Genomic DNA, 72089 nt, shown 5'->3' with positions numbered 1-72089 from the left:
CCCAGTATTAGTATAGTGTTTTTAACAAAAGGGCTTTTCACACTAAAATAGTTAACCCGAGGTCATTCTAAACCTGAGTAAAATAAATTGTGGGTTACCTTGTTTCATGTTACACACTGCTCATACTACACCCGGGGTTAAAAAAATTATCCAAAATTATGGGAATTTATAATCTGACATTTCACAATAACCCTTAATTTTTAAACCAAAGGTTTAAGGTTCTTATTTGCATATTTGTGGTGTCATCAACTATATTGGGATAATTACATTTCCTTGAATGCTCAGTTACTACAATCAGCCATCCAGGTCCATGGCTGTACACAGAAACATGCTATAGTGTTTGCAGCATTTCGGTTAGTCTTGTGTCATCAGGCAAGATTCTGAACAGATGTAAAGACATGAACTCCGAAATAATAGAGTAACATGAAGGAAATAAAGTCAAATATGTTTAGTTTTCAGTCATGAACTGTCATGGAAGCCTATTGAAGGTTGCTAATATTTAACTTATTTAAACGTTTTGGTATATTTTATGTAGCAACATATGGAGTCATACATTATATTAATAATAAATGGGTACAGTGATTCTGAAAACATGGGCTAAACCCACTAGCACCATAATAATACTAAATATATTACTACTATTTTACACTTTTACATGTTGATGTTGATTCTACATTGATGCGATATATATATATATATATATATATATATATATATATATATATATATATATATATATATATATATATATATATATATATATACATATATATATATATATACATATATATATACATATATATATATATATATATATATATATATATATATATATATATATATATATATATATATATATATATATATATATATATATATATTTTAGGTTCAATATATATGTGCAACAAGTCCCTATTTAAAATTATAAGGATTTTTAAGTAAAAAAAAAGAATGTATATGAAATGCCTGGATTGTTTGTGTGTCTAATACGAGTCAATTTCTTTGTCTATATAACCAAATTAATATTCATTATAATAGCAGCTGTTACAACATATTTGTTTGAGTATTATACAAAATGAAATGTCTTGCTGTACTTTAGTCAGCGTGACTTCATGAGCAGTCAACAGTGTATGAATGGTGAGGGCATCCAGCTACAGCACACCACATGCACACCATTTAGCTGCATTCACACACTTTTAAAGGCACATTGTATTAAGAACATTTCTAGAAACAAAACATTTTTCTTTCTGTTTACAAATGATTAAAAATACACCTGTACTAAAATATAAAATAGTGAAGAATAACCAACATAACATTGATAATTCATGAATGATTTTAAAGATGCTCAATCATGATGTAAGTGAAATGAATTAGTGTTATAATCATTACTTTAATATCCAATAGTTGATATTATATATGTTTAAGTAATCCCTGTCACCTCACTGTCTTAGAGTAAATAAATATAACTGGCAGACATGTAAAGTAAGAGGGTCCTACCTTATGGTTTAAGCTCTTGCTTAGCCTTTTTCCTGCTACACGTGTGTTTTTGGGGTTATAACACAGTAGTCCCATGCACACGTACACACACACGCACGCACACATGCATGCACACAGACTGAGCTGAGCTCCACTGTCAGCATTGTGGGCCCTGTCCTCACATTGTATATGGCTGAAAAGGGGTCGATGCCACTGTTTTGTTTCAATTGTGTTTAAATCCCTGCCATGACACCCAAGGTTTTTTTTTTTTTTTTTTTTCAGCCTCAATTTTTAGTTTCAGGTGTTTTTTATAATGTGCAGTTCTTTAAGAATACTGTTTAATACCCTACAATGTCAGTCCATGTTGTGCTAGTCTATTGTCTTAGATCAGTAACATTTGTTTAATAATAAGGAAAATAGAAAATTGCTTTAATTTTAAGAGAAGATCATGTAAAGACCACACAGTGTATTAGTAACAAACTGTCAGTATCAGAAATCTGTTATTCAGATTTCGGAAATGGAATGTTAATAATTTCTTTGGATGTTGGATTATATATAGGATGGACTTGATTCAGATGTAAATGTTCACTTTGATTTGATGTGGGCTGGTCTGAAACTGAAAACTTTTTTGTTGGCTTTTCGCATGTGTCATGGTGAGGATATCACTGAATGTAAACATTTTTGTAACAAAACCTTAAGCACAGTGGTTATGCCAAAGCTAAATTAGATTTTCATTTTCTATTTCATTATAGTTTTGTATTTTATTTATTCGACCTAATCAGTTTACATTTGCTCACCCCGGTGACCCACATGATTCCAAAAGGGTGTTATTTTGGTTTGCATTTGGTTTGGGAGAGGGTGAGTACTGCATTCAGGTTTAGAGGAAACTCTTTGATGGTCTTCTCAGAAGAACACATGGAAGTGTTGATGGACCTGTTTTTACTGAGGTGGAAATTGGGTTAATACACAGCTGGTTTTAATGCTGATCATATCTTCATATAACCCTTTTCTCTGTCTCTGTCTCCTTCTTCCACCTTTTTTTTTAACACACACACACACACACACACACACACACACACACACACACACACACACACACACACACACACACACGCACAAACACACACACGCACATACACACACACACACACACACACACACACACACACACACACACACACACACACACACACACACACACACACACACACACGCACGCATTTCTCATCTTTGATCACCTCTTCTCAGTTCACATTGCCTTTCAAATTGTAGCCTTCTTTTAAAATTCCTGTTGGAATCCCCCCCACCTCCAAGCTGCTGTTGCTGTTGCTGCTTTTACCCTTAGGCTACAGCACCATCGGGCCACCACATATGTATTGGATTGTGATATGTGATATAGATTTCTACCGACCTGGTCAAAATATCTCTGCCTTTACCTCAACCCCAAACCCCCCACGTATACACAATAACACTACTAAAACTAGATTTAGTTCCCTCTGCAAGGTTGAATGATTTTCACTTTAGTCTCTTTGTTCCACATCACTCTGAGCCAAATAACATTGGCTGCTGCTCAATAATGTATGAATCAGGAACACATCTTCTCACTTAAATGTGATTCCTTACCCTTCACTGCTGTGTGGTGGGCATGTGTCTGTGAATAGCCTAAATCAAATGTCTTTTTTGAGCTCTTAGAATTACTTGACATTCTTTTTCTTCTTCTTCTTTTTCTTCTTCTTCTTCTTCTTCTTCTTCTTCTTTATTTTGGTAGATAACTTTATTTGAAGAACACAGTCATGACCTCAACATCCAACATTTTATAAAAAATAAAGTTCAGAAGATAAACACGTTGTTTTGGTGCAAAAGTGATAACTAATGTGCTCCCAGAAACAAATAGTTGGTGGAATTGTTCAATTTGTGTTTGCTGTTGAGCTGTAGCATATAAGGGGAATTTTATTAAGTTGAAATGTTTATTAAATTTCATGTAATATAGACAGTATGTGAGATGAGTCTACTTCAAGACGTAAATAATAATAATAAAAAAAAATTGTTGTTAACTCAGTCTAGGTGCTCACACTCATCACTAGTGAAAATTTCTTTCAATCAACTTATACCAGCTGTGTCTCATGTCGCACAATAATTTATTTAATTAGTTTACCAAGGTTTTAATTGTTAAAGATACTGGCTTATTTTTCGGTAGTTTAATTTGTATGAAATAAAATTTTAAACACATCTCCCTTACCCTCATGTAAATTTGTTTAGATGTTTAGCTGAATTCAGCTTCCATCACGTTCATTTGTATAAAGAAAACAATAATCTGTAATACTGTGGTGAATTTGTATTTGCATAGAATTTAACCTAATTTCTAACCTAAGTAATTAAAAAAAATAAAAATTTAATGTCATTGGTGATAGTTCAGCACTCTGGACAGCTCTTCTTAAAAGTTTTTTTTAGCTTTATTAGACTATGTAATATTTCTAGTTAATAAAGAAACGTTTGCATTTTCGTTAGTTAAAAAAAAGCAACATAGTGGATATAATTACATGAGTGTATCGTTATGTAGGTAATTATGTTGAAATAATAGTTAGTGGAAAGTACATACGTAATTCTACTTTGGGGTTTTATACATGTTTACGGTATGTATTACAATTAATACTAATAATTTCATAGAAAAAAACATAATTATGTTTCTTACATTTTTACTCAGACTCACAAAATAGTTCGTATGAGTAATAAATAACTAATAAACTATTAAGTAATACAAAATAAAAATGACTTGTAATAATTTGATTCACATGAAAAGATGGTATTAAATTTTACTTGATTTTATAATAATTAATATTCATAAATCATTTGAGTCTCAATTGAGTTGCATAGAAATCTCTGACAATTAATCATCTAATTTTTATTTAATATTAATTGAGTACATTTAAGTATGGATATGTTTAAAAAAAATTACTCATGTATAGCGTGTGTATGTGATTGCTATAAGGATAAGGATATATAAGGAAATATATTGCTATATTGAAAAAGGAAACATAGTAACATAACATGTATTGTTAAAAAAAAAAGCCAACATTTATTTTAGGCACATAAGATATAGTGTTAAAACACCAATGTCAAGATATTAAAACTGGCATTTCATTTACACTGATGAATGCAATCTTTCCAGCGTGTGTGTGAAAGAGAGGGTAATAGCTGATTCTGTTGTCTGCTTTGTATATTTTTAAACAAGGTTTCCCTGTAGAATAAATGAGAGATTATGTCTTGTAAATTATGCCTACAAATATTTTCAGCGATAAATGTTTTAAAGAGGAAGTTTAGATTCTCTTCAAATCAAATGTCTATATGACGTCAGCACTGAAATTTCAGCTTGAATGGGATTCTTTTTTTTTTTTGTAATTACAGTGGCCAGGGTCCAAATCAAAGTCATTCATCCAAGAAGCCAGGTGTTTTATTTTCTGCATGATTAAAATTGATGTCAAAGCAATAAACTAATACATTGTGTTCTTATCAGAAGACAATGAACAAACATCTCTCTTTGATAAAAAAAAATAAATAAATAGTACTGCATCTATATTGGGAAAGAATGCATTAGATCATTCACGTTTCAGTGAAATTGCTAAATTGAACAAAAGAATGAGCTCAGTATTAGTTGTGAGTATATGTGTGTGTGTGTGTGTGTGTGTGTGTGTGTGTGTGTGTGTGTGTGTGTGTGTGTGTGTGTGTGTGTGCCTGTCCTGATTTTAAACTGAGTAATTTGGGAGACTGCAGAGGAAATCAATCAATGCAAAAAAAAATGTCCACATGCACTGAACAATAAGCTGTATATTGCACTTATATAACCTGACAGAGAACCTGTCCAGGAAAAGCCATAAAAAAGTGTGCACTTGTGTGTATTTAGGATCATGAAAGGAAACCATGAAAGAGAAGCCTTGTTCAAAAGTTGACCACAGACCCAACTGTGTGTTAAAGAGTGAAATAAAGAGAGAGAGAGAGAGAGAGAGTGAGAGAGAGAGAGAGAGAGAGAGAGAGAGAGAGAGAGAGAGAGAGAGAGAGAGAGAGATATTAATCTGACTCTGACATGTTTTTGAGTTGCTTTAGTGTTATACAGCCTGCTTTCTTGCTGATGCAAATTCCTTTCAGCTTTTCAGCTCTCTTGCTCACACTCAATCAATTAGAGAATTAATTAGTCATGTATCAGTGCATACATATTTATCCCTTGTGTAAATGTTTGATTCTTTTGCTTTCTCTTCCGCAGGGATTTCGAAATGGCTGGTGTTTTCATTGCATCCTTCTCCTGATGTGTGAATGATATGTGATCATAATGCAGCACAGAGCTTAGACAGCACCCCTGATCAAAATCAGACACTTGATTTATTACAGCTGCACATAAAGAGACAAGATTGACATTTTTTAGGACCTCGATCATTCATTTTTTTCTTTATATGTTGTGTGTAAAGAACAGAGTGAAGCAAAGACATTGTTTTTATTTGGCTTTTGCTTTTTAATTTAATTGAATAGCAGATGTGACCATTATGCGTGTGTAAGTATGAGAATGTGTATTGTAAAGAAAAAGACCCATTGAATCCCCCTTAATGGGCTGTATCTTTCCACTAAGGAGAGTCAAGTTTTTGGAATTTGCTGGTTTTATGATAAAACAATGAGAGAGAGAGAGAGAGAGAGAGAGAGAGAGAGAGAGAGAGAGAGAGAGAGAGAGAGAGAGAGAGAGATATTAACATCATTAACGACTACTTGATTAGTATTAAATATTAATGTTACCTACTTATTGAATAGAGTGGAGACTTGAACTTGATTTCTTGAACATAATCATATTACATTTTTGAAACAGAAATGAGAAGATGCAAGTCTTCTTCTTATATTTTTAGAGCTACACAAACACATTATACCTCAACACTTAGCTGATTTTTTTTGTAAGCTTTACTGAGCTGTATTAAGGAACCTGGAACCACACATATTATTCAATTCAATTCAATTCAATTCAATTTATTTTTAGTTGTATAGCGCTTTTAACAATGAACATTGTCTCAAAGCAGCTTTACACAGATAATGTGGTGATTAAAAGTGAATATGTTCTTTATAAATAAGTTTGTCCCTGATGAGCGAGCTGAAAGGAGGAGAAAAGTACATGACCATCGAATTAATTGTGAAACTGTCACTCAGCCTCAATCTCACCTTTATTCTCTTGTACATTCTCACCATTGGGTATCAGTGCAGTGAGAGTGTAGACACAGGTGACATATGACTTCCTTTGGTGTGTACAAAATCAGACTTTTCTCCTAGCATGTGTGTCAGAATGTGTTTCCTTAAACCCCAGGGGTGCTTTACACCTGTTTTCCGTTAACAGCAGGAGCTTTCTCCTACAAAGATGTGAGCAAAGTTGTAATGAACAGACTATCAGCTTTCCTGGCCTTTATTATGTACGATTATAGTGTTTTGCTTTAAGGCTTAGCTCCTTCATCAGCTGCTCAGGATTGCATCACTTTGTAATCCCCTTCCTCTCTCTCTCAGTACATGCCTGCACAGACAAGAGATTTAAATGAAGTTTTTTAAAGCCTCCTGGGAAACAGAGCAAACCCAGCCATTGCTTCCAACTGTCAACTTATGCAATTTTCATTGTAAATGGAGAACTAAATAGTTATAATATGCAGTTTTAAATCTTTAACTTCAATATATAAATAAAAATTAATTGGTAAATATGTTATCATATACACCTCTGGGGAAATAGAATTAGCCTTGCTAAAAATATTAAACTTTAATGGTCTTACCAACAAATTATTAGCCAGAATTACACTAATGGTTTCCTGAGACCTCATGTGCAATCATTTGCTCATTTACTATTGCTGCAGTGAACCGGTCAGAAAAATCTATGTACTGTACATGGAAAATCACTTAAATACCGGTAATCTTTTTTTTACCCAAAAGTACAATCATGTACTTTTGCATAAGATTTAAGCTAACACATGAGTGAATGAACAAGATATTTAAACTCATCAACTGTTCGAAGCCATTTTTATTAATCTTTTAAAGAAATCAAGGGTTATCTCATACTATCTATTTATTTAATTCTTGCTAATTTGATTGATTCCATGATTTATTGTTAAGACCATTTAATATTGGCTGATTTCTATTAAAATATTAGCTTTATTACCAAGTGTGCTTACACACAAAGAATTTGACATGACATCAGGAGCTTCCAAGGCAGGAGAAAGTACAGACATAATGTAAACCAGACAAATAAATAATGCAATATATACAGAGTAAAAATATTGTTTAATATGAGAAATATCGAACTAAGGAATACAAAAAATTATATAAAGGTTTTAAATCAACACATTGTGCAAATCGTTTATATTCAGTACATTATATGTGCTGTTTCAATGTTCTGTGTCCTCTTGAGAGCTCATATGTGACCACAGCATAACATTCATTCATGGATGGAAAAGGCCTTTAAAAACTAGCTCTTCTCTAGCCTTCTTGATCACTTGTACTCATGTTCCAGCCTTATTGTTTCTGTTTGCCTGTACTTTCACGCTCTTGGAGCCAAGTTCTCAGTATAGACAATGGCCGAGTGTTACTGAAGAAACAAAGCTGAGGGGACATAACAAAGTCTCTGATTTATATTGCCCAAGACTATTATTTACCGTGACCTTCAATCAAGATTAGCATTTAAAGGTTTTAAGCCTTGCTTGCCCTTTCATATGTTTTGTGTCATCCATCACTGACTAAAATCTAGTCCTACCCCTTTTTTTTATTAAAACTTGATCACAAACTGCTCACATTACTTTGTGTGCAGCATCAGATATTTGCTTTTACGCTTTAAATATAGACTTAAATGCAAAGATGTCTTGCAAATAAAAAAAAAAAACTATTATTATTAGTAGTAGTATTATTAACAGTTATTTTTCTGCAGTAAAGGGACAAGATGAAAATCTTTGGAGATGAAAAAGTCTGCATAATGTATTTCTTACTAGCCTTAGGATTAATCCTTGTGTCGCAAACCATTTCTATTCCACAAGCCTAAATTGTGCTAAAGATTTCCAGCATCTCTTGGACCAGACCTACTTGCACTAAACATGTTGTGTGAATATCTGTTTCACCAAAGAAATAACAAAATCCAAAATAATCCCTATGTTTTTATTTACTGTTATTCCTGAACATGAGTTTTCTATATGACATTGACAGTATGACAGGACGCTTGATGTTTATCATCAACTGTTCCTACCTAAATATACAGTAGGTGAGATAAAAGTAGAAAAAGAAACCATTGAGAACTAGCTCACATAAAACTATTAATAACGTTTCTTTGATATACATGTCACTGTCCACTTATTAAAAATCATATTCAGTCTTCTATGTTGGATATCTAATGCTGAATAAAAATAAAAAAATGGGGATAGCACAGTAGACAATTATTAGATCACAGAGGTGGTAGCTCAGTGTTTAAGGCATTGGACTTTGGATCCCAGCACCAACAAGCTGCCACTGGTGGGTTTTTTGAGCAAGGCCCTTAACCCTCCCATGCTCAGTTGTAAGTCGCTCTGGAATAAGAGCGTCTGCCAAATACCTCCATAAATGCAAATGTAAATGTATTACATTACACATGTGCTTATCTTGTTGATTATGTTGTATGCCTGTGTGGATGTTGTGAGAAAAATGAAATGTCTAATCTCCTTTAACATGATGGCTTACACTAAGGCATGTGCAAATTATATATTTTAATAATATATAGTTGAAATAATTTTATTAGCGTGACAGCAGAGAAAATAAAGAGAGAACTCTGATATTTTATGTAGACAAAAATGCATCAAAATCATAGCTTGTATAGGAGTATTAATGTATGTCTGTATATATAGGAGTAAATGTAGTACTCAGACTGACTTCAAATGCATTTAGAAATAGAGCATTTTATTTGCTCTATTGTATATAGAAAGATTTGTATAAAGGTCTTCCTGAGGTGATAACTTTGTCCTCTTCTTATTCTCTCCAAGCACTTTATGGCAAACCTCGCAAACCTGTCAGCTCAGCCAGTTAAAGCATGCTGTCGCTTTTATCTGTTTTTAATGCGCTCAGATAAAAATGTGAACACCACTCATAGCCGGATTCTAAATCGGCTTCACATCTGCACTGCACATTGCACAAAGTGCATAGGTACTTTTAAAATTGATGTGCAAAAGTCTGAAAGACATTACTGAACATATTTGGGAGAATTTGCTCTTTCTACACTGTAGCCTACAAATGGACAGGACTTATGAGTTAGGTTATGCTAGCAGCATGTGAACATCTGTCAGGTGTTTGTTTTTATATGCATATTTTATACAGTTGCTGGATACTGTGTGCTCTGTATGCATTTATGTACATTGATTTTAAAGTTTAGGAATATTACTGACAAATTGTATTTAGGACCTGCTCTTGCCTTTATGAAAGGAAATCAAATTAACAAGTCAGCACATAACTCAAGGCAGGACTGTAATTTTGCCTCTTTTGGACAAGCATGTGGAAAAACATCAACCTGAGATCCCTCTCTCTTTCTTCCTCCACTGTCCCCCAGCAAAGCAGGACTCCAAAAGAAGAGAAGAGAAATTGGGGATATTGGACTTGGCACCTCACACTCGGGGAGCTCCAGTGGAGGGGGCCAAGCCCCAGGCGCTCTCAACACAGCCACTATGAGGAATCGCAGAGGAAAGCTGACCTGGCAGCCCCACTTCCTCTTGGCTTTGTAAAGGATCCCTAATTAGTGCAGGCTATCCCTTTCACTTTGTGTCTCCCTTTCTCCTCTTACATTCTCTTGATCTCTGTCTGATCTTCTTCTTCTGTCTAATTTTCCCTCTCTTTGCTTTGCTTCTTTCCTCTTAGCACTAGTATGGAATAGTTCCAGTGGTTGAAGGCTGACAACTTAAAGAAATCAGTGCCAGATGAATGGCAAGACAGCAGAGAGAGAAAGGAAGAAAAACATTTTATAAGATTACAATCACAAATTCACATCATACCTTTACGTTTTCATTAGACCAACTAATTTCAGTCAGCAATCTGCCTAAGCAGTCTCAGCTGTTAGGATGGCACTGCATGCACTCTCGGAGGAAGTATGATTAGTCCAAAACTGCCTTTGGATGTTCAGAAGCTGACCACTGATTGAATATGACTGCTGAGACCATGTGGATTCAGCAACTCTCCATCGATCACTCTCTTATCACTCATCTATGGTTACATGTCAGTATGTCAATGTTGCTTCTGACTTCTCTCTGATCCTAGAGCCCATCACCTGGTCTTTATTGGTTCAGATGTGTGCAAAGTCCATGACAGACAGCACCATTCCAAGAACCCTGGCTTTGTATACCAGAAAATGACCTTCAGTGCCGGCATAGAATCCATATACATTGGTTTTTTTTTTTGACTGGCAAAAGCAGTATTTTCTCTAGTGGGCAACAGATCAGTGAAAACAGTATTAGATGGTTTCAAAGGCTTATTTTATAAATATGTTTGGCATGTGTCATTGCCTGTGTGTGACAAAAAAATATTTTAAAACACACATGGACAGAAGTGAGTCTGGAGTAAAAATGGGTTTTCAATCGAGTCAATGAAAAACATTTTGCCCACTTTTAATTCAGTCACATAACTCTGAACATTGTAGGTTTGCTGCCTCACAGCTCTAGGTATCTGGTTCAACCTTGACCAGGTTAAAACAGATCCTGAAGATGTAATGTACATAGGGCTTGTCAAATATATATAGAGGTTAACTGTCTGGATTACAGGAGCCGAAAACTAGTGCTAAAAAGAGAAGATAAACAGGAAGCCTGATGAACAGACGGTTGTAAGGGGTCTCAAATGGGAAAAACAGGAAGTGGGACTGAGGAAAGGAAAGAGTTTTCAGGCCACTCAGGTTTTTCCAGCTGTTATTCCCAGCAGAGATATCCCCTACTTAATCAAGACATGAGCTTGACATGTCAGTGATACACATTGGTTCTTGGTACTTTGTTAAAATCTTATAGATTGTGACAGGGGAAAGATGCAAACATTGTTTAGCAATTAGGAGAGTCTGATAGTCTGCATTCAGTGAGACTGAAACAATAGGATAATGGGAGCCATCAGGTGTCCATATGAGAGCCAACAGTTGACAGCAGTAACAAATGCTCTCAAAAAGTCTCTGCAATCAAACATCCCTGCTTGCATTGCTGTCTAGGTTCAGTATGATGGGAATCTTGGCTGTTCTCTGCTTCTCTTTGCCCCCCTCCCTCGATTCTATCCTTTTAAAAATGATGGTGGAAACCATGGCCAGATCCGACTCCCGCAGAGCTGTGCACTCACCCCCTCAGACTAGTTTCAGTATCTGGAAAATTAGAAAACTGTAAAAGGGATTAAGACTTGTAAATCCATTATCGTTTGAGCATATATTCCTAATCTACATTTAGTCGTGCTGTTTATTTAGAATACACTCTCAGCTCCACACTACATAATCTCATTTAGATTCCAAGGAAATACAAATGAATACTATAATGAAAGCCCCTCGTGTATCAGGCACCCAGACCCAATCTTTTCCAGATGGCACTGAAAGACCACATTATTTACATTTAGGTTCTATAGTACTCTACTTACAATGTTACGAACCTCCACTGTTTTGCAGTGTTTTTTTTTTTTTTGTTTAACAGACTCTGATTATGCAGGAATGATGATTGTTTCCATTGGTGTGTCGTTGTCCTTAACGTGCACCTCCTGATATTCTTCAGTACATGTGGCCTATGATATTTGATATCCTCATTCACTGAACATTAAAGGCTAATCACTTATATCATTTCCATTAAGCTGGACCATTCACCCGTGGCTCTGTGGTTTTGGTCTGATTCATTATGTACCAGTCCTCCTAGTGTGGGTGCGGATGGTTTGCTGATTTCATTATGCCTAATTGTTTCTGTCTGTGAGGTTCAAGCTAAACCAGGAGGAAACTGATCGTCTACCACTGTCCACTAGAGGGTGGTCTGTACTCAGGAATAGTCAGATATGCTAACCCATTTCGTGGTCTTGGACGAGAGTTATGTAAAAGACACTATATAAAATGATTAATATATTTAACGTTAAAGATACCCAAAACATTTATGTAAAATAATAAATTGCAAACCAAAATGATTGATCACAGAAGGCAATGACTTTATCCTAGTCAAGAAGTCCAGATTTTATTAATATGTATACATTAAAAACGTACTTATATAAGTAGTGTGACTAGTCTGTAGAGTAAAACAATTCTGAATATATATATATATGAATTGTAAATCATAAGTGTTATTGTTATTATAAAAAACTCCCCAATAAAAATATGTCCCAGTAATATTAGTGATGTTTTCATATATATATATATATATATATATATATATATATATATATATATATATATATATATATATATATATATATATATATATATATAAAATCCTGGTTAAGCTTGAACCTCACAGACAGAAACAATATATATATATATATACACACACACATGAAAACATCACTAATAATATTGGGGCATATTCAGTCTCATCATATGTTTGTGAGGTGTAATTACACTGTACCAATTAACCATGCTAATTGGGAGTTTTTTATAATAACAGTAAAACTCATGATTTACAATTCAACACAATTAACATTTAACAATTAATTACAGATTGCGAGCAGAATACCCAACTTGTCAGGGACTCTGAACATCCCAGTCACAAACTGTTTCAAGACCAAATACCATCACCCAAGTGAACTTTAATACACCATTACTGATTTTGCTTCAAGTAATCATCATACACCTCTGCTACACTCTATACATCCTGAATCATCTCTGGATAATTATAACTATATATAATTCTAAATTCATAGCAAATGCTACAATATATTTTATCTTCATATTTCTTTACTTATATACACATTTTTCTTTTCTCCTATATATCAAATGAATATATGTATATTCTTAGTGTAGTTGCACAACAGCTTCTGCATATTATAATTTGTTTGTTGTTTATATATTTATACGGTTATCTGCACAATGCTAGTATTTGCACTTCTTTGCTGCTGTGTACCTGTATTATGACAATTTAGTTGCATCTATCAATCTATTTAACATGAGTTTCTTAAACACAAGGAACTGCAAAAATCTTTCATAGTCCTAAAGATAATCTGGTCTAAATCTTTATATTTTGGCTTAGTATATTTATTCGGATATGTTGATACAATGATACAAACAGAAGACAACAAGTTCACAATTTTCTTCTTTTTTCACTCAAAAAAAAAAATCCACTGTTTATATATAAAAACAGGGCAATCTGTATAAACAACAACCATTATGTAGTAATTCACCTAAAATGTTAACAGTTTGTTCGGAAAAAAAAAAAAAAAAATAGACTCATTTCTGAGCAGCATTGTAAGGATACAAAAGGAGATTCCAGCTGTGCTGTGTATGCCTGGACTTTTCTCTTCTTTGTTATTGAGAAACAGAGCTGCTAACAACAGGCCATAAAATCAGATCCTGCCAGCCTCTAAGCAATCTATTGTGCACTTTAATTGTCCTCTTAACTGCATGCAAATGCTAAAATGTTTGTTCTTGGCTGTGTTTATGCCACTGAACCTTGAGATTTTGCTGCTAACCCACAAATCAGCGATGTATTAACTTCACATATGCCTCTGACCAGAATCATGTCTGTAAAAGCTCAACAGCCAAAAAACAATTGCATATTGACTATTTTGATGATACATAATCATTAAATGTGTAGGTCTACTGCACATTCATAGAATGTTTATCAATTGCATGTGTCTGTTTATGGAGCTTCAGTGTCATGGTATATAGCGTATAAGACTGCATTACAATTGTCATGTTCAGTGCAGATGTTTTCTGATCCGATGCTGTGGTGCACTTAATCGAATTGTTGGCCACTGAAGTCATGCTTTGGCTGCAGTGTACATCATAAACCCCCAACAAACTCTGGTCAGTTCAGAAACTCTACCCTCTTCTTTGTCTGAACCTCGTTCTGCCTGCATCTGCTTAGTGAAACCCGTTTTGTTTATGAACATAAAAAGATAACACTGAAATTACATTTAATGGTTTTCACTGATTTCTGGGTGTAATACAATTTGCATTAGAAACACATTGTATACAGTACAATGTGTAGTGTATTGTGTATGATGGCACACGAGCAAAGGAAGTGTATAGAAGAAAGTAAAATGATGCACAGTAGTGAATGAGGGTACAAGCAGCTTTAATCAGTTAATACTGTCCTGCTCTGTGGATTTCTGTTACCTATTGCTCACTCTATAATATATCAACATCTCAAACACTCATCTCATATACTCATCTCTTTTGTGACTTTAGTTTAACTTTCTCTCTCTTCATCAGTTCTCTCTCCTCACAGTCATCATGACTGTGCAAAGTCTGCGTGACACAGCGGTAATTAATGTTGCCCAATGTGCAGATGTTGGGTAATGATATCCTAAACCAATAAATGACTGAATGATAAATAATAATCCTACAACTACAAACTTGTAAAAAGTAACCTCAATTTGCTTGGTTTTACTGGGACCTTGGTGCCTCTAACTTTCACAAGAGGTTCTTAAAGAGTTTGAAGCTTGTAGTAGTACAAAATTTACATGACCTATCCTTCTTTGTCTTGTGTGTGTGTGTGTGTGTGTGTGTGTGTGTGTGTGTGTGTGTGTGTGTGTGTGTGTGTGTGTGTGTGTGTGCATGTGTGTCTGTGTGTGTGAATCAAACTGTGTTCTATAAGCATGGACTGAAACGTTCCTAAGTGATAAGTGCAACACTGCTGCCTTGCTACAGCCACAACTATCAACTTTAACCCATTCAATTATGAATATATGATGGAGAAAAAGTGAAGACAGTGGAGGAGAGTGAGAAAACAGAATACTCTCCTCCCTCCTGCACTCATTCCCTCCCGTTCTGTCAGCGCTATAACAAAAAAGGAGACAAGGTGCTGAAACACGGCTCTCCTGAGGGACCCCCCCCACCATCGTCATACTTAATATACACACCTACACACACACACAGAGCAGTCTAATTCCAATACATAGTTGTGTATGAGGGTCTGCTGTCTCAGAACATTTTGGCTATGTGCTGTGTGGCATTAAAGAACAAAGACCTAGATAACTCTATTACAGCCCATGCATAGTCCAATCTTTTGTGTTTGTTTCTTGCTTTCAGCTGAAGCCTTGCCAGACATGGCACAGCCATAATGAAAAACAGACTCTCCGCTGAGAAGCAAACATTGCTTTACACAAAATACTTGTCTCAAATTGTTTATTTTCCTTAACAGAGTTTCACACTAAAGCAGGAGGGAAAATGAGTTTATGAGTTTAAGCCGTGGAAATTTCCTTAGGCACTCCTTGCATTTTTTTTAAACACATGGAACCATCCATCCGTCAAACTAGCTGATCCATCCATCTTCCCATCCATTTCTTCATCCATCCACTTGGGTGGCAGGAGCCCTGTGGGCTTGGCAGGCTGCAGTGTCAGAGGGGAAGGCCTGTCTGTCAGTGTCAGGATGGAGAGGCATATCAGGGAGTCGTTGATGCAGGCTGAGGCCCAGTGCTCCCCAGACCCCCTGCCTGCTTCTATTATCACAGGTGGACTGTCGGTCACCACCAAGCAGCCTATCCAATCTTCAGCTCAGGAGGTGCAGTCAATAGGCCCTGATCATAATACTCTCTAGTGAGTCATGGGAAGGAGACCTTGCAGGAACTTTTAGAAGAGCCAAAAGGGTGGTCATGCAATATATCTGTGGTGAGGAGATGAACAATTAGTGAGCACACAGAGTGACGAAAGACATGCATGTTGAAGATAAACAGTTTTTTGCCTGCACGGGTAGTGAGATATTGTTTTTACTAGACAGTTTGAGCAGACGGACATGTAATATGGTCTCAATAACTGGTTTGAACTTATGTCAAGTCAAGTTTATTTCTTTAGTGCTTTTCACAATGGACATTGTCCCAAAGCAGCTTTACAGAATTTAACAGTTAAGGTGAATGATGTATATTTTTTTCCTGATAAGCAACCATGGCGACTGTGGCAAGAAAAAACTCCCTTAGATGTTATGAGGAAGAAACCTTGAGAGGAACCAGATTTAAAAGGGGAACTAATCCTCATTTGGGTGACATCAAGAGTGTGATTATAAATCTTGAAAGCAACTCCAAACACAGAGAGTGAGAACTAACATGAGCACTGGAATGCAAGATAATAAGTAATGTCCTTTCTACAGTCTTATACAGTCATTTGAGGTTATGGAACCAGGAGCTACTGAGCAACTCATAAAATAGCTCAACATTTGAGATTATCATAGATCCAACACCAGCTTCTCCATGCCAGATCCAATATTACTATAAAAACTAATGACTAACTAATGGCTAAACAAATATAAAAATAGTCAATCCAGAAATAAAAGTTATTTTTAGATTATATTATTGTTTACTGTTAAACAAAAACTCAGTACCACCTTTTTTCTAATTAATCTTCATATTTCACTATTTTTGTACAATAATGAAGACATAAGTATCATTAAACAACACGTACTCAAAGTATTAAACAAATTAAAAATAATCAATTCTTAACAGTATTCCTGATAGAATAGAACCACCGGATTACTGTACAAAAAGTCTCTTCCAGGAATAAGTGGAGGAGAACGTGAGAAGAAGCTGGAATTAAATTAAACCACCTTTCCTGCACAGGAAAAGCAAATGACAAGGGAAAGAAAGAAAAACAACCTGCACTTTTTGATGGAAAGAGCTTCATAATGGAGGTGCAAAGTAAAAAAAAAAAAAAAATCTATTTGGTGGCCAGGAAACAGAGCCTAGGGGCTATGAGTCTGAATAAGAGAAACTCTACATAGCACTGACAGTTCCTCTGCGATATCTATATACAGATATCAGAGTTTCAGGAGACAGAATTCTGAATGCCGGAGGAGATGATCCTGAATATGAAAGTATAAAAATGCAACCAGATGTAAAGGTGGGAGAAATTAACAGCAGATGTTATTGAAGGAATAATAAAGGATCTAAAGGATCTAAAGGCCCTTAACCATCTATGCTCCAAGGCCATTGTATCATGGCTGACCCCAGCTTCATAACATCGATAAGATATGCAACAAAAGAACTTCACTGTGCTGTAATGTAGATGTGACAAGTAATCAACCACATCAACATACAGATTTAGAAAAAAAAAAAAAATATTATATATATATATATATATATATATATATATATATATATATATATATATATATATATATATATATATATATATTGCATTGAATAGTATTGTTCGTTCTTTCATCCATCTTTGTTTTCCTTAAGTTAATTCTGTCACATCTTACGTTCTTATGGCAGAGAACAGATCAATGCACTATTAAGTGGTGGTGGTGGTGTAACGAGTTTGGAGAATGGACTTTATGGGACACCGTACAAGCTGTGTTGTGTAAATTCAAGATGGCGGTCTCCATGCGAAGGAACATGAGACCTCTTTTAGGTTTCATTCATAAGGAAACTTTTAATACAAGGTCGTTTTGCAACGAAAAAGTATCCGGAGTGAAGGTATGAATTTATTTTAGGGCAATAATGTATGTATCGGAACACATGAAATACACTGACACAGTGAATTTGTGCCTAGTATAACTACGGTATCCTCCAGAAAACAGTCAAGACTTCTTTTCCTGAGTGTTAGATGCACACTGTGAAAATTGTTTTGTGGTCCTTTATGAACATGGTGTTAAATAGTTGAATTAATCAGTTTTCTCAGCCCAAAAACAGCAACGCTCACGTTATACTGTACAAGGTTTACACTGTAATATTAGGCATGTCCATTTAGTCTGATGTAAAAACATGTTTAAAAAAAAATCTTTGTAAAAATCTAAACCAAGAAGTGATTCTTCAAAGGATGCAGAATGTCTGTGCAGATCTACAGGTGGTATCATAGCACATGAGATGGTGTGAACAGTACTTTGATAAAAGACATTAGATAAGAAAACATTCTTCTGTAAAATTCACACTGCTTATAGAAATAGTTATTAATCATGTTAATCGGCGTTCTCTCTCCTTCCCTGCCTCTCTTTGTATATATACATTATAACATTATGAGTAGTGAGTAAATAACACTGATTATCTCTTAATCATGGCACCTGTTAGTGGGTGGGATACATTAGATAGAAAATGAACATATTGTCCTCAAAGAGGAGAGTTAAAAGCAGGAAAATGAGCAAGTCTAAGGATTTGAGCAAATTTGACGGAGCCAAATTGTGATGGCTAGATGACTGGGTCTGAGCATCTCCAAAACTGCAGCTCTTTGGGCTGTTCCTGGCCTGCTGATCGATCGATCGATCTATCGATCTATCGATCTATCTATCTATCTATCTATCTATCTATCTATCTATCTATCTATCTATCTATCTATCAAAAGTGGTTCAAGGAATGAACAGTGGTAAAGCGGAGACCCTATGGGTGGTCAAGGCTCATAGATGCACGTGGGGAGCAAAGGTTGGACCGTGTAGGTCTGATCCAACAGATGAGCTACTGTAGCTCAAATTGCTGAAGAAGTTGGCAGAAAACGGGGGAACACCACAATATTAGGCAGGTGGTCATAATGCCTGATCAGTGGCCATAAATGCCTGGTTGGTGTGTATATATACTGTGTGTGTGTGTCGTGTATACATTATGTGTGTGTATATGTATATATATATACACACAAACGCATACGCAATATATTATTACATTTTATTTTTGTTCCAACAAAGTCTTCTGTTAATTGGTTAGACTGATCTAAAAAAAAAACTAGAGATAATTCACAGGCTGTTGTCCCCTTGTGTAGTAGTTCAGATTAATATTATATTAAAATAAAATGTATATACTATTCAATTCTAATTCAATGCCATTTAGGCTGCATCAAAAATTATTTCAATTATACTCAAGCACTTTCATTAAGCACTTGCTAATGTATATCAGCAGGCAGTATTTCTACAATATTATGCAGCAAATGATTCTTGTTGCTGTACAAATACTTTAGTTAACTTTATTTTCCCCTCAGTATATCTATAGTATATGACTGCAATATTTGTGATGGCAGAATAACTACGTACACACAATACATATTTATACCCATATTTTGCATGTAATTAGAAATTCTGTGTCTGCATTACGTTAGTGGCCACCACAAACAGTTTATTACATACACCTACGATATACTGCACTATATCATTCAGTATCTGACTGTAGCCAATCTCATTTTTTTTAAAACACAGTCCAAGCAAAGGGGCCACTTTTGTTCAGGCATCATTTTATTAGAGGGTCAGTATTTTATTTTCTAATTGTGTACATTTTTACCTCGCTAGAAACTACCACTTTAATAAATATATAATATAATTAACAAATTAGTATATAATAAATAAACAAATAAAACTTGCACTTTTTTGTCTGCCAGTTTGTTCATACATATGTTTCATAGTTTATTTCTTTTCATTTTGATGATTTATTGCTTACAGCTAATGAAAACCCAAAATTCAGTATCTCAGAAAATTAGAATATTGTGAAAAAGTTCAATATTGGAAACTTGTGGTGTCACACTGTAATCAGCAAATTAAATCCAAACACCTGCAAAGCCCACCTGAGCCTTTAAATGGTGTCTCCGTCTGGCTCCGGCTACACAATCATGGGGGAAGACTGCTGAGTTGACAGTTGTCCAGAAGATGATTATTGACACCCTGCACATGGAGGGTAAAACACAAAAGGTTATTGCTAAAGAAGCTCGCTGTTCACAGAGTGCTGTATCCAAGCACATTAATGGAAAGTTAAATGTAGGGGAAAAAATGTGGTAAAAAAAGGTTAAACGAAGCCCATTCAAGAATTTGGGGGAGATACACAAAGAGTGGACTGCAGCTGGAGTCAGTGCTTCAAGAGCCACCACACACAGACGTATCCATGGGCTACAACTGACGCATTCCTTGTGTCAAGCCACTTCTGAACCAGAGACAACGTCAGAGGTGTCTTACCTGGGAAAAGGACAAAAAGGACTGGACTGTTGCTCAGTGGGCCAAAGCCGTCTTTTCAGATGAAAGAAGATTTTGCATTTTGTTTGGAAATCAAGGTCTCAGAGTCTGGAGGAAGAGAGAAGAGGCACAGAATCCAAGTTGCTTGAGGTCCAGTGTAAAGTTTGCACAGTCAGTGGTGGTTTGGGGAGTCATGTCATCTGCTGGTGTTGGTCCACTGTGTTTTATCAGGTCCAAGGTCAGCACAGCCGTCTACCAGGAAGTGTTAAAGGCACTTCATGCTTCCCTCTGCTGACCAGCTTTATGGAGATGCTGATTTAAATTTCCAACAGGACTTGGCACCTGCCCACACTGCCAAAAAAACTAATACCTGGTTTAGGGACCATGGTATTTATGTGCTTAATTGGCCACCAAACTCCCTTGACCTAAACCCCATGGAGAATCTGTGGGATATTGTAAAGAGGAAGGTATGAGACACCAGACCCAACAACGTAGAAGAGCTAAAGGCTGCTATCAGAGCACTCTGGGCTTCCATAACGTCAGCAGCATCACAGCCCGATCACCTCCATGCCACACCGCATTGCTGCAGTAATTCATGCAAAGAGAGACCTGACTGAGTATTGAGTTCTGTACATGTTCATACTTTTTCATGTTTATTAGCTGTACGGCATAATCATCCAAATGAAAAGAAATAAACACTTAAAATATATCAGTCTGTGTGTGATGAATCTATATAATATACGAGTTTCACTTTTTGTATTGAATTACTAAAATAAATCAACTTTTTAATGATATTCTAATATATTGAGATGCACCTGTAGTAGCTAACACCCTGATTGTATACTACTGTGCATATGTCATAGGCATCCTAAGAGTTTATGAGGTCAGTAACTTGTTAGGTAAAGAGGCCTGACACTCGGGGTTCAACTTTTTTCACACAGGTGTTGACTGGGGTTTAGGTCAGGACTGTGCATGACTTTCAAGTTCTTTAACTGCAGCCTTACCAAACCATGAACCATGCTTTGTTCACAGGGCACTGCTAGAACAGTACTGTACTAACATTTTACTTCATTTTTTAATTAGTAATTTTTTTTTGTATTAATAAATTGCATTATTTCAACATAAAACTCCATAAAAAAAAAACAATATAGATAGATATAGATAAGGTAGGAGCACTTTACCTTTATAGGATTACCTCATATAGTTGCTCTTAAGAATATTTGCCTCATGTTTCAGGCAGTTTTTAAAAGATGAATGTGTTTTGAATAGCGGAGTTCCATGTCAATATTAGTCAAGTGTTTGGGGAACTCTGTTAGGTTGCAAAGTGATAATCTGTGCCATATTTAAACAAAGAATTATTGTACTGAATACAAGAGAATATTGGCCAGAAAATGTGTTATCCTAAAAATTCTGTTTTTTGGCTTATTTCCACCTATTTAAATGGCTCACACATTCATGAACAGAGTACAGCTTGAGTGTATTAATGCACTGTTAACCCTAGTCACTTGTTTCAGTTACAGCTGAGATTAAGTACAACAATGGCCTAATTACAGAGCCTTAATTGTGCTCTGGAGTGTTTGAAGTGCACCTTTGCAGCTCAGTCCTGTCTCTGTACATGATTGACGAGCTGAGTTCCTTGATGGCTGCTGCGCGCTCGATGTGATGGAATGTGTGCTGACCGCCAGCCCGTCTGTGTTTTGTTAGGCAGCATGTCGCTAGGGATGCTGGAGAGGTGTGTGCCGTGACGGCAGGGGGTGAACACTACACAGATCTAGTGGCAAGTAATAGTAAGCTCTCAAAGCCATCACATCACCCCTTCATTAACAGCAACAACATCAGAAACGAGGTGTTTTCGTTTGTTTTAACGTCTTTCAAATGTGTGGCGACTAAACACAAGCGTGGACATTCACAATGCCCCGAGGTGTTGCGTTCGTCAAAACATTGAGGATATTCTTGGCAGGGAAAGTTTTTGAAAAGACATTTTAGCCATGGTAAACTAATATTGAGGTGAACTATATGCTCCATGTTCAAAATGTCTGGATCTGGAAACCTAACCTAATAAAATCTTAGTTGATGGTATGTAAACATTTGTGGGGGAGGAGGGAACCTCTGCAATGGGTTTTGATTTAATCTTACATAACCTTACAAAATTTATCCACTTTTTAATGATTTCATTTCTTTTTTTAAAGGCAATAACAAGTTGTCAATCTCTCCCAGTATCAAAGATTTGCTTACAGAAAATTGTACTTTGTTGAACTAGCTGTAATCTATAATTTGAAAGGGGGGGGATTAATACTCCATTAGCTTGGTCTAAAGTCATTTTTATTTAATTTTTTGTGCTAAGTGAATATTTGAAATTGTTCTGTTTGGCCTTATGCATGTTGTATTGTGTGGCATTGTTTCTCTGCGGGCTGAGATCTCTGACTGTGTGATAAAACACAGAATTCCCTATGCAGCTCTTAATCGCCTGTGGTCTTAATGGCTGATATCAGTCATGTCAGCTTTGTGCCTTAACGCAGAGGAAACATCCTAATTCTCCCATAAGATCCCAATGTACTCACTCTCACGTCAGTTAAAACCATTAACTCTCAGCAGCATGCAGGAGAATGAACAAGGGGAAGAGAACCGTACACCATGCAAGCCTGATTAAATGAGTTCTATCATTTATATAATCATTTGTTTTTACATGTCACTTAAGCACTTTAACTCGCATTGTTTTGTTATTTTTAGGTTCATCACAATGAAGAATGAACATGCGCTTAAAAAGGCATCCCTTAGATTTTGTAGACTTTACTTTTTTTTCCCCCAGATAATTCAATCATTGTGTTTTGGCTCTAAACTCCACTGGAGTCTTAGTAGTATCTTGCATCATCCTCCATGTAGACTTGCACTTTCAGGAAATTTTAATTAAGTTGTACCACGAGACTATCTGGTATCACACTTTTGGGTTGTGCTCAAGTCAACATTCACTGCTTGTACTGGAGGAAATTAGACAGTGTGAGCAATGAGGAAAGACGCTGAGGGGGAGAATAGGATGTTGGCCAGAGCTACGCCTGAGCATTACCATAATTCTATATTGATAAATTTATGAGGTGTGTGTAGGTTGTTTCTGCTTAGCTGCATGTTTTATGTGATTAATGTGTTATTAGTTGGGTAACACTCCAGTCCATTATGTGTAAAGGCAAAAATATTTTATGGTGATGGTCAAAACCTGTATTTTTGTGTTCTTGTGCTACTACTGTATGTGTCTTTAGTGTCATTTGCTCAGGAGTGATTTTTAATGCTCATGTTTTATTACAATGCAATTTTTGTGTCTTAATAAAAAGCCTTCACAATAATAATAATCATCTATTTAGTGACTATTGTAAGGTTATTAGCAGTGTGTGGATGGTATAGTAATAAAAGTCAGTGGTGCTAAACGGCTCTGACTGCTTTAGGCCTCTGGCCCCATGGGCTTTCGAGCAGCGGTGCGTAGTGGTGCAGCTGTCCTGGCCTGGTTATTTTTGGAGTGCGGCACAGCCTTTTCTCCTGCAAGCGCTGTTTTTGAAGGGACTTCAGCGCCATTAATCAGATTGGGGACCCCACGGTGCAAGAGGGCCCCTGGCCCTGGCTCTCCACACTGCACGTTTCTGTTCTTTTCCCTGCACTCTCTGCACAGTGTGAAGTGCGGAGGAACCTCATCAATCTCACCTGTCCGAAATGTCAACCGCAGATTTAATCAAACGTTCCCCCACCCCCACACCCCACCTCATGAACACTGCCCTTCTTCCCCTAAAATACCTCGACTCTCTCTCTCTCTGTCTGTCTCTCTCTTTCGGCAGCTTGTTCATCCACTGCTTTCTCTGGATCCCCCCTCCACCTCCCAAATGCCTTCCATTCTGCTCGCTCTGTTTTTATTTTAGGTCATTCGCACTTTGCTTCAAGCTGAGTGTGTTTCAATGCAGAGAAAACACATGGTGCCCCACTGTATCAGACCTTTTAAAGCAGCATTAGGACCACTAAACTTTCTCTCATGTTCAGTATTTCACTTGAACAGGAGTCTGATAGTAGATCCAGCAGGGCCGGGTGAGAGGGTGTGGGAGCAAGACTGCAGGAGCGGCCTAGTTTTTCAGCCTGATGCCTGTTTTAACTTGTTAAATGGCAGATCAATTGTAGACTCTGTGTAATTAGTGCTAAATGGAATTCCTACAGAGGTGGACACTTGGAGAATTAGCAAGTAGGAAATGGATCTGACAGGATGCTGAAAATGCTGAAACTCCACTTTAATTGTCCAATCCTGATACATACAAGACGCATCAAATATTTTGATATTTCTTTAATTTTAAATAGGGAATAAAGCATAACAAAATGTGCTCTTTCTTTCTGTCTTTCTGTCTTTATGTCTTTCTTTCACCCTTTGAAGTTAATAATATAAAAAAAATCCCTGAGCTTTTTATGGAACTAAGAAACCGCAGCGAAACCCTCCATTTTAAAGATTTTTCTACTGTCTGAATCCTTACAGGGACAAAGTTACAAAATTGGCAGTTAAAATGTAAACTTAATGTCTCTTTACAGAAAATGTCAACATACCAACAAGTACACAGTTTATGTCCCCTTATGTTGAGCATCCATGTTACGAGCCTCTGTTTTAATGATTACAGCAGAAACATAACACATAACAGAATGAGCGCATGAATGTAAAACCCTGTCCTTTGCCATGCCACCAGAACTTGTCAGCTGCCGTTGGAAAAATAGATTAAAAATAATACTGATAATAAATAAAACACAAATAATAAATAAATCATTTTTATTATGAATAATAAAACTTTTGAACAACCAGAATAGACAATTCTGTTGTGCAATGTTTTAATTCTTAAAACAGTCATATTCTTTTCTTTAAAAATAAAATCTCCTGCGTTTGAGGACCTGGAATCAATTTATGTTCTAATATGAAAACCTTTCAAATGATTCAGTCTGTCAGTGAACTAACACAAGCAAAGGAAACAGAATCATGTTTTGCCTTCGAAAGTACAATAAATTATAGTGTCTGATGTTTTTTTCCTAACTAGCAAATCCAGTCTGTAGCCTTCTGAGGAGCTGTTTTTGGAGCTTATGCTGTTTGCATAGTGGTGGATCTGACGCTGGTTTTCCGTCCCCTTCGCTAATGTTTCCAGCGTCTTCAGTGTGTGGAAATGAGCCATGCATTACAGATGTATCTAATACACTACAGTGTCCTCTGGACTTCTCTTTTATTAGAAATGCAGGATAGATTGATTGATTGTAAGAAACTTGCTCTGACCATTGTAAAATCTCTCGGCAGTAGACAAGTGTACATACAGGGTATCTACATATACACATTTTCGCAATAATAAATTGCACAAGTTCAAAAACCTTTCAGATTATTTGGTGTCAAATACTTATACATACAGTTCGGCTAATGTATGCACCATATGCTAGATGCTGGTGGAGCAAATTTTCATCACCTGTTTCGGTACAGTACCGTCATGCTTGTCTGTGTAAAATACGAGGAGAGAGCACACAAAATTGTAACTATAAACCTGCCACGTGTCATCAGGAACTAACCGAGGGAAAGGAAGTGTCTGGTTCAGACTGAGCAGGACGATATAAAGGTAATGGAAAATTAGTCTTTTTTTTTTTTTTTTTTAAACCTAGTGTTTAATTGTCTCTTAATATAATAATAGGGCTTATTATAAAGGATACGTGAGCAAATAGTTGTACTCCTCCAGACAGGTAAGTTGACAAATCTATGGTGGTCCATATTTGAATTTCAATTTACTGTGCCTGAAAATGGACATGTTGTCCTTTAGGTGATTGGATTTATTTAAATGTTGTACATATTTCACAGCTTTTCCTTTGTCTTGTTTTTAAATAGTAGTTTAAAGTTCATTAGTTGACATGGTGTTTAAAATTGTTACTGAGGTCATGCGGAAGAGCAGCAGCGTAATGAGCTATGACACTCTTAGGTGACTGTACAGAAACAGTATGTACCCCACCTGCCCGATGAAGCCTTGGGACTCAGAGTACCATTAATGTTAATGAGCTTATAAAAAAGAAAAAAGTGTGAGAAAAAAAAAGAAGTGTGAGTTTCCATCTGCATCTGGTCCACTCTGTGTGAACACCTCTGAACATTTCGCCATCGGAGAAATAGCACCTGGCAAGTTCTCCCTGGTTTTTTAGACGGGTCAGTGATGTAAATAATGAAAGACACAGGCTTGTTAGTAATACGTTTTAAGCCCCTGCTGCTTGGCATTCAGCTTTGTAGGGACTATCGTTGAGGCATTTAAAGCTTTAAACTAATTGTTACCAATTTCTCGTATAGTAGTGCTAAGGTTTTAGTAACAGAATTAGACTTTTGCCCTCTTCATCAAGTTCAGACATGTCTAGGTGTTGGTAGATTTGAGGTCTGATAGTATGATTATTCCTCCCGGTAGTTTAGCCTCGTTTCAGCTTATGCATGATTGTCTCAAATGACACATTACCATGTCTGAGAGGGTAATAGCTGCCTAAAGGGGAAAGGGAAACATGCGTTTGGTTTGTCAGAGTGAGGTGAGAACATACATTAGCCAGACTCAGGCTGTGTGCCCTAAAATCACTCCTGACACCTCTGAGAGGCCCTCTGCATCCAGGCCACTGCGCAATCACATAGCATTAATACGCTGTTCTTTTCTTCAGGCTGGCTGCTTAATAACTCTCCATTAGTTGTCATATGCGGGGAGCTGGGGCATTAGCCTTGAGCCGAATCTGGATCATACGATAATATCAGAGTTGAACAAGCCAAACCTTAAAGCTATGCTCATACAGTTACATCCAGTCCCACACTATCCAAAATATAATATGGAATGGGGAACTTTACCTAGTTAAAGTTTATGTTATCATATAAAGAATGGACTTTAATTTTGATTGTTTTTTTATGGAATTTAATGCATCATATTTGAATTGGTTTGGTATTTTGGTACGTTACCTTGACTAAGCTTTGAGGTATGTGATATACATGGCACCCAAGGCATCTCATGGCATTCCAACTTACCACATATACAGTACAGACCAAAAGTTTGGACAGACCTTCTCATTCAAAGAGTTTTCTTTATTTTCATGACTATGAAAATTGTAGAGTCACACTGAAGGCATCAAGGGCTCTTTGACCAAGAAGGAGAGTGATGGGGTGCTGCGCCAGATGACCTGGCCTCCACAGTCACCGGACCTGAACCCAATCGAGATGGTTTAGGGGTGAGCTGGACCGCAGAGTGAAGGCAAAAGGGCCAACAAGTGCCAAGCATCTCTCGGGGAACTGCTTCAAGACTGTTGGAAGATTATTTCAGGTGACTACCTCTTGAAGCTCATCAAGAGAATGCCAAGAGTGTGCAAAGCAGTAATCAAAGCAAAAGGTGGCTACTTTGAAGAACCCAGAATATGACATTTTTCAATTGTTTCACACTTTTTTGTTATGTATATAATTCCATATATAATTCCACATGTGTTAATTCATAGTTTTGATGCTTTCAGTGTGAATCTACAATTTTCATAGTCATGAAAATAAAGAAAACTCTTTGAATTAGAAGGTGTGTCCAAACTTTTGGTCTGTACTGTACTACAATATTTATTTAATTTATCACTTACCAAAATATGGGCAGCAGGGTCATTGATTCAATCCTGAGCTAGGTGTATTGAATGTGTTGTTTTTCATGTACTTTATATGGGTTTCCTCTGAGTCCTTCTGAATTGCCCCAGGTTTGAATAAGTGTATCTGTGTATGTGTATAGTGCATGCAATAAACTGGTGTCCTATCCAGGTGGATTCGTTCAAATTATGACTGTTGTTCTTTAAATTGACTGAGGATCCACCTGACCAGGATAAAGCAATTACAAAAAATGTATGAATTTACCAAAAATTTATTATTTAATGCCAGAAATTAAAATGTTTTGTAACACCCAATCCTTCACTGCTTGCCTGAACGTATTTCTCTGTCAGTCTTGTACGTTTACCATGCACATTTCTCTGTGCCCTCTTCACCTCAGCTCACTGTGCTTAAGGATGGGCAAAGTGCCATGGCAACATGGGATCAAGCTGCCTAGCCTGGCACTCCCTCAGTACTCAGTGCCAGACCTAATGCAGCCTGGCTGAGTCAGAACGATATTTACTAAGGAATAGGCTTGTTAGTAAGCTTCCTCTCTTGAAGGAGCCCCGTGTCATGTCTGTGTTTTTGAAATCAGTTAAAAGTTTCCTATTTGGCGATACAATTTGTAATCTGCAGAGCTTTTTTTTTTTTTTTTTTTTTTTTGTAGATTTACTGTGTTGCGTTGTCACAGTGAATGTTAGCCCTTAGACTTGCAGCTCTTAAAACACTCAGTGGCTGTAGACCGTGTTTTCATTGGCCATGAACTGCTTTTGCTCTGCTGCTCCTTCAGCAGTTGGACACAGTCTGTGTGTGAGACGTGCTTTAGATGGATCGTTTTGATAACAGCCCTAAACTATTGAGCAGAATTGTCTGTATTTCCTAAGCTAATCATCCAGGCTTGGTGCAGGTGTCTTCTCATTTACTTCCTCTTATTTGCTTATATTCTCATGCATTGTCCATTCTCCCACTTGTATATTTTATCAAGTTTTAATTTCTCTGTCATGTGTATGTGTAGGCTCGGAATATTCTCACTTGTGTTGTATCTGATTTTGATATCTCTTAAGCACAGTGTTTTATTGGCTCATACCTATCCTTACACACTTCTCTCTCTATCTCTCTGTAGCGCCTCCATGATGGGCGAGTGTTCTCAGGAATCCAGCCTACAGGGATTCCTCACCTGGGAAACTACCTTGGTGCGCTGGAGAGCTGGGTGACCATGCAGAATGACTACAGCTCAGTGTTGTACAGCATTGTTGATCTGCACTCCATCACCCAGCCTCAGAACCCAGAATTACTACAGAGCAACATCATGGACATGGCAGCCAGCCTGCTAGCCTGTGGCATTGACCCTACACGCTCCATCCTTTTCCAGCAATCTGTGGTCAGTCACACACAGCAACTTTTTGTGATAGCATAATAACAGTGAATAAATTTTTTTTCAAAACAAGATTTCAATATTTTCTTCTTAACGAAACTTAGCAGTATTGATGTCAGAACACGAGGAAATCAAACCATCTCAACTTCACATTAAACTGTTCTTGGTTAGTTTGTATGACTTCTTTATACTTAATCTGACAAGAAAATGATAAATGGCTTGTTGTTCTATAAGGAATGGCCAAGGATTCATTTATCATAGTCACCAATCAAGGATCAGTCGAGAATCCTTGCCACCAATAAATGTTTATTTAATTGAGGCTTGTTTCCATGCTTATTTTATAAAACTGATGCCTATCTTAAGTGTGGGCTCAACAAATCTCTCTAGTCAGTGAAAATATTCAAAACCATTTCCATCGGTCACTTCAAAGTAAGCCACATGAAGCGAGCAGAGATGATAATAATAGACTTGCAGTGTGCAGCAACTCAGCGTCTAACCTTCTTTTCAAGGATGAGCTCGAGCGGATCGTGCATTCAGATACCTGACACGTGTATGTGTGTGCTTACAGAAGTTAAAAGACACAGAGTTGATGAGTAGGGTTGTGTTCTGTCTGCATGGTGTTCTTTCACACACACACACACACACACACTCTCTCTCACACTTCTGTTTTTATTCCAGTTTAACTTCATGCCACATATCTTGGCAGGGCTAAAGACCTCCCATTGAACACACTAGCACAGGACTGTTCCACATGTAAAAATAAAAGTGCTGTCCAAAGAAAACACTTGACTTCATTGAAAAAAATGGTGACAATCTGAAATCAGTCAGATCTAAAGTGTGTGCGCGCGTGTGTTGAGGTTACACCCCTTTTTACGGGAATAATATCCACACACCAGAGAGTAAGATTTATGTGAATATTTCTGTCAGTTTGGACTTACTGAAACTGGCCCATAAATCTTAGTGTATATAAAATCCAACCTCTCATCTCAATTGAATGCTGATATGGATGAAGAATAATCAGTATTTATGTTTTTTTTAATTATTATTTATTTTTTTACTCTGCAGCCCTACTAACACTTTACGAAGTTATGTAACCCTGTTGCCGAGTTGCAGGCTACTGAGTGTTTTGCAGAGAGTAATCATTTTGCCGTCTGCTGTTTTGTGTTTGTAAATGGAACCTTATAATTTTCTGCAGTTCATTCTCCTCTTACACCTTCTCACATTTATTAGCTTGGCTAAACCCAAATACTTCACAATGTGGTGTAAAATTGTGCTTAATGTTAATTCCTGCCACGGTTTACATCAGGGTCTTTACAAAGCCTTTTGTAATCGAGGGAGATGGCAGCCACGTCGCCAGCACCCATAAACTTTAATTCTCTGAAACAGAAGAGTTTAGTGCCTCTTTTCTTTTCAGTTTTTGGCAGGATGTACACTGCCAAAAGCCCTGCATGAAAGTTCCCTCACATGGTTTTAGCATGAAGCAGATTTCTTTAAGTGTCTGTACTCTTTAAGCCCCAGAGGATGTGCCAGTTAAATGGCATTAGTGTTATTAGGCTAGATAAGGAATACAAAGAGGCTGCTTACTGGGAAAAAGTTGCCTGTGTGCCATGTCTATGTGCTGTCTGGGTTCCTGCCTGTTTCTCTGCGTGTGCCCATCTGTTTGTCTGTGTCTGTATTTCTCTGTGTCAATGTGTCTGTATGCTGAATGACTACTGTTCTCCTCACTTCATACAGAGGAGTTATCCTAATGTTTATTCCACTATGTGGATATACACAATAGGTTTTGAAGTGAGCAGTATAGACCGAAAAGCATATTGTTTATTATCTGTGGTGCGTTTGTGTAGGATTTTACCGGAATGCATTCTGTCCTGTGCAGGTTTCAGAACATGCTGAGCTCTCCTGGATTCTGGGCTGCCTGACCAGCATGCCTCGCCTACGCCACCTACCTCAGTGGAAGGTAACAATTCTGCATACTTGGGGGAAAAATAAAATCTGGTAGCAGGTCTAAAATTTGGGTTGCCTTTGTGTTCTTATAAGAACCTGCAGTACTGCATTTCTGCACCTGGCAGGGATTGAGTAGTGTCTGATGCTTCTGAAGCACTGCTCAGTTTTATAATGTGTGTGTGTGTGTGTGTGTGTAAGAAAGCTCAGGCAGCAGCCTCTCATCGCTGCAGGGAAAAGGCCTTGCTGTTTACTCAACAGCTGAGTGCATGTTAAACGTGGCGGAAAACGGCCTTTGAATGCAGCCTGCACGTGTTAACGTGTGAAAGAGAGAAATATCGTTGTACAGATGAACAAATACACAGTTTCTAGCAGGAGTTTCATTGTACTGTGGTTGCCTTACCATTTCTTTCATCTGTGTATTTATATCCACATGGATTGCTCTTAATAATCTCTTTCTCTCTCTTTTTCTTGTGCTGTTCCTCTCTCCTTTTAGATGAAGAGTAAACAGAAGAATGAAGGAAGTGTGGGTTTGTATACCTACCCAGTGTTGCAGGCTGCAGACATATTGCTCTATAAGTAAGACCTGCTGTATTTGCTGCACACTGTATAAATAGTGCTGGTGACTGCATACTATTTAGATGTTTAATGTTTTTCCAGATCCACATATGTACCAGTAGGGGAGGATCAGATCCAACATTTAGAATTAGCCCAAGACCTAGCCCGTATTTTCAACAACAAATATGGAGAGCTTTTTCCTGAACCTTGTGCGCTCCTTAGTAAGTAACTGTTTTTTTTTTTTTACTTCAAATCTGTTCACTTTATACTCACAAATGTTTTTTCTTTTAGGTCTGAAATGAACTTTAAAGGCAGAACATTAGACATTTAAAACGAATCACTCACCGAGATTGTGAACGTGAATATTTGCAGTCAGCTCTAATAAAATGTGTGCTTGGTTGCTTAGTAGTTCTCTCTGTGACTCGAGCAGTGTGTGTTGCCTGCACGCATGCACAGTCAATCAGCCGAACCGGGGGAAACATATCCTTTTACTGTGTCAGTCAGATGGCTACGTTAAAATAGCAGCAGGAGAAGCTCGTCTCGGAGCCTCTTTTACGTTCCTCAATTATCTGCATCATACGAACACAATATGAAACCAATCATACACGTCATGGCACTTTGATTAAAGGACTTTCCTCTTCCTCTTCTTTCAGCATGACAGAGGGATAATAGATTGCCAATTTCTCCGCCTAATTTTGATGGGGGTAATGATGGGAACTTGGTCTGGAACAGTGCTCTTAATTTTTTTTTTTGTTTATTTATTACTTGACAAAAATCTCTGCTTTCATTTTGTGTCTCAAACCGGACCAACATGTCAGTGCCAATACCAAAGCAAAAAAAAAACAACAACAAAAAAAAAACATGCTATTAATTACACACTATATCAAATTATTAGCTGTCAGGATTCATCAGTTTCCTGGCACCACTAGGGTGAGAAAACAGGGTAGTTTAAAATTAGTAAAAACATTTTTATTCAACCTTATGTGTCCAATATTATATTTGTAAATTAACAATTATATGTCCTGTGTTTACTTTAAAAGTAAACAGTTGTTCGTTTATTATATTGGTACATTTTGTTGATTTGATCATTTGCTCTTTCCCTGTCAGGTTCTACACGGAAAGTGAAGTCGTTAAGAGATCCCTCCTTCAAGATGTCTAAGTCAGATCCACAAAAATTAGCCACCATATTCCTCACCGACACCCCTGACGACATAGTATTTAAAATCCGCCGAGCTGTGACTGATTTCACATCTGAGGTCACCTTTGACCCAGTAGGCCGGCCAGGCGTGGCGAATCTGGTGTCCATCCATGCAGCTGTCTCAGGCCAAACTGTAGAAGATGTGGTCACGTTAGCCAAAGGCCTGGACACTTGCCAGTACAAGGCTGTGGTGGCAGACGCTGTGGTGCAGAGACTAGAGCCTATCAGGCAGGAGATCCAAAGACTCAAGGCAGACAGGAGTCACCTGGAGAGTGTGTTGGCCACGGGAGCTGAAAAAGCCCGCAGTCTGGCTGCCCCAATGATGCAGGAGGTCAGGAAACGTGTGGGCTTCTCCTAATTGTCAAATGGCACAATTTGTTACAGATGGATGTACAGCAGTGTGAATAAGATATTAATAGGTGATACATTTCTGTAATGTTTAGTTAGTGTTGTCAGTATTATAAATTGTCCATTTATTTGTCTGCGTTGTCTAGTTTTCTAGTTTTATTTTAGTTCATGCTTGACTTTTCTGTACATGTTTACAAAGAAGATACAAACCTTTATTGCTTATATATGATGTCTTAAATTACACAAAAAGGTTTTTTAGTAGTTAATATATAAAGGGCTCTATTTAAGAACAGGTGACATCAAATAGACTTTACACGTACTTGTGAAATGACATTACCTTAAATATGGTTAGGATAGGGATTATTATATTATCTGATCGATGGGCACATCTGCAGACATTTTCTTTACAGTAGATCAAATAAATTGAAAACTGGGCAGCGGTTGTCTTTTTTTTTTCTCTCTTTCTGCTTAACAGTTTCATGGCCAGGGAACGAAGTTCAAAAGTGTGAAGCAAAAATAGAAGCTATATCAGTGTGCGGTAGATGTTTTTTGACACACACACACACACTATTTAAATTGAACTCTGCACCAGATTAATTTAACAATAAACTGGAGTGTAAATCAGGAATAAGGCCATCGGTTGGTTTCCCCTCTTGTGGTGAGAGAAGTCGCAGGAATCTTGCACTTTAAATCAGCACTGGTGCCTATTTGTGCAGAAAGAGCGGAGCAGCAGCCTGTATTTGACCAACGTTTAAGTAAATGTTTTTCTTAAGCGTTGCCATATTTCTCCTTAATATTATAAAACTGGTCAATTAAAAAACAGCTATAAAATGTATGTGTATGCACGCAGCGGTGCAGGTGTGGTGCGGAAATCTTACTTGGAGATGAAATACCCTGTGCTCTGCCCACAATGTCCAGTGTAGTGAATCAAATGGGGTTTTTCTTTACGCCAGAGCAGACTGGACTGCAGCTTTACATCCCTTTATTACAGGTAATGAAGTGCTGTACAGAAATGTGCTGTTCGCTGAAAATAGCTTCTTTCACATACAATAAATATGCAATAAAATATTTCTCTTAAAATGATTGTGTTAGGAGGTTAATCTAAAAAATGTATGACAGGTGCTCTGAGAAGCAGCAAGAACATATCGAGATGTCTTGAATGGTCCAGGCTTTAGGCCTATTCATTCATAGTGTGCATATTTCTTGCACCTTTTGCTGGGTTTATTTTTTTACATGAAAAGATTTTGGTACTTGTTTCCTGATGGAGTAGTGGATTAATTTCGAGTTTTATTTATAACAGACTAACGCGAAATCCCGCTTTTAGTTCATGTTTATCGGAGTCGTTGTGAGATTTGTCTGAGCTTCAGCTGTGTGTGTGTGTGTGTGTGTGTGTGTGTGGGGAGTGTGAGGCTTCTCTTGAAAACACACAAACGCACGTTTGGTTCTCTGACTGGCTGGCACGACAGGGGGCAGTGTGAAAGCTGCTCTCAGCAATGCAACACGAAAACATCGCACTTTCTTTACATCGCATCTTTTCTTTATATTTCTTAAAAGTTTTTTCCATGTTTATAGGTTTTAGTAGTTTTGGGGAGGCGGGTTGCGCATGCTTTTCTGACACGTTTCTTACTGTACAGCCTTGAGGTTGTTTTGTAAATAAAAATTATTAATTTTGGCCAAACGAAGTGTCCGAGGACATCATGCACATTAAGTTCTTCTCAAAGCGCTTCAGAAGCCTCCAATTTTCAACCGGAACGAAAAATCAATTTTAGCAGTGCAAGGAATATTATATTTATAATCTATCGAAAAATATCGAAACAATAGATTATCCACTGAAAATGCACGTTTAATTGAATAATAATAATAAAAATGATGATGATAATAATAATAATAGTGCGTGTGTTTTGATCATCTATTGTTTAGTGAATTATTGATATTATTGTTGTTATTATTGTTGTTATTTTGTCTTCACCTATTATTTAATTCCACGTGTGCAGCTTTAAATCGATGTTTCATATGAAGTGATTTATTATATAGTGAAGGAAGTTATAGTTTTTAGATCGATAGATCGCTTTATTCATTCCAGATGGAAATCCGCATTCATGATCTATTAGTTTATTCTGAATAATATCGAATAAAAGTGTTATGCTCACATGTAAACGAGCGTTTAATAATGATCATTTCATGCTCAAATTGTTTTGCCTTTTTTTTTTTTTTCTTTTCACCGATTTGTGTGCATTTTAATGATACGCTTTACATCGCGTTCACATCGCGTGGAGTTCATTATTCATTACACAACGGTTATTTTTGACTTTAACAATAAATATAAAATCAATAAAACAATAATATTTTTTATTTTTTTACTGTGTCACCAGTTTAATCAGATTTAATCCTAAATATGCGAGCAGCTTCTTTCCATTATTTGACTTGGGAATTGTAGGAAGCAGATTGTGTGTGAACGTGTGTCAAAATCATCAAGAACAAAACGAAGGAAAAACCTTTGCTAGATAAATAACCGCATTAAGTAATTGTCATAATGTAAGACTGAATGTTCTGTACATTTATATTCATTTTAATAATGAATGAATGAATTGATCAGTCGACAGAGTTTAAAGGCTGATTGTTTTCCGTAGCCTAATTCATTAAATGACGTCATTAAACAACTTTACAGATAAGCCAGATTGTCAGATAGTAAGCATTATTTCAATAGTTTTATTTGTCGGGTATATTTTTATTTCATAATTTTATTCCCTATACCTTTTCGCAAGATCACTATTTACTGGTTGTGTTATGAACCCCACCTCGGGTGAGCTGCTCTGCTCCGGGACGGTGTGTTTTTGCGCTTCTTTCTTATTGGACGGCGCGTTTTGGCTCGTGGTGTTTCCGCGTATGTGATTGGCTAAACACAGTTTGACAGGGAGGCAGAGGATTGCCCCCGAAAGTTCTCCAGAAGCGTGTATCAATCAGAGAGGAGAAAGAAAGACAGAGAGGCAGAGGATTGGAAAGTGGAGGCGCACTAGAAGATATCTGAGTAAAAATACAGCTCGGAGCAAAGTGATTTCACACTTTAGGAATGGCCTCGCACGTGCCCAGGATCTTTGAACTTGCGATTTAGATGTGCGTTTGGATTATTATATATGTTTTTGGTCATTGGAGAACTTTTGGTGAACTTGTACATCCGTTGTGCGTCAGTTCAGCAAGTCGTGCGCTCGGTGCTCGAGGGAGGCATCGATAAGGTTCACTCTCGGCTGGATTTGCCGCGGGAGACATGAGCGAGAGGAGGCGATCGGCCGCCGCGCTGAGCTCCAGAGCGCACGCCTTCTCGGTGGAGGCCCTCATTGGCACCAACAAAAAGCGGAAGCTCCGTGGCTGGGAGGAGAAGGCGCTCGAGCTCTCTATGGAAAACCTCGCAAGCAACGGCCAGCTGGAAGACGGAGAAGACGCCGGTCAGTGTCTGGATATCGAGCCGGGTTAGTGCGCAATCACGCCTTCACCTGCGCTCCGGCACAGGTTTCTGGTGTAACATCAGTGCTCACAGACACTTCTGCACAAGTTTATAAATAGTTGTTACACAGTTGCAAGATGGACTTATAATAATAATTGTCAGAAATAAATTGTTTGCCTGGGCGGTTTTATTTTTGCTTAAATAATTTATGCAAAAAAATACATTCAATATCATGAAAAAAATAGTAAATAGAATATGGAATAGCTCTGCTCACATTTCTAACCTGGCTCCATTATGTAAACTGCCTTATGGTGAAGTTCTTCATTTTAAAAACGACCAAATTCAATACATTTTTAGCGTAAAACAATTGTGTATTTATACAAACGGCTTGTGAGTGAGGGCTGAAATTCTTAAAAATGAATGACGCTTAAAAATCTTGTTCTTTCCCCAAAATCTGTGTAACGTTTGCTATTTTTCTGACGGTGTTTCAGGGTGAAAACAGAGGTGCGATGTTTTTGGTGATTTGATTTCAGCCCTCATTTAACGCTAATGGACCTCAATTGCTAAATGACTTTAATTCCTTTACTGTTTCAAATTAATGACACTTCACTCGGAACGCCCTTCTTCAATACAGAACCCATAGTAGGCTACAACATTTGCGCCAGAATTGCAGTGACCGCAAAAACAGAGCCTCTCAAATCTGACAGCTACTATAGACATTCATATATCTGAACTAGCAGAGCTAAAGTTTTAGTTGTTTATTCGAGTGTGAGAGTGTTCAACAGCAGGTGTGTGTGTGTGTGTGTGTGTGTGTGTGTGTGTGTGTGTGTGTGTGTGTGTGTGTGTGTGTGTGTGTGTGTGTGTGTATGTCTGGCTGTCCGGCTGTGAGTCTGTGGGGAGGCCTGTTTTCGGAATAAACTGATCAGCTGCATCACTTGATTAGTCTCGCCAATGAGATGGTCAAACACAGCACCTCCAACACCATTTTTCATTCCAAAATATCCTATTATTCCTTATTCCTTAAATCCCTTCGATTGAAACCATAGCCTTTTGGTTCTTTTTTCAGTGAGCGTTGCTTCAGTAGCCTGTTTTGTAATTCTTTTTTAAAAGACACATTCAAGGCATTTGGTCAACTGAGAATAAAGGAGCAATTCTTGGTGTGCAGGAATAATTGTTTGTTTGTTTGTTTGTTTGTTTTTAAAATATAGATTATTATAGACTACATTCCCCGTGTTTTAAGACAATGTAAAATGTAAAATAATCGATGTTTTTGTAGGCTACTAAACTGTCACAAAAATGATCCAATGTATTCAAATGATATATTACATTCCCTATAGTTCTTAAAAAATTGCCTGTACAAGATCTCTAACATAATAATCATATAAAAAATTTGTTTACGTTTTCTGCAGTTAGGTGCATTTTGATAGGTTATATCTCTTCCAACATGCTGCATATATACATTTTTATAATTTCTGGGGTATTGAGTGTATACATGAACATGGATAAATGCAGTGTTGCACTGAACACAAAGATGAGGGAACTCTGGGAAAAGACGTTTTAGTTTGAAGTGCAGAATGAAGTAGATTTGGGTGGTTTTATCGCCTGGTAGATCTGCAGGTCATTTCGGGGTTTGGCGTGTTTGTGGCATATCCTCCCAGACAAATAATCCTACAGCCATCAGAAAAAAAGTATAAAACACGCTTCTGAATAACACGCTGCTAACGTTCAACGGGAAAATATAAATCTTGTGTTTTCAGTGGTGTGTGTAATTCCCTTCACATTGTCCACACATTTTTTTATAGGCAGTCTTCTTGTGTAAAGTATCTTAAATCCCTTGTAAGCATTTATTATTGTTTCTATATATTTATGATTTTTTTTCTGTGCGTGCATCTATTTCGTTAGGATTTTCTGAATTTTATTGTTTACATTTACAACATTTGACAGACGCCCTTTTCCAGAGCGACGTACAAAAGTGTTGACACATTTAATATACTTATGCGCTTATCTTTAAAAAGCAAAAGTATATTTTCGGGGTTTTTTTTTCAGTGAATTTGCGTTTTAATGTAAGTCACATTAACAGGACTTTGCTCATTAAAAAAAGCGTGCTATTATTTTTTTTATTATTTGTAATTTCGCTTGTTTTCAAACTTTTTTTTATACATGTAAGTATTTTACTTAATATATAATATATTACCTCAATATATTTGTTTTAGCATTTTCATCCTTCTTTAGATTGTTTTTAGAAATATAAATGTACATTATATCCTTAAACTCTTACAGGACACGGTTAATTGGCAATACGCTGCAAAACAATACTTAAAGAGCCTAAACAAGAGATGAAGACCAAATTATTATTATTTATTTATTTTTTTATTTTGCTACGTTTTTTTTTCACGATTTCATTTTTGTTCTGAATGACCTACACTTAAACTATCCAATATGAATAGAACATAAAATTAGTTTTCAAATATACATTTATTATTATTAGTAGTAGTAATTGGTGGTATTGTTATTGGTATATAGTATTAGTAGTATTGATATAAAGTATTGGTATATAGTATTAGTAGTATTGGTATATAGTATTGGTAGTATTGGTATATAGTGTTGGTAGTATTGGTATATAGTATTGGTAGTATTGATATATAGTATTGGTAGTATTGGTAGTATTGGTATATAGTGTTGGTAGTATTGGTATATAGTATTGGTAGTAGTATTAGTAGTATTTCTTTAATTTTCACAACAATGCAAATAGGTCAGTTGACCACAGGACATTTGTATTTCATAAAACATGTTTGCGCGCTCTCAGTGACGTGTGTGTGTGTGTGTGTGTGTGTGTGTGTGTGTGTGTGTGTGTGTGTGTGTGTGTGTGTGTGTGTGTGTGTGTGTGTTTATCCACGACATCAGAATATTGTGTATGTTTTTATCTTTAAATAATCTGAACTCAATTGGCCCTGTGCGTCGCATTGAAAGAAGTTTATAACGAAAGGAGACAGATGTGTGTGTGCTTTAAAGGGAGGTTTAATCTTTATCTTTATTGCCTCCCTTTCACGTGGGATTGAATGAAATCCAGCGGAAACAGGTGCTTCTGTTCCTGCTGCTTTGGGTTACTCTAACATTTCATGCTTAGTGAGTCGCCTTATACCCAAGTCCTTCTTCACTGAACTAACTATTCCGTTCATGGCTTCAGATACCGAAGGAATTATTTGTTGTTGAAATTGTAAATAAAATCCTCAATTGAATAGTAACTTAACATTGTTGAAAGCCATTGTCCACGTGACTCTTTATAGGCGAGAACTAAGTTCTGCATTTATTATATATATATATATATATATATATATATATATATATATATATATATATATATATATATATATATATATCCAGTAATTGATCACATATCAGTTTACTCTAAAACTCTAAATTAAAACACTTTTTACCCTTTTTCAGTTGGTCATGTTGGTATCTAGTGAGCTGTAATACTGTTTCTCTGGTATGGAGTTTGACCGGTGAAATTGAACCAGGCGAGTTCGTGTTTGAGGAAACGAGGAGCTGATGACAGCAGCAGTGAAACGGTACCATATGATTGGTTTGGCTTGAGGTGAGACCCCCGGGACTCGTGGACATTCACGGACGGTCCTACAGCGCTCCTTCTTGTGTGAACGGAAGACCCATCGAAACACTGATAAGAAAAAAGCTTTCAGGAAGGCAATCATTTTCCCCTCTCTAAGTCAAGGCCACGGCCATGGGGCTTTAGGAGGGATGTCTCGTGTGTGCAATAAGTTATAAAGCTAGTGTTGCTGGACAGTGTCCAGTCTTCCTGCAGCTCTGAGTCCGTGTTGCCTTATTTGCATTGCGAATGCTGCCAAAGCAATCTCACTCATGTGAACAGTCTCTGTGCATGCTGTCTGCAGTAGTGAAACTAATAGTGAAATTCTGCTCTTTCACCTATTGTGTTCAGTGTTGGTCTGTTGAAGTCTGTTTAAAGGATGCATTTATTGCAAAATCTGAACAAATTATTTGATAAATGGAGGAAAGGCTAGGATAAGAACATACAGAATAGAGTATTTTTGTGTGATGGGTTCTTATAATACATGGTAAATATATATAAAAATATATAACACCTGCCATCTGTGAATATTAATTATTACATTTTAAATCTTATTCCTCCTCGATGGTTTTTAGCATTTTTATTTGTGTGATTTGTCATGCATATAATAAATGTATTATTGCATTAATATCATGTTAAAATGAAATGTCATGTCAGTATCCTTAAATACCAATTCTGGCACAATTCAGCCTTTTTAACCTTTTTTATTTTAATAGAAGAATTTCTGCCATTTGCGTCATTTCTTAATTTCTGAGATTGACAATCCCGTAAATAAACAAGTCAATAGTCGCATTTATACCCTTTCCTTCATCATTTCATCATTAGTTGCTTTTGAGACATTTAGCCTTAAATATATTTATTATTTAAACACACAGTAGGAATGCAATATGTTTTTACACATTTTCATTAAACCTTTTGGTTTATTATAAATAAATTCTTTATCTTGAGTGAAGGGCGCGCGTTTTCCGAAGCCGTGTTCTTTGCATGTCGAGTTTTGATAATCATGTTTATGTTTTTGCTGGCAGATTGCGAGGCCAGTCCAGGCTCGGACGGTGAGGTGTTGGCGGAGAGATCCTCGTGCTCTCTCGGTAGCCCCGCGGATCTGAACCCCGCCGCCTCCATGGAGGAGATCCAGGTGGAGCTGCAGTGCGCGGACCTGTGGAAGCGCTTCCACGACATCGGCACGGAAATGATCATCACCAAAGCAGGAAGGTATTCAGCAACAGGTCAAAGGCGTCCAGCGTGGATAATTAATGTCAAACTCCAGGAAATATGTCAATAGGTCTTTTATATATATTACAATATTGTTTTTGCAAGAAAAAAACGACTTAAAAGTCGCTCCGGCCTTGCAAAAAAAAATAACAGTCCTATTTGAAGGTAATCAATTATACTTTGTGTTATTAAAGACATATTTTTCACCACAGCAGGGTGGCACAGAGGTGCGAAGATCAGTCACTTTGGCTCGCGCGCGCGCGCACACACACACACGCGCGCGCACTCGCGAAAGGACGAATCCGATGCCTTGATATTTTTCGGGGTGCTAATGTGTTACACATGGGGGCCGAGAGCTCCGGACACGCGAGAGTCGCGTCCTCTCATCATAAGCCGAGCCCTCAGAAAAACACTGTGACGAGAACTGCTTTTAATTAATAACCCGCAAATATGTTGTTCTTTTTCTTTTTCTTTTTTTTCTTTTTTTTCTTTTTTTTTTGCTTTCTCGAGCCGAACCTTCAAATCTAAATCAAAGTGAGCATATAAACTTTCCCTGGTCTGCTTTGTCTCCACGCCATGAGATGCATCAGGCTGTTAGAGTTTGTTCCTCGCCTGATCCTTCAAACTACATGAAAACATGTTTGAAGCAACATTGTCGGGGTTTTTATAATTGTATGTAACTCGCTGTAACACGTAAATTGTAAATCGCTTACAAGCATGGAAGTGTGTGTGCTTCTGATCAAATCTTCAGTCCATCAGAAATAAAATCAGAAATCAGTGTCAAAAGATAGTAACGTAGATAGTTTTTATGACGGGATGAAAATATTGCAAATATTGCGAATATAAACAGCAAAAACAAACCTACAAACAAACAAATAAATAAATGTCTTTTTTTTTTTCACCCCAAGAATAATCTTTTAATTATCTCTGGATGTGTTAGCAGACATTTCTCCTTATTTTGCAGAAATAGTTTACAATTTATAAATGTGATTTAACATCAATATGTCAGTTGATGCAACAGAGAAAGTTATAACAATTATTTGATTTAGGAAAAAAAATGTTGACCATTGAGCATCTAGGCTAAGTGTGCAGTTTGTGAGCTCTTACATATAGGGAAGGAAATGTAGTGAAGCTTTTAAAATCTATTTGTAAAGATTTTCAAGTAGGAAAAACAATGTTAAATAAAGGTACTAAATATATTTGATTGTTGAGACGAGGTCTTTTGCTGCAGGGAGGAAAAGCAGTATTGAATTTTTCTCTTGACAAAAGATTTACGGCGTTTAAATGAAAAGAAAAAACGCAGTTTTGAAGTGTAATTTAAAGGGAAGTAATGGGGTTTTGCTTTCTGCGTCATTCACTGTCCGTGTTTGCAGTAATTTAACCTACATTACTGATATTGACAGTTAACTGTGTCGATTGTTGCCTGCAATAAATCCCAGTGTCCTATCTATTTCCACGTGTTTAGCAAAATCATGTTTTGTAACATCATGTTTTTTACATTTCAGCTGTGTTATCTTTATAAAATTAACGGCATTTTTTCTGTTATTGAACTGCCTTTATACATACATTATACACACACACACACACACACACACACACACACACACACACACACACACACACACACACACATATATATATATATATATAGATAGATAGATAGATAGATAGATAGATAGATAGATAGATAGATAGATAGATAGATAGATAGATAGATAGATAGATAGAAAATATATTATTTTATTATTATTATTATTATTATTATTTTTGTAAAAAAAAAAAAAAAAAATATATATATATATATATATATATATATATATATATATATATATATATATATATATATATATTAGAATATTTTATTTTATTATTATTTTTATTATTCAAATAAATATTTTTGCATAACTCTAAAGAATTCTCAGTGCATTTCTCTACTATGTGTGTACAGGAGAATGTTTCCTGCCATGAGAGTTAAAATCGTGGGACTGGATCCACATCAGCAGTATTATATAGCCATGGACATAGTCCCTGTGGACAACAAGAGATACAGGTGTGTTTATCAGAGTATGTACCTTTTATATTTTAACCTGATCCTAATATGGATAAAAAAAAGTTATACTTTTCTGGCTATTTGAGATAGAATTGTCACATTTAAAAAACATTGAATTAATAAATAAATAATAATGTTAAGCGAACAAAGATATGGAGAAGAGTCACATTTAGTTGGAACAAAGTTGGGGGCTTATGGTAGGCATGCATGTCTGAAGATAATTCCAAGCTCTGAAACTGTTGCAAATGTGTTATTTTTCTGGTGTTTTTACCCTCTTGTGCCAGATATAAGTGACAAAAGGTGGGATAGCATTATTGATACTCCATAGATTTTTTTTTTATTATTTGTTTCATATTACTTTAAGTAAACCAAGACATTAAAATAGGTGTGAGACATAATATTTAGATTAGAAAACCTGATGTGACTGGAATAAAAGTGTGTGATACCACAGTACTAGTAAAACTAGTATCCTATATTAAAGCTCATGGCTTCTTGACATAGGGAAAATGTCATTTGACTCATAGGGCCTTTGATAATTGTCTTTATTCAAATTTTAGTTACGTTTAAATTAATGTCGCATGTATACTCAAAATAGAATCCGCAGTCATTTCAAGACCGTGGTACAACGCTTGAAGGGAGTCATTTAGGGTCCCATAATATCACGGCGGATTTTAGAAGTCAAAGATCTTGTAAAATTAAATGGGATTTTCTTTTCTGGCTGGGGAATTTACCACAAGGCTTTGCAAATAGAGCGCAAATCTATCACTGGAATGCTTTATCCGTCTCAAGGTCTGGAGTCTGGAAACACAGCATTTATTTGACTTTACACACTTTACTTAGGCTCACTGCCTTTTCTAAGGAAGGTTGAGGTTATGCTAGATCTGCTAAGTCTTCCTTTATATATTACTTGATTTGATTTTTTTTTTACTTTAATGTGGCAGCCAGTGGACCAAAATAAAAAAATAACCTATTACATCTGTGTGCAAATATACATGTCCATTTGTGCTTTCTTTCACTGTACAATGAGAAAAGCCCTGCATGTTATTTTTCTTTCTTTCTTTCTTGATTTTTTTTAACTTGCCTCAGTTGTTTGTGTGCATGTGTGTGTGGGTATGAGTGTGTGTGTTTTTTTTTAGTGTAACTTTATGATAATGCAAGAGAGCTGGCTATTTTATTTCCTTTTATTGTTGTTTATATATAACTCCATATGGACTTTTTCTTCAAATATGAATATGTCCTCAAAACTCTCCAAAGGGTGTCACATAAAATCTGATCTTTATTGATTGTGTTGGTGCCAGATGGCAGATTTGTGTGAGATGAAAGAAGACTAATCAAATTTCCAGTTCTGTTTGGGGCTAAGGTTTCTCCCTTCTTTAACACTTTCCCTGCTACACAGAGCATAACCCTAAACAGGACTCCAAACAGGAAATTACAGAAAAGCCTGGTATTTGTGAGTGTGTGCGTGTGCGTGCGTGTGTGCGTGCGTGCATGCGTGCGTGCCCGTGCGTGCATGTGTGCGTGTCCATGTGGGTTGTTCTTTTTCATGTTTCTGTGTCAGTATTCTTTAGTGTTACTGTGCCTTTATATGTTTATGTACCACGTATCCATGCATATCATTTCTCATTTGCATTCAATATATGTGTGTTTGTTTGTGTCCATATGTGCATGTGTGTGTTTGCTGTAGGCTGCAATGAAATAGATGCAAAGAGGATGTTCAATGATGCCAAGCAATAACAATTGAGTAAAATGAGAGTTATACCCATGTTTTAGGGTTGACTGGTAACTTTGGAAAAGGTGCTGCAGCTAAACAGTTTCAGAACTAAAGACCAGAACTAACGACAACCAGCTGTGAAATAGACAGCAGTGGGTACCGTCTAAATTGTCAGCAATATCAATAACAAACCAAGAACGACTAAACAAAGAGGGGTGGGATTAGAGCCACAGCCACATTATTGGTATTGTTATGTTAAAAGGTCATATGTTCAGACTTATGTATACATACATATAACCTTATGTACTTATTTGTGTATACGCACAATAAAAATGCTTAAAGTCTAAAGTGTATTTTGGTATCTCATATCAAATCGCTGTATTTGCAGGTATGTTTATCATAGTTCAAAATGGATGGTGGCTGGAAATGCAGACTCTCCTGTTCCCCCACGTGTGTATATCCATCCGGATTCACTGGCCTCTGGGGACACATGGATGAGACAGGTGGTCAGCTTTGACAAGCTGAAACTCACTAACAATGAGCTGGATGACCAAGGACATGTAAGTTTATCTTATTGCAATAAGGTCTTTAGTTATAAGAGAGGTTAACCAGGCATTGGGGTTAGTTTTATTCACTATTACAATTGTGTTTGGTGTCTGTATATATTACATAACTCTATAGCTACCAATAATTTAACTAAATGTATTTTATTATGGACTCTCATTGTATCTGTGGCATTTCTTTTATAATAAACCTATATTATAAAATGATTTACAAAACAAAATCTTCTTCTTCAATACTTCCTATATTTTACACCCAAACAGTGACTGGTTCTGGATGTGATCTTTCTAGATGTGATTTTGACTTATGAATCGTGTTCGGAAATGACCCATGTTACACACTATTCTAGATATAATTCTTTGTTGTTCCTTGCAGTTTAGTATGAATGTACAAAGAAGAAGTTTTTGTTTAGAGCTTTAACCGACTCTTGCTGACATTCAACATGCTCTGCTTTGTCGTCATGGTTATGAGTTAAACAGTCAAAGCAAGAACAGGGTAATAGGAGTGATCTGTCAGCATGCCCAATGCGAAATCATTTAACTAGTGCTTAATATAAACAGCTTTAAAAATCAATAGCAAAATGTTTTTTGCTTTCTATCTCAGACTTCCCTTTTCCAGGTTTTAGATGTATAGTATATGTGCTCAAAATGGCCATTTTATTCCAAGTTTATGGCAAGCAGTACTTTGCTGGCATCGTCTGTGCATGTGGAGATGTTTTTGTTTCAATCGGTGATGCTATCACTCTACCATTCTGACAAATGTAATAACATATGGGTGTTAAGAACTACAGTGGGCTGGTGTTTTTATGGAAAATGGAGAAGGGCCTTTTTTCTTTTTTTTACAACAGCCTTATAAAAATAAACTTTTATTTTTTGTTCGCCTGGAGCCAGAGTGGAAGTTAACAGTGGAACGTCCTGTGTGAAATGTCTTGCTATGGTGGACAATTCAACCCTTTTATTAATTCAGTTTTCTCCCCCGTGCTCACATTAATCTCAATGCCATTTAAAAATAGATTTATATTGTATATAACTTTTAAAATGTCTAAAATTAAACAATGTAACTGTATTTCCAAAATACAGTTAAAACCATAAATTCTGTGGTTAGTTTCAAAACAGCATTTTTTTTGTTTATTGATTATGATAGCTTAACCAGGAAAAGAATAATAAATTCAGTGTAATATGCTTTTAACTAGATAGTGTATATAATAATGGACATTGTCACATTGCCACTTGTTGTTGCTGTAATTTTCTTTGCAAAGCAAGTAGTCGATCTCTTAAAATGGTCCATATTATTGTTTTGGCTGCTGTGGGATTTTGGTTACATTTGCTCTGGTTCTCTGATATTAGATACTTGAGGTTGGATGGTAGAGTCTTGTCCTAAACTCCCATTGGCCATTCTGATGTGTAAAGTCAGAAAGATAAGACATAGGAATATTACATTTGTTGTCACAAAGGTGTTTTCTCACTAATTTGAACTTTCTGGCTTAGGGGAGTTTGTCAGACCCTAAAAATAAATTAATTTAATGTAAAGCTGGAAGTTCTGTAGCTCTGATGCTGAATGTTCAGCACAAGCTCACTCGCAGCTCTGCATTTTTGCCTTATATGACACAGGCATAAATAATTGAATAAAATGGAAAAATAAACGGCATCTTTCTCTTTCAGATCATCCTACACTCCATGCACAAATATCAACCACGTGTTCATGTGATCCGGAAGGACTTCAGTAGTGAGCTCTCTCCTACTAAGCCAGTGCCCACTGGGGAAGGTGTAAAGACCTTCAGTTTCCCTGAAACTGTTTTCACCACAGTCACAGCATATCAAAACCAACAGGTCTGTATCACAGTACAGCACATTAAAGCAAGTCAAACTATCCAGTGTGGCAGATGTCTTTTAAAATACATGTTGATTAATCATTTTTTAGCATTTAATATTATTCGCATATATTTTGATTTCTTCCTCCTTTGATTTACTTACTTGTTTTACAGATTACCCGACTAAAGATTGACCGCAACCCATTTGCTAAAGGTTTCCGGGACTCAGGGAGAAACAGGTACATTTTCATGAGTACTAATGTAACCAATCCTTCCACTGTAATCTCCATACTGCTTAGCCAAACAAACATATTTCTCAAATGTTACTTTGACTATGAAAATAATCCTCTGGAGATGCATTTTAATCTGCTATGTGTTGTCTCCAAAAAAATCACCTGCTGTTTCTTCTGCTAAGAAATCCTTGTTGACCTGTAATATCCAGGGGCGAAATGACTTCTTTCCTCTCCTTTTCATAATTTCCATTTGTGTTTGTGCCATATCCTCATTCACTCTGTCTTCATTCTCTTCACTGTTCCATCTTCAAAACAACATTTTTACTTTGCTCTTCGGTGCTCCGCGTCAGTATAAGATGTGAGTCTGAATTAACATGCAACGAGAGCGAGGCTGGAACAGACCCTCGGCACATGAAAGCCTGCTGCCATCTGGAGAGCATTATCAGCACAGATATTTGAGACATCTTTTTTCATTTTTTCAAACAATAGAAGGCCTGATTTATGAACTTGCATGTTCATTGCAGTAAAAATACAAATGAAAACATTATTTCAGAGTATAATATTCATAGACAAAAAGTATAATTACTCACACATCTATCCTTATTTAACTCAAATTATGGTTTTAAAGAAATATAGCTCTGTTTGAGTAATAAAGCTCTATATTCACCACTAAGTAACCACAGTTCAATTTATCCAGTCAGGATCATGAATACTGCAGCACATTTTATAATACAGGATCAAAACCCAGCATCTGTTATTTATTCAATATATTTCATAATTACAATAGAAACCTAATTACAGTCATTGCCATTATTGCTGCACCATGTTTGCATGCTTAGCTGTGCATTTATTCATTTTATTTATATTCTTCCTGATGCATTGGTTTTGAGGGATTACTCTGTGATGGAGTGCAGTTCTGGCCAAAGACTGTATTATTAGTGTGTATGCCTAACGAGCAAGAGTAAGTAGAGACTCACAGCCCCTAAAGGAAACTGTGCTGTGCAGGTCGAGCTGAGCCTGAGGCTGAGCTGCCTTTCTCAGTACAGGGGAGTAAATCACACAGGAAGGAGATTCGTGTTTGGAGCGGAGATGAAACATCACTCAGATTTATGCGCACAGTAAAAAGGCTGCTCCTTTTTTACAGGCTTTGGTTTCCTCCAACTCCCTCTTTTCAGTTCTTTTGCATTTCTTCTAATTTTCATGCAAATGATATGACACTTTATACTTGAATCTCTTTTCTATTTCTTAACTTATTTTAAATCATCCATTGCTTCCTTTTTATTGTCATCCCTGTCCAAACTTCTGGTCTTGACCATTTCATGCTCTCTTCTACTAGGACTGGTCTGGAGGCGATCATGGAAACATATGCCTTTTGGAGACCACCTGTGAGGACGCTTACTTTCGAGGATTTCAGTAACATGCAGAAACAGCAAGGTGTGTGGATAGGACATCGAAATGATCTTAAAGAGACAAAAAAAATTACTACAAATGTTCTATCACCATCATAAGAAAACTACACAACAATAAAGAGACTAAGATGAACTAGAAAGCAGACACCATAGACTTGCTCATGCTCCAAATAAAACTGCAAAAGAAATTAAAATTACCTCTGGGCTGGATAGTCGGAACTGTAACCTTTTTTCTAAGCCATAGCTAGTCTCAGTGGCCTGGAAAATCAAATGTTACATCAAAATCTCCTCTCTTAAAGCATAACAGTGACCAAAACCCAATACTTATCATAAACAGACATCTGTTTGGCATTAGAAGCCCTAATAGATTAAATGTTAATTAAAGTCCCAGAAAGCTGATGAACTTTTGGTACTCTGTACAGACGTTCTTCCTCCAGAGAATTTCATCTCTCCAGCAGCTCAGCCAGCTCTCTCTGAGTAATCAGCTTATTCCCTCAGCACCACTGAAGGCCCTCTCACCCCTGCCCGACAATAGGGGGAAAAACATGACATCACCCTAAGATCTCCTCTCACTCAGCCAGCAGAGCAGTACCACGCAGAGTAGAGCTCAGCTGTATTATCGAAGGCATATGGAGCTGGCCCAAACTTCAGCCAAGACGCAGAGTCCTGAATTGTTTTGAACTGACTGCACGATATTTTCCTTCCTTACCATGTGCTCAGTCTAAATTTTCGAAACAATGAAATGACCACTGGCCAGATTCTCATTAATAAAGAAATATGTGATTATAGATATCCCACAGCTATCATTCAGTTCCAAGACTTTGATATATATGCTTTGTATGTGCCAAGTGTCTTTTCCCTTCTATGTTATAAATGATTTTTAATGATGGTAATGAAGGCAAGCTCTCATATATATATATATATATATATATATATATATATATATATATATATATATATATATATATATATATATATATATGTATTTGTTTTTTGACAACATTTACCTCACATTATTCCGAGGATAATTCTTTAAGGTACTAGCCTAACTTCGAAGAGAATTTGTCACTATTTATGAGTACAGAGATTTTGTAATTATTACTCTGGAGAGATACTATCCATTATATGCCTCCAAGTGGCACTTGCTGCCAAACTTGAACAGGGCTCTCTTGTTCCACATGGAGTTTAAGGATGCATTGCTTGTCCTTAGAAGCCTCTGTGACTGCACGTTGTTCCCAGACTGAAACGAGAGATCACTCTCAGTATGATTGTTGGCTAGTTATTCTGTTTTAAGAACTGGCCCTGTCTTACTTTATCACTGTTCTTGTGTATATATTTAAGTGCTTTTTATATAAGGCATATACAGTGTGTCTTTGTATTTGGTGTTAGTTTTATATCTGTATACAGACTTGTCTGTGTAGATTTCCAATCCTCCAAATAATTTTGAAAGCTAAGGAGCAGTAGGATCCTTGTGCATGGTGTATCAGTTTTAGTTGACACATGTTAAGATGTCTGCTTTTATTACAGTGAGACAGTAGGGTTTTCTTTTTAAAATCTCTTAATGTTTGTTAACTGTACTAAATTTTATTTTTAGGAGGGAGCACTGGCACATCTCCTACTACCTCAAGCACTGGAACACCATCTCCTTCAAGCGCGACTCACCTTCTCTCTCCCTCATGCTCTCCTCCCACTTTTCATCTTGCTCCGAACACCTTTAATGTGGGCTGTAGGGAAAGCCAGCTGTGTAACCTCGGGCTGTCTGAGTATCCTGCCTGTGCTCGAAGCAATATGCCAACCTTGCAGGGCTATGGGGGACTGACCGATGGATCCTACGGCCGTCTCCAGTCAGCAGGGGGCAGCATGGCTTCCACCCAGCCTTCAGACTCTTTCCTGCCCCAGAGGACTTCCTCTTTAATTGCAGCAGGAATGCAAGGAAGCACTCACACCTCATTGCCCACCAGTAGTAATGGCGGAGGCAGCAACAGTGGCAAAATGGATGCTTATGGAAGTCAGTTGTCATCTTTCCCCACCTCTCAGCTTCAGTATGTGATGCAGACAGGGGCAGGTACAGGCTCTGGCTCGTCCTCTTCACCAGGGACTTCCCCTTCCTCGGCTCACATGTTTACCGGGAGTCATCACCACATGCAGCAGGGCTCATACAATGCCTTTTCTTTGCACAATCCCTACAACCTCTATGGATACAACTTCCCAGCTTCTCCACGCCTGGCCACCAACTCAGAGAAATCTCAGGGCGGCCTGCTATGCTCATCCTCTTCTGCTGGTGCCTTTGCTGAGCGTCAATATCTTTCCAGTGGCAGTATGGACAGCATGCACATGATAGGAAATCCCAGCAGTAGCCAGCAGGTGTCCACAGCCTGTGATGGTCGCCAGTATAGCTCTTCCACTCAAATGTCTATGCACATGGTTTAAAAATATGATAAAAAAGGTAAAAACGTTGTGCATCATCAATGCATTAAGTCAAATCAAACTGTTTCTCAGTCTGTTTTTCTGCTATCATAGAATTTTAACCTTAAAAAAAAAGCAGATTGTTGGTGTGTATTTCAGATGTTGCTGATGGACAAAAGTACAAAGCAAATCTTGAATCCTTTTAAAAAGGGACTATCATCTCCATCATATGCAGACTTTAAATCACTAATTAGATGTACATGGACAACATAAATGTGTTATTTATGTCATTTTTCTTTGATACATGCCAAAAAAAATAAGCAATTACATATAAGAGCATATAAACCTGCCTTATGTACTTTCCAATCTCAAGCCAGTGGAGTATTGAAGCAAAAGAAGTCTTTGTCATGAGGGTGCTCTTGAAGGATTCTAGTGAGATTTGGTGCAATAATGACAAATCGAATCATTTCTTATCACACACATCCTTTACCTGAACAATGGACGCGCAAAGCTGACCCAGGTGTTGTTTTTGGTAAACAATAAAAGCAGATCAATCTGTTTCACAACAAAGTAATTTCAGAGAAATGGAAACCCTATCCAGTGTTTTTAGTGAATATTATTCACCTAAAAAGGTGGGAAATTTGAAGGACACTGATGGGCAGGAAAAAGACTGTTACTTTTGGTAAATCTGTTCTTGCCTATTATGTTAGAGCATACTCAACTACATTTGGAGTGTATCACCTTTTTAGACACTAAGCTTTAAAGTTGATGTGTGGGAAACATAGAAAACCAGAGTAATAAATGTATGTTTTGGAGTGATGTAGAAGTGTAAAGTATTTAAGTGTTTAAGTGCTATGTAACAAAACAAATGTGCAGTAATTATTAGTGCCAAGCACAAAACCTCAGCAATGCAATTCAATTTCTACAACATACATTATTCAGCAACCTGTGTAAGATTTATTCTTTCAACTGATTGCAAAATTGCAAAAAAAACATGAAAAAAGGGATAATCATTTGCTTCCCATACAGTCAGGAAATGTAAATAGTCAGTCATAAGCTTGTTACCAAAATCTATTTTTTCAACATTTTGAAATGAAAATTGTTAGAACTTCAAATACACAAAAAAATGTTTGTTCTGACATTTTAAAATGCTGTAATAGCCAATTTTACAACTGTTGGAAGATCAAGTTTTTTTCCTCAAACTTCTCCAACAATATGACTAAGAATTTGATCTTTTGGACTGGACAGTGAATGTAAATCTGTATCTCCTTTAAACATATGTCTCTACTGTTGCCACATGCATGAGACGGACAAAGTTCATGAGGATATGAAAATGAATATTATTAAAAAATAAATAAACAAACAAAATAATAATAGTTTAATGCTGCTGTTTGCTTAATAATAAAATATCCTGTACATGTTACATTTGCCTTTGTTGTGTATGAGAGACATTAACATACCACCAGGTCTAAGAGAGTGACTTACTGGTTTGGTTGGAAATGAAATCGTTTTTTCATTACACAGTTTATAATGTCTGCTTTTCATACAGTAATGGTACATATTTATGGTCAGTCTTTTTGCCTTGGTTATACGTCTTATTATCCAGGCACCGAATCCAGTGATTTAGAAGCACAATCAGCATCTATTACATGGATGTCTTAAGAAATCTTTTTTTTTTTTTTTTATCCTTGCTTTCAATTACTCTTTCTATTCATCTCTCTCTCTCTCTCTCTCTCTCTCTCTCTCTCTCTCTCTCTCTCTCTCTCTCTCTCTCTCTCTCTCTCTCTCTCTTTCTCTCTCTCTCTCCCTCTCCAATCAATCTAACATTGGTGCTCAGTTTCACCCCTGGAATATCAGGTCTGAATCATCTGACTGGGTAGTGGACCATGAAGACATCCCTATGTATTAGAAACACCTGTTTCCTAAACTCTGCTCTAATATTGATTGGATATTTAGTTGAGTGCATGATTTCATAATTTGGAATATATCCACCAAATCTGGACATTATTTTCCAATAATCATTCACATTTATTTGTATAATGAAATTCTCTGAAGTCACATTGGCAATCAAGTGAGCCCCATGAGCAACTTTACTATCGTGATGAAGATGTGCCTGTACAGACACACAGAAGAAACACTAAACCATGACCATATCATGTAGTATGTGAACAGCATTGTTGTGGCTCAGAGGATGTATCAGGATATGATTAATATATGGAACTATAGCTTTAAATAGATTTCATGGTTCAACTGTTGCCCTCTTGGATTCATTTTATTATTTTTTTCCATGAATTTACTAGTTTGTATTATAGTATTATATTTATGATAATGTGCCAGAAAATGCAATAAAAATAGACGTTACAGGTATATTATCGCTTTTACAAATCTCCTCTTGATTCATACAGACAAAAATCAGGCCTCATCTGAATCTGGTGCTTTTATCTTATTATCTAGCATGATCAAATTGGGATGATGTCAGTACATAATGTATATTTACATGCATTTTCTGGGGCATGATTAAACTGAAATCCCACCCACATTCAGTTTGGTGAGACAAAATAATGCCATGCTTTTCTCTCTAAACTATTTGTTTTTGCCATGAAAGAGAGAACAAAAGCAATATAGAGAACAGACGTTGAAATAATGTCTTCCACCAAATAAAGAAAAAGTTTTTGACTTAAACTGTAGAATCATGTATAAACAAATCTGCACTGATGTGTAATAGAGCCTCAAAGAAACTTATTATTGATCCTATTTAAAAAAGTTGAAAAGTACAGTGTGGATAAAAGTATTAGAGAGAGGGGGAAAGATGTTTGCAATAGTAATTCCCTTGAGCATAGTGACTTTGATAAAGTGATAAAAACAGACGGAAAGTGTTCAGCTCTGGCTTAGACCTCTGTCTCTTTTAGATCAGACCCTGCTGAGTACAGAGGAGTCCTGCAGAGACACTTCCTCCTCTAATGAGAGAAGTCCGACCCAGAGAGATTTTGCAGATCATGTGAGAGACCCTGCTGATAAACTGAACACTGGATCAGTCAGGTTTTTTTTTATATACAAAAGATGGGACATATGAGAATGCAAGAACAGTGGAGCTGTGGTGTGAATTGTGGGTTCTGGTATGAAGCGGCTGAGTCCTGGCAGTAACGTCTCAGACTGCCTCCTGACCTTATGAAACCACAATAGGGGGAGAGTTGGTCTTCAGAGGGGTCTATGGAGTTGGGGGGTGAATGGTGCACAGATGTGGTAAAGTAGTCTGTTAGTTTGGTTGGACTCTAATGCAGGGAGGTAAATGTCTTTTACAGCTACTTGAACAAGTACAAGAACTTTTAACATTGCTTCGAATAAAGGATAACTGCTATGTATTATTTTAACATGTTTATTTAGCAGGAGACCATAGTCTGGCAGTATTTAGTAAATAGTATTTATTCGTCACAATATGGTCATAACCTAAATGACCCTTTATATTAAGAAATAATATACAAATCATTTGCAACTGAGATTTTGCTTACATAAAACTACAAGTACAACAAGCACATTTGGAATACATGCATCTATAAGTATACCTTTGATATTTGTCTACATAAATGCTTAAGTAGTCTTTGTAAATATGAATTATTTAATTACTGACTATTCTTGGGTCAAAGATTGTTTTAGGGTAAAAAGCCACCAATAAGAAACCATGTTTTTTATTATTTAAAACAAAATAAGGAATATGAACCTTCTGTTCCAGCTACAGCTTACAATGCTCTGCATTAATAATTGTCTGCTAAGTTATTTCAACAGTGAAAATGTTATAGTCTTGTATATTTTGGTTAACTGTCTGGCCCTTGGGTGTTATGTGCTGTGAAGCTGAACTATTTACTGTGCACACTCATATCCAGCAAGGTTAAATTTTTGACTAACAGAAATTGTCAACAGCATGGCAACAATAAAGCAGATCCCTTAGCCATAAATAATGTAGGCTAGTATAAACTGCCCATTGCCAGAGGCATGCTTTCTCTTTATTGTGTAGAGAGTGGGCCTCCTCTGTCCTTGACTAAGCCTTGGCATTCATATTCTGCTACCCCATCCGATACGCTCGTTATTTTCACAGGAAGTTTGTTTAACGCTCAATAGATGGACGATGAACAGCCATCATTCAAGTTGCCTTATAATGCAGAGCTAATCCAGAGCACCACAAACCCCCACTCTTTTCAACAGTTAAATATTCTGGGAAATATTCTACCAACACACATGTATATGATAAATCACCTTTATAATGCTTGTCACATAAAATGTTATTATGAATGCTGGCTTAAGACTATGTCCGTTGGGTTGGGGCTAACATAGAGGACTGTACCAGTGCTATAAAATTTTTTTGTCATGCTATGTATAGAGACCTGTAGATATGCGAAGGGTGCGTGTCTGAATGCAAGTTTGTAGAACAGGCGCTGCATTCCTTCATGGCCTTCACCTGGACCTGAACAATCAAAGCCAAACACTCACTGCTTTTATGGAAATTCCATGGCAGCATTTCCAAAAAGCCCTGTGGTTAAATACTGTACTGACTGATTACTTAAAAAAAATAGCCACATAGCATTATCAGCACAGCTCTAATTCATGGTAACAGGCTCAGTGAAAGCTCTTCTGCTGAAACAGGCCTGCTGAACCTCATTCCCTTGCTGTTCATAACACTATCCACTGGCTAGATCCTGGACTCCCTGGCGACAAGCTTGGACTCAGTTAGAAGCTTCGACTTTGCAAAGAAATCAGCTTTTAGTGGTAACAATAAAGGATACAACCAGCTACATGCAACACATTCAAGTCCTATTTTCTGAGAATCGAAAGCAAGTGTGGAAGGAATCAAAGGCTGGCAGATTGGCTCAATGCACAGTATAGTGCCAGTCAAAATTTCTCCCTTAGTGTTGTTTCTTTCTTTTTATTATTTTCAACATTGTACATTAATACCTAAGAGATCAAATATATGATTGAATATATGATACGAAAATGCTTATGGAATTATAAATGGTGGACAGAAAATGTAATTTTATAACCAAGTAAAAGTTATTTGTTACTGTACTTAAGTAGCTTTTTGTGTATCTTTACTTTACTCAAGTATTTCTGTTTGGGGAGACTTTTACTTTAACTTCATTACATTTTTTTTTTGCCCTACTCAACTACATTTTGCTAAACCAGTTGTTCCTTTTTATTTATGTATTATTACTATTAATTGTTTAATTTTATGAATAGGGTAGCGAGTAAAGCTTTGTCATTACAGATGTACCGTGGCTTTTAATAAGGGCTAATAAGACTTCAAATTCTCGCTGTAGGAATCCGCATCTCCTCTCTCTCTCTCTCTCTCTCTCTCTCTCTCTCTCTCTCTCTCTCTCTCTCTCTCTCTTGCTCTCTCTCTCGCTCTCTCTCTCTTTATGTAGCAAACAAGAAAGTGTTAAACAACCCAGAATATTTTTTATATTTCAGATTGTCCAAAAGTAGCTAGCTTTGATGACAGCTTGGGACACTCATGCCATTCTTTCATCAATTTCATGGAGTAGTCATCTGGAATTCTCATATGTGCCTTGTCAAAAGTTAATTTGGGACATTACTTTCCTTTTTAATGACCATCAGTAAAAGACCATCACTTGTCATGTGCAGAGTAATAGGTGATGACAGAGTCAATATTTTTGCTACTAAAACTACTTTTCAAATACATATTATGGCAAGAATCACTCAGTTAAGTAACAAGAAAAGACAGTTCACCATTACATTGAAAGAAAGTTGACTACTTTTTAAAGTCAGTCAAAAGGGAAATCCTAAAAACTTTGAATGTATCCCCAAGTGTAGACGCCATTACAATTAAACGCTATGAAGAAACAGGCTCTTATGGGGATGATATAAGGAAAGGAAGACCAAGAGCTACCTCTAAATCAGAGGATAAGTTTATTAGAATTATCAACCTCAAAAACTTTTTGGAGTTCACATGGCAGACGTATTTCAACATCCACTGTTCAGGGGGGTCGGAGTCGCCCTCCATGGTCAAATTGCGGCAAAGAAACCATTACTTCGGAAGAACAACAAGCAGAAGAGACTTGTTTGGGCCAAGAAACACAACGAATGGACATAAGATCAGTTGAAGACTTTAAATTTGAGATTTTTGGTTTTAACTGCTGTGTCCTTGTGGTTCCCACTTTGAAGAATGGAGGATTTGGTGTGATGGTGTGGGGTGCTTTGCTGGTGACACTGTTGGTTATTCATTCAAAATTGAAGGCACACTTACCCAACATGTCTACAACAGCATTTTGCAGCAACATGTAATTCAATAAAGAATTTTTAGGGGTCGAGTTCGTTGAAAGATTTCTATGCACGGTTTAAGGTGTAGAACAACATGGAGGTAAGGAAGACCACCCCTGTGACAAGGTGCTCTGTCTATCCACAGCTAAATTGAGGAAAACTCTAGAGTTAGTGTTACTGCAGACTTAACCCTTGGAAGTCTGCTTGACCAGACAAATGTGCAGAATAGCTAGCGGATGTCTTTACCGACATCTTCAACATCTCCGTGAGCAGCAACGTTGTTGACAAGACAACGACCATTGTCCTCGTGCCAAAGAAGTCTACAGACTCCTGCCTCAATGACTGTCATCTTGTTGCACTGAAACCCATTGTGATAAAGTACTTCAAGAGGCTTGTCATGAGACACATCAAGTCCCAGCTTCCACCCTCACTGGACTCTATGCGGTTTGCGTATAGTCCAAACCGTTCAACAGACAAGGCTATCTCCACGACCCTCCATCTGGCCCTCACACACCAACAACAAAGACACATACGTACGAATGCTGTTCATAGACTTCAGTTCAGCATTCAACACAATCATCCCTTAGCACTGGACTGAGAAGCTTAGCCAACTGGGCCTAAACACCTCCCTCTTTCATTTAGCGCTTTTCACAACAGACATTTTCTCAAAGCAGCTTTACAGAGTTTAAGAGTTAAGGTAAACAATGTGTATTTATCCCTGATGAGCAGCCATGGCGACTGTGGCAAGGAAAAACTCCCTTAGATGTTATGAGGAAGAAACCTTGAGAGGAACCAGACTCAAATAGGGAACCCATCCTCATTTAGGTGATATCAAGAGTGTGATTATAAATCTTCAAAACAACACAGAACACTGGAGAGTGAGAAATAACATGAGCACTGGAAGTAAGATTGTGAGTAATGTACTTTCTACAGTCTTATACAGTCATTTGAGGTTATGGAACCAGGAGGTACTGAGCAACTCATAAAATAGCTCAAAATCTGAGCTCATCATATATCCAACACCAGCTTCTCCATGCTGGAGCCTTTAAACACTCAAAGAGGTCCAATGTTCGAACTCTACATGAAGTGAAATTCAAATGGCGCTGGTACATCTCTAGATGGTTCGGGATGTTTGCAGAGTCGGCATCTACTTCTTTAAAGGTCCACAATCTTAATGCGGTGGGACACGACTGGAGCTGGCGCAACATCAGGATGCCTCGGGATGGGTAGAGAAAGAGAAGCAATGGAGAGGAATTAGCATAGCTGCTGTTCATGATATTAACAAGTGAATAATGTGCATCTGATCAGATGTACTGGAGCACAAGGTGATGATATGTGATATGTGTAGGCCTTGCTAAAAAGATTATTTAAAGTTTTTAATCTGCACTTAAACTGGGAGAGTGTGTCTAAGCCCTAACCACTGTCAGGAAGACTGTTTCAAAGTTTAGGAGCTAAATGTGAGAATGCTCTATTCTATTCTAGACAATAGGATGCTCTTTGTTCTCTAGTGCTCTTTGTCCTAACTTGCTGTCTTTGATGAAATTGCAGACGTGGTAACGCACCTGGTCAGAATAGCACTGGATATCACCATTAGTCTCAAAACTTTTTGAAACTACCTTGTATTACAACAGCATGGCTTCGTAGTAGAAGAGTCTGGGTGCTAAACTGGCCTGCTTGCAGTCCAGACCTGTCACCAATTGAAAACATCTGTTGCATATTTAAGCAAAAAACTGGACAGAAAAGGCAGAGGACAGTTAAGCAACTAGAATCCTGTATCACATACAAGTGGTACATTTCCCAAAACTCCAGCAACCAGTCTCCTCAATTCCTAGACATATGTGTTAAATGAAAAGGAAATGTTACAAAGTGGTAAAAGTATTTTTTTTTTGTCTACACCAGGCAAACAAATCCATCAAAACAGAAATTAACTTCTTTGTATCTCAGCTGCCCTAATTTTTGTTTTTGCTGGTGTTTTTATGTATAAGCCCTAGTTATCTTTTTTTCCTTTCATTATGACCTTATTTGTGTTTTGATAGATTTGTTTGCCTGGCATTTCATTCAAAATGAACCTCAACTGATTCAGTTTCACAATCTCCTATGGGGAAGGACAGAAAGAAAAAGCAGGATGACAGGACGAAAAACTTTATATATCTTGAAAAGGTGTATTCATTCAGGTCCTACTAGAACTGTATCATGTCTGTTCTGTTGGACAGATACACCTGGCCAGCCCCTGGACCTGCTGGAGACATTATGTGCAAATCTGCAGATCCTCTGTGAGGAGCTGGAATTTGTGACTGGGAGTAGAGATGTCTTGGCTGACCTTCTTAGCCTGTTGTTACCACATTTCCCAAAAGGGAAACAAGCAGGGAAGTGAATGAGTAAATTATTTGTGGGTGTGGGGAGTGAATAGGTAGTAAACAAATAAACAATGGATTTAGTTTCAAAATGTAGAAAAGAGTATTTTACTGTCCAGCCCATGCTCAGCTCTGGCTCTGTAACAAAAGTAAAAGCCACATCAATGCTGTGCCTCTGCCCTAATCCACTAAAAAGTGATTACAAGGCTGTTACTGTGATCACTATCCTGAAAATGAAACTGGAAGCAGCCCAAAGCAGAGAGCAAGGACAATGGCAGCCATTTGTTCAGCCCTGGCCTGTGCTTTCTTTACCACTGCAGGAGAATTTGCCACGTGGCTGCATTGCAAGAGACACATTTACTGTTATGATTAGGGGGAAAAGATGTTGACTGATAAGTTTCAAGCCTGTCATGTGAGTTCAGGGCTCAGTGTTTTGGGGCCATTTTCAGGTCTTGACTATTGAGAAAATAGTCTCTCACTTTTCCACCTAGCAATCTTGAACTGTAATTCTATCATAATCACTTTTACAAAAATGGCTATAACTCATGAACGGAATTAGAAATTTTCATGGAACTTGGTATGTGCTCAATCTTTTTTTTGTTTTTTTTTCAGGGGAAGTTTATTATGTTTTTTATATCTGAGTAAAGAAAGAACGTCATGAATAAACATGTTTTAATTTCGGCTCTTTTATATTTATTTATTTATGTTTTTAATACAAATGGTTAATCAGAAATGCATGCTGCATAATCACATTTATACAAATCTATGCCGTTGAAATTGATTTGCGTTAACGTGTTATTAATGCAGTAATTTTTTACAGCCCTAATTTAAAATAATGAAATCTACCATTCTAAGGGAAAAATAAGGTAATTTTTAATTTGATGGTTTATACATATACCACAGTCTGTATATGAACTAAGAAACTAAGTAAATTATTTACTTGAGTATTGAGAGAGGAATGTTGTCTAATTTGTGTCTGATAAAGGTATAGCTGCTCAACTGTCATGGGTCTAAGATACTCTTTTTATACTCAATCATGTTGGTAATTAACCAATTGAAAAACTATATATATATATATATATATATATATATATATATATATATATATATATATATATATATATATATATATATATATATATATATATATATATAAAATAAGATTAATTAAATTTAATTTAAATTCACAATCTTCTTCTTTTTCTTTTGTCTTCTCCCATTAGGGGTCGCTACAGTAGATCAGCTGTCTTTATACCCCACTCTCCTCTACATCTGCCTCTTTCAACCCAACTACCTGCATATCTTCCCTCACCACATCGATAAACCTCCTCCTTGGCCTTCCTCTTTTTCTCCTTCCTAGTGGCTTTATCCTCAGCATTCTTCTACCGATATAACCCATGTCCCTCCATTGCACATGTCCAAACCATCTCAATCGCGTCTCTCTTACTTTGTCCAACATACGCTGTCCCTCTAATGAACTCGTTTCTAATCCTGTCCATCGTCATCACCCCCAACAAAAACCTCAACATCTTCAGCTCTGCTACCTCCAGCTCCAACTCCTGTCTTTTACTCAATGCCACTGTCTCTAAACCATACAACATAGCAGGTCTCACCACAATGCTATAAACTTTCCCTTTCATTCTTGTAGATACCCTACTATCACAAATCACTCCTGCCACTCTTCTCCACCCACTCCACCCTGCCTGCACTCTTTTCTTCACTTCTCTAACACACTCTCCATCAGTTTCCACTGTTGCCCCCAGGTACCTAAACTCCTCCACCTTCACCACCTCTTCTCCCTGCAACCGCATCACTCCACTGCCCTCCCTCTCATTCACACATATGTGCTCTGTCTTAATCCTACTGACTTTTATTCCTCTTCTTTTCAGCATTTACCTCCACCTCTCCAGGTTTTTCTCAACTTGCTACCTACTCTCACCACAAATTACAATATCATCCGCAAACATCATAGTCCACAGAGCCTACTGTCTGACCTCGTCCGTCAACATGTCCATCACCACTGCAATCAGGAAAGGGCTCAGAGCCAATCCTTGATGCAGTCCAACCTCCATCTTAAACCAGTCTGTCATTCCTACTGCACACTTTACTGCTGTCACACTCTCACATACTTCTCTGACACACCTGACCTCCTCATACATATCAGCTACCTCTCTCCCTTACCAGTCATAGTATCAACATTTAAAGTACAAACCCTGACCTCCACTCTCCTACACTTCTCCTTTCCCTGCTGTCTCTGTAGACGTCTTCCTCCTCTTCTTCTTCTCCTTCTGCCAGCAGTAGCCCAATTTCCACCGGTACCTGGTTGGCTAACAATACCTGTGGTGGTCGTTAGTAACCCGGGCCTTGACCGATCCGGTATGAATTTCTCTTTCATTTGGCACGTTCTACGCTAGATGCCCTTCCTAACGCATCCCTCCCCATTTATCCGGGCTTGGGATGGCACTAAGAGTGCACTGGCTTGTGCAACCCTAATGGCTGGGTTACAATAATCTATATAATTAGATTAATTAGTTCTTTTAGAGGTGTTGCCACCAATAAATGAAAAATTACAGTAATTTCTTTTTAAATAGTACATTTTATTAGTTGAAACATTTGACATGTTTTTCATGTTCTATTTTGATTTAAATATGGGTTTATGAGTTTTGTGGTCAATTTAATTGATGGTATATGATTTTGAAAATAACATTTTTTTGACAAGATTGAGCGGAAACCTAGTTTTAATTGCTTAACATACAGCCAAATTTAATTTTAGTGGCAATCTACTGTTATAGCAGCATCTGGATGTAAAAAAAGACACTTATAAGAGGTAAGCACATGCATGCATCAAACAAGGAAATAATGAAACTAATAGAATGAGTTGAATCCATGTAAAATTATTATTTAATTTTAGGAAATAATGTGATTCTGAGTCTGAAAGACTGTACAGTATGTATAGGGAATGTAGTAAGATTTTCTAACTCAAAGTTGGTTTTACAGGTGAATATATCAACACATTATCATGTTTAACCCTCACAAAATGAAAATGGAGCTATGTTTTGTATTTGTGAGCACTGGTGTGTGTGCGTGTTTGTCTTGCATATGGTAGTCAAACAACACTAGGTATTCACAGAATTACACAGCACACATTTATTTAATTAGGCAGGAAGCAGACCCTGTGACATTCTCCCACTTATTTATGATGTGTGACGCCCAATGACGAGGCTAAAGGGCTACCAAAAAGGAAGCCCCCGGTTTAGGAGTTTGGTACAAATTTATTCCTGTTAATAAATCTTCATAGCATTTATGCCTCACTATATGTTGTAGTAGGACGCAATTAGTTGTGACCCTATGCTACATCTGTTTAGTGGGCTAAATGGTGCTGGGGGTGTTCCTCTGTTAAATCTTAGGTCTGGGTTAGGAAACCATATGGATGCCTTCATTTCAACCATTAGTGTTTTAGCTGACACAGTTTATAATCACAATTCAGCTACATTTAGCAAATATACTGTGTAACATTTTGATTTTGAATATATATGTTTAATTACAGTTTGTGAATAAATGTAGCTTTTCAAACAGCTACATGCATTTAAAGTTTAACTGAGTTGACTTCAGGTCAGCACAGTACTTATTAGTCTTTGGTCAAGTGCAGTTGACTAGGTTTATGACTTGCCAGAGTAGTGTAGGTCTGAGAGCACACACAGGTAGCTCTGTCTCAACATAACCTCAGTCAGCGAGTGTGTGTGTGTGTGTGTGTGTGTGTGTGTGTGTGTGTGTGTGTGTGTGTGTGTGTGTGTGTGTGTGTGTGTGTGTGTGTGGTTTTGGCATGGGTAGAGAATGTTTGTTGAGTGGAAAATGGACTCTAAAGCTTCTCTACTCACCTTTCGCAGTGGCAACATTTAGCACTCCTATCTATGCCACTCTAGCCTCTGCCCAGAACCTTACCCGCACCCATATTTCCATATTAAGTTTTCACAACCTGTTTTAGGAGTAATCAGAGGATAAAGTGATTTTACAGGAGTAGTGCCCTTCAGCAGATGGTCAGACACAGTTTGGATGTAGGGAGGTATGAAGCTTGAATGTGACAAAATGCAAAGTGGAATTTGCCAGTCCTGCCATTCCAGAATAGGCCCAGGGAAAAAGCTTGCAAGCATACGATGGCATGTCCTTCGCGCGCCTTGCGAGCTTGGTTGACAGCTGCAATGTTTATAGGCCGGCTTCGATGACAGTCAGGCGGGATGGCTTGGCTCTTTTCAGACAGGAATTAGGTTTGTCATCAGATTCTAAAATCCAGCTGATTTATGACATTTCCACTCTTGTTTTCCCACTAGACCTCCTTTCACCCTTCCCGTGAATGCAACTTTATCACCACCCAAGATTCACTCTTTATGATGGGTTGATGGCATTCAGAGAAGGGAGTTTGTTTACCTGTTATTTTTACCAAAATTATCATTTTCCTTGCATGTCATTTTGTTTGATGAATAAAAAAAGCTGATGCTGAAAAGGTTGCACTTCCCAAATTACCTGAGTCCAAACTTTTTAATGCTCTACTACTTTAGGACTACTTCAAAGTTAATCAATTCGAATCAAATGTAATCCAACAAATACATGGAATGCAGTGGAATGCTTTTTGTTATAAATACTCTTAACCTCTAACAAGTGGCCCTTTTATTTCAAAAGCATAGAAAGATAAATGTTTCTCAGATGAGAACACCACATTGAGCACACGTCTATGATGACACAACTCTTAATCAAACATATATCTCACAGTAAAAACCTTATAACCACCAACTACCAAGTATGCAACTCAAACACCAGATACAGGAATGTTTTTATAATGCTTCTTTAAATACATATTTAAATCAATCTTTGAGCATTATGCAGACTAGAATTTTACAGACACTCACACTATCATCCTGCTCTAACATATATAGTGAAATCATATAGTGCTTGTTGATGTATTGCTCCATGTGGACTAAGACTTCAAATCACCAGGGATTCAGTGTCAATTTGTGGCTTTGAAAAAAATGGCCTCATCCATAAAGTTTTATGAAGGTCAGAAAACTTTACAACTTTCACACTATTGATGCATTTAAAAAAAAGAAACCAATCTGGGTGGTGTTACCTCTCATCATTATGAATGCAACAATTTGCATTTAGTTGCAGCTATATAACTCAATTGACTCAAAAACAAACACACTCCATGTTTTACTACGGCCAAAAAGAATCTGAGGCCACACTGAAAATCAGAAATGATTTCATACTGAATACTGGAAATAAATAATGGCTTTCTCATTAGAGATAAACTTAAAACTATAAGGAACAAACTTATAGGCACTAAAAAAATTAATGTATAAAATACATTATTTTTTACAGATTTATAACCTCTTTATCTCTGTGAAGCTGCTTTGGAACAATGTCCATTGTTAAAACTGTCTACAAATAAAATGAATGAATTGAATAGAAGAAAATATGCAACATTCTCATTATTTAGTACACAATATGCACATTATTCCATATTCAAATGTAAGTAAATTTGTGATATTGTGCAGTTCTTTGTAAAATTTCAGATTTTTCATTATTCGTATTTCATCTACTGAAGCATGTGTTTATACAACACACTGATGGATTTCAACATGGATCATTGGGAATTTTCATTTTACTTGCTGTGGCTGTTGGACATTCCAAATACAAAGAAACATTTAAATTCATGTAAATATTTTTAAACTTTTACTTCTCAGTCAAGTTATAAATAAGATTGTCAATAGTGTAATTTGGCATGAAATTCTTGTATTCATTTAGAAAATAAACATTTTGACTAGTGGCCCTAGAGTTTTGGACCCCATTTTATCTACTCTCACATTCTCACACTCGTTTGAGTCTGTCCTGGCCCCTCATTCCAAATCCTATTGTGCTGCTTACCCCCTGCTGTATCTTGCTCTGTGTTGTTAACTGAGAGGATTTCACATGTTGTAAATTCTGAGCAGATATATAAATCACTGGATGGGGTGGGTAAGAGTGTGTAAAAAGATCTGCAGTCTTTCGCCACATGGGTCACTACTGCTATTCCAAACCTGGTCAGTTCCTGTTCATCACTCAACCGCCAGTGCAGCTGTTTTGAGAAAAAGGAAACTAGTAGTACTGTATAACAGAAATGAGACTAGTATCTTATCTTTTATGATTATTGGCTTGGTATGGCCAGAATACCATGTCATGTATTTTATAAACATATGCTTGTTTTTTTTCATGAACATTAGTTGTTTTGATTAATGTTTTTTTGTCTAGAAATTTTACATTCACCACCATTAATAATCCATAAAGTGTAAATTTGCAAGGAAGAGAAATCACTAACATTGCACAGTATATTCTACATCTGGATTATTTCTGTAGTGTTAACACGGTATTACTAAGGAAATGCATGAATTCATGCATGCAACGATAATGGCTGTTGAGCCACCTTACCCCCTTTCTGCCCTATGTGGCGTGCAAGTGTCATGTATAGACATGAGGCAGAGTCAGGTGTTTGCCGATCACCTCTAGGCATGTGGCATTCTAAAAGGATGTAAATAACAAACAACTGGTTTATATGAAAACTATGTGAGAAATTTAGCTAAAAAGAGCGTAGGCATGAGCCCATTCTAAGATTGAGCTGGCAGCAGGTGTTTTTGAGCGCTGTCAACCAGAACAGATGACAAACTCATGGACTGCTGTTTGTCCAGGAGTGAACAAGGAAAACCAGGTGCATGGATGGTGAAATGTTGTCCTCAATTCCACAGTGTTGCAATAAGGCAGTCCCCCCATCACCACCTCTATACTTCCTCTCCATGATCCATCATTAGCTGACAGAGTGTGCCTGTGGCCGAATTTCTGCTCTGTAAATAGTCCTGCATGGCTTGCTTTTTTGGTCACGATTGCCTGCAATCCTAGTAATGCAGTCTGTGCGATGGCCCTGGAACACACCTCTACTTGTCAACCTGGGAGCAGCCCTGACTGAACCCAAGCCAGGGTTATTTTTGGTCTGAATCCCCCACTCCGATACTTTTTCCATCTTGATCTGCTGCTGTCTCTCCCCTTTTTGTTCCCTCTCCAGTGATCCCTTCTCATCAATCACTGCCTGTTGGAGGTGGAAAAACCAAACAATACCCCCCTGAGGACACGAGGGGCATTTTTCAAGTGGTGGCAACAACTTTGCAACTTTTAAAAAATATTCTGTGCCCAGCAGGAGTTTGTCCCATGAATCTACCAGCCGCTAAAAGCTCACACTCAACAGAGACTGTCACTAACTTGGTCCTGTCTCAAGCAAAGACATTCACACTAGCAATTAGTACTTAATAAATCAAGCTTGTTTTTTACACACTTAATCTGTGCACTGTAGGGTGCTGGGGGGGGGGGGGTAGCACTAGTCAATCTTAAAAAGGTTAAATGTTTCTTCATTAGTTGGACAGTGATTGGATGTATTGGGTTAAGTCTGTGCATTGTTGAGATGGTTAAATCTATATGCACATCAGATTGTAGGAAACAAGTGCAAAAAGGAAAATGGAAAAAAAGGAAATATAAAAAAAAAGTGAAATGGCACAAATCATCTTGTCTGATAGGTGATTCAGAACTATCTGTGGCAAAAACAAAAATGTGCATAAAATCAGAAGGAGTTTACAGTAGTATTTGCATATAGCCGTAGTTCTGTGTGATTATTTCTTTCATTGGTTTAGTCAAGTTAATGTAATCATTTTGTTTTAAAACAGTATAAAACATATATAATGGACAAGAAGTAATTTTCTGTGTATTTCAATAAGCAGTTCAAGTTAAACACCTGTACACATGCTCATTTATGCAGTTGTTTAATGAACAAATAGGGTTAGAACTCAGAAACAGGTAAAGAGCTTCAGATAATATTCACATTATCTGGTTTGAGTACAGAAACTACTGATCTTCTGGGAATTAACACACAACAATCTTTGTTTACACAGAATGGAGCAAAAAACAAAGACCATCCCGGAGGGGCTTCAAGCTGAAGCAACTTGTTGATGAAAACTTTTTTTTTTAATGAACCAGAGTGGTTCATTAAACCAGACACTACAATAAAGCACACATTACTACCCTGGTAAGCAAAAAAGCATCTTAAAATGCACACAACTTCAAACTCTGAGGTGAATGTGCTGCAACAGTAGAATACCACACAGAGATTCCACTCTGTTCAGCAAGAATCTGAGAACAAGAATCTGAGGCATTCCTGAGCATAGAATTGTTTGTCAAATGGTTTTCTACACTTGTAGACCATCCAATGTTTTGTGTATGCTAAGATGCTTTTCTGTACACAACAGTTGTAAAGAATGGTTGGGTCACTATAACGTTCCTGGCAGCTGAAACCAATCTGGCCAATTTTATCTGACCTCTATTATTAACATGACATATACATACATAGTTTTTTCAGACTATTCTATGTAAAAAAAACAACAACTCGAGACTGTTGTGTGTAAAATACCCAGGAGATCCCAAGTCAGTTTCTGAAATACTCAGATAGCACATTTTCTTTATTGTGATGTTGAATGTAAACAATAAGCACTTTATGATTATTTGCATTGTGCTGCTGCAACAAATTTGGCTAAATCAAAAGCTGCTCAAATGTTCCGGTACCTTATATATTAGATGTTTCTAATAAAGTGGACAGTGAGGGAAAAAACTCTCCATGTTTCCACTTTAAATTCTTTGGTGATTAGGTGGAACACCTCGATGGTATCTATATCAATGTGGTCACATGGATATTTCTTTAATTGCTGTAGTAATAGCTAAACCATAGAGATAAGATTACAGAAGTTCACGGCCTCCATGTTCCCTGAAAAAATGTAGGGAATATAGATCTCCATCTGTGCTCCAACTACCCACTCCCGTCCTTTCCAGATCAGTGCATTGGCACTTATGTGCTTGTGTCCACTGCTTCATTTTAGAACAGGCTAATGTAACCTAATATCGGTTAATATCTTTCCCTCTGTTCTGCTGCCACGTATCTGATAGTTTACACCACTCATGTGTCACCAGGTCATTATGTTTATTTCGGATGGCAGCAAACTGATGACACTGTTTAATTAATGCATTTTGCACTTCTGTATAGCAGACAAACACAGAAAATGTTTCCTACTGACTGATCATGGGGGATGTGGGATGAAAGATATGAGACTATAGCAAGTCTTTAACTGGTTTACTTTCGTCTATTTGTTTGATAAAGCAGAAATTAAAAGAAACCATTTAAATATGATCCCTGCTGTCTAGTTTAATAAGACTTCTGCTTCTGATGTCATAAATAGTGACATTTCTAAGGTCTTTTGATATCCAGTAAAACATGCAGTATCTCTAATTTAACCCTTGCTGTTTATGAATGGATTTTTGTGAGCCACTGCTCGGTGGTGATGAGTGCTATGGTGAGTGTTGAGCTGTGGTCATCATAACCCAGTCATAAGGTTTGGTCGTGTGATGAGGGGGTAATGGCAGGTGTAAGTAGTCAGTATGAGCAGGAAGCTTATCAGTTGTAAATTTTCCCTGGTTTGCTGACAGCATGGACACTGATTTACAATGATCTACTACAATAAGGATGTCAGAAGCAACCTTTAACAACTTGCCCATTATATTAAGATTAGACATATTTTAAATACTGATGACTACAGTGATACTGAAAAAAAAAGGCCACTTTAAACTAATGGAGCATAAATGTGTCTTCTCAGTGACATTTTAATGACCAGACTCTTTATCAAGCACTTGACTGAACATGTAGCGTGTTTTTATAAATTGTGATATGTTTTCTTTTTCCATGCTGTTCTAATCTTCCCTTGTCACTTAATACATTTTGCAATGTTCTGCTCACACCTGATCACACCTGCTCTCACTTAAAAACCCTGCATATTTTTATTTCTTGCTATCAGTTCTGAAGCTTGTAAGACAATAGAAATCCATGTTGAACTGCATGAAAGCATATTGGAAGAGGGGCATGGCTTATTTTGCACGTTTGTTCATTAATTTTCACTTCTTTATCCTGTTTTTTTCCTCTGATCTGGGAAATCAAGTGAGTGCATGAGCAAATACTGTAAGCAGAAGAAAACTGATGAAAGGTTAAATTTTTTCTTAATGAACATCCTTACAGATTCAACAGATTATGGTGGTGGAGGCTTTGCATATGACAACCTGGCTGTATGACCTCTCTTTAAACATTCAGGGTTAGGGTCAGCAGTCATTTCATGATATCACATCACATGCAGATTCCACAGTATACACATCAGTCGCTCTCATGAGTGATTTACCGTTGCCTGCTGGCTGTGAGGCAAAACTGCAGTATGAGCAGATTTGCTGGAAGCAGAATTGGTGAAATTCTGTACTTATTTACTATTTGATGTTAAATCAACTTAAATACAGATAAGCCATGATTTAAAAAAAAAAAAAGAAAACATTTCATGCTTCAGTAGAGTTTACAAATAATGCAGATTGTTTATATCATAGCCATAACAACAGATTATAATTTAATAAATGCTGCATTTTATTCTTTATTGCAGACATTTATTTATTTATTTTTTTTGTTCTTCATTCCCCACAATGGTAGATCTGGTAGATCTGGAAACTGTCCCTGAGTTCAAAGCAGGAATATACCCTGGGTTTCAGGGCACCATACACACACTTTGGCACAGTCATTTTCACAAGGGTCAAGTCAGCATTCGCTATTTATTTAGCAGCATGTTTTTGGGATGTGGGAGGATACCAGAGAACATGCAAACCTCCATGCAGACTTTAAGCCAAAGACTCAATAGGGTCCCTGGAGCTATGAGGTGGGAACTACCCACGGCAACACCCCAATGACATTTATATTTATATTTACAGGCTTCAGCAGAGGCCCATGTTCAGAGTGAAGTCTGTTCAGTCTATTCAAGTAAACTAATGGAGTTGGTTGTTTATTGGGCTGTTTATTAAAATGTTTCCATATTTGATTTGATTTCTACAGTGGGACGTTTTCAAGATCAAGCACTAGGCTTTTTGCAGGTATTTAGGAAATATACACCAGATATGCTTAAAGATTTTTGTAATGAATTTCCACATTTCTTTTCTCTATGAAATAGAATGAAATGTATATAAATATGACATTTTTTTAAATGTACAATTTCGAGGATATTTGTGATTCACTAATTCTTTTGGAAGAACAATAACAATTATGTTAACACATTCCATTACCACCCAGAACGGAGAAGAAGTATTTTGAGAGGATTAGGCCTGTGCCATTATGATTCCGATGTGTGACACACAAATAAAAGCTGTGTGAAGTGTTCACGTTATACCCTCTCTCGCAGAGGGTGGAATGATTGCCGCTTAAGATCAGAGTTTGATGTTCTATTTTGGAGTCAACTTAAAAGACCCCTCTATCACATTAATCAGCATGCTGGACCTCTTCACTTGACGTATTCCTTCATTCCCAAAGTTCTTGCCCTACCACAAACGATTTATTTAGAGCTTGGCTATA

General features: G+C 37.1%; 2 protein-coding genes across 2 annotated transcripts; both read left to right on the top strand.

The window, feature by feature from the left end:
- The first annotated feature begins 17898 nt into the window (after positions 1–17898).
- On the top strand, positions 17899–33967 carry wars2 (tryptophanyl tRNA synthetase 2, mitochondrial). The gene is made up of 6 exons (XM_083535929.1): positions 17899–18054; positions 29237–29494; positions 31365–31445; positions 31926–32008; positions 32090–32208; positions 33095–33967. Exons 1-6 carry the CDS (start codon positions 17950–17952, stop codon positions 33541–33543), a joined length of 1095 nt encoding a protein of 364 aa, XP_083392055.1. The 5' UTR covers positions 17899–17949; the 3' UTR covers positions 33544–33967.
- Positions 33968–36486: 2519 nt separating this feature from the next.
- On the top strand, positions 36487–53397 carry tbx15 (T-box transcription factor 15). Its single transcript, XM_083536025.1, has 8 exons — positions 36487–37000; positions 41608–41794; positions 43743–43844; positions 45944–46115; positions 47778–47945; positions 48101–48165; positions 49496–49593; positions 51163–53397. Exons 1-8 carry the CDS (start codon positions 36799–36801, stop codon positions 51996–51998), a joined length of 1830 nt encoding a protein of 609 aa, XP_083392151.1. The 5' UTR covers positions 36487–36798; the 3' UTR covers positions 51999–53397.
- The last annotated feature ends 18692 nt before the right edge of the window (positions 53398–72089 follow it).

Source organism: Silurus aristotelis (assembly GCF_946808225.1).
Source record: "Silurus aristotelis genome assembly, chromosome: 3".
Lineage (NCBI taxonomy): Eukaryota > Metazoa > Chordata > Actinopteri > Siluriformes > Siluridae > Silurus > Silurus aristotelis.
This window is presented reverse-complemented; position numbering and strand designations above follow the sequence as displayed.

What these genes read in the sequence shown, in the direction of transcription:
- wars2 (XM_083535929.1), top strand. Translation starts at nt 17,950, where the DNA reads ATGGCGGTCTCCATGCGAAGGAACATGAGACCTCTTTTAGGTTTCATT. An exon ending in GCAGACATATTGCTCTATAA is followed by an intron (nt 32,009 to 32,089) that starts GTAAGACCTGCT and finishes ATGTTTTTCCAG; the next exon opens with ATCCACATATGTACCAGTAG. An exon ending in TGAACCTTGTGCGCTCCTTA is followed by an intron (nt 32,209 to 33,094) that starts GTAAGTAACTGT and finishes TTTCCCTGTCAG; the next exon opens with GTTCTACACGGAAAGTGAAG.
- tbx15 (XM_083536025.1), top strand. Translation starts at nt 36,799, where the DNA reads ATGAGCGAGAGGAGGCGATCGGCCGCCGCGCTGAGCTCCAGAGCGCAC. An exon ending in GTGTCTGGATATCGAGCCGG is followed by an intron (nt 37,001 to 41,607) that starts GTTAGTGCGCAA and finishes TTTTGCTGGCAG; the next exon opens with ATTGCGAGGCCAGTCCAGGC. An exon ending in AGCTGGATGACCAAGGACAT is followed by an intron (nt 46,116 to 47,777) that starts GTAAGTTTATCT and finishes TTTCTCTTTCAG; the next exon opens with ATCATCCTACACTCCATGCA.